We start from the raw sequence: 72,089 nt of genomic DNA, 5'->3' as shown, positions 1-72,089 counted from the left end.
CACCAATCAGATCTCAGCACCAGATCGGAAGGGGTTGCAAATCCTTTCACCAGTTATAGTTAGAGTTATCTTATATAACTATAACTAGTGCCCTAAGGTAACTATAACTCATGCCCCCGCCATCTGATCTATATTTTTCCTGTAGATGTTACAGTGACATTATCAATGATGTTATCAGATGTTATTTGTGCTGTCATTTGTTGGGTAACTATCAGTGCAATGTGAGGGTGCACGCGTTATGGTTACTTGAGATAACACTATAACTGGTGAATTTCTATAGTTTTATACATTTAAAATGTGAGCCTAACTATAACACCCCTTTAATCTTTGTTTTTATGTGAATTTCTCTGTTTTAAAAAAAATCTATTTCCTAACTATAACTTCCCTGTTTCCTTGGTTTTTTTCAGTCAATTTCTATGTTTTTTTAATGTATAGTAGTTTTCATTGCTATACGTTAATCCAACCACCACCTGCAGCCAACCCCTATAACCACCCAATCCTGCACTGTGCACAGCCTTCAGCTTTGCGAAGTGGAGGTTGTCTGAGGGCAATCCCTATAACTTCCCAACCCTGTTTTGTGCACAGCTGAAGGCCGTGCACAGCAGGGATTGGCCGCAGGGCCTGGCCTGTGACCAGACACTGTGGCCAACCCCTATAACAACCCAACCATACATGACCACCCCCTCCTCAGGCTAATATTGGCCCCAGGGACTCCATTCCCCAGGGCTCAACATAAATATATATTTTTTTTTGGTGGGAGGGGGCAACTTGTCCCCCCCAGGCCAATCTCAGCCCTGGAATCCCATCCCCTGCGATCTGGTCTAAATATTAAATTTTTAGGGGGGAGGGGCTGAGCGCCCCCCTCCCCAGACCAATCTCACTCCAGGGTCTCCATCCCCCAGAGCCCGGTCTAAACATTTAATTTTTTGGCGGGAGGTGGGCCAAGCGGTTCCCCTCCCTAGGCCAATCTTGGCCCTGGAACCCCATCTCTCAGGGCCCAGCCTAATTATTTTTTGGGGGGGAAGGTGGCCGTTTGACCCCCCTCCTCAAGGCCGATCACGGCCTGGAGACCCCATTTCCTGGGGCCTAGCCATGTGAAATGGGTGCCACCCAGTCTCAATGTTGGGAGCCATGGGGGAGAGCCTAAAGGCCTCCACTGTCCCGGCTGGCTCACCACCTCCTATGGGAGCCAGCATTGTTGTCACAGAGAAGGAGCTGCTAAAGCAGCAATGTTTCCTCTGTCTGCCAGCCTGCATCTTTACAAGCAGGCAAACAGAGGAAACCTCTGACCTGATGAAGGGAGAGCTGTTTGACACCTCTCCCTTCGTTAGAGTGGAGTGTTTGCTGTGGCTTGGTGGCAGCTGTCATCATCATCCTTAATTTCGATTCATTTGAATCATAAAAGGTACAATGACAAAGAAAAATAAGACAATCACAAAAGCTGCAATATGAAAACAGACATACTCCCCAATTCATCGTTAAACAGATAAAATATTCCTTGGAACATGATTGTCATTATCCAAAGGTGCCATGCTAATACTTACACACACATCAAAGCCATAAAATTAGAACCTTCATACAAATCAAAATATATACAATACATTAAAAACATAAGATAAAATACATCTGCTCTAGAATTAATTTTGAACAACATTTTTAGGGTGTTACCTTGGCACTCAATCTCTTTGTCATGTTGTGCTATACCACTATTAAAACGTTTGCTACAGCACACACAACAGGGCCGTGAGTACTAGTTCTACAAATCCTAAGAGCAGAAAGGTGATCATTAAACCCCAACAGTTTACAGAGGGGTCTGATCCAGCTAGCCCTCTGTTTCTTATAAGTAGTAAATAAAAATAAAACATGGTTAATATTCTCTTCCATGCATCCCAAGGTGCAAAGATCCGATGATCTATAATTCTGTTTCCATCTAGTGTTGAAATCACGCAAAGTTAAAGACCCAATTCTAAATCTACTATAAAGTGCATGTGCTGAAGGCTGTAAAACAATGTCAAAATAATGTTCTTATTCATAAAAACATTTAATCGACAACTGTCAGGCGAACCAACTAAAGGCACAGATACTAGTTCATCCATTTGAACCTTAGCCCAATATGCAGTCTTGAGGCTTCGTAAAACGTGATTGGGAAGATGTAAGGAATCTGACCAAAAAGAGCCCAATCCTAATTTAAAAAGAACGTTCTTTACATAGCAACACCACACACTTTTCTCAACATGAAGACCCTCCCACAACCATCTAAGCCATGCCCTATAAGGTCATAGTTATTTTGTGGACCATTCCCTGATTCAGTACTGCAGTGGCCAGAGAGTGGCAATATCTGCAATAGATGGCAGACTCAGATCCAAACGAAGAGGGAGAGTTGGTGAGCTCTGCAGGATCTTTAATAACTGTTTTAAAAAGGAATTTTCTGCCTTTTCAATTGCATCCAATTTGCCATGCCCCACAGCTCGGCTCCATTCAGAGCTGCCTTTCTGGCTTGACTTTTATATATCTCTAATGCTGGAGTAATGGGAAAGTTCGATGTTCTTCCAGCAGACCTTACAATTCCCCCTGACTTTTGTTTTAAGGACACAGTGTACTTTAACACTTGGTCTGACCATTTTTGTGAATCATCTAGTCAAATTCCCATATAATTAAATTCCAGAACTCTTTCAAGAGCCTAGTCATCCAAAAATATGGTTATCTTCACCTTATGCATGATGTCCCCAAAGACCATGTATTTAGTTTTAGTACTATTGATTTGCAAACCATGGTCTCTACAGAAGTGTAGACAGGCCAGACACTGTTCATGAAAATAATAGGGTATCATCAGCAAATAATAAACAAGGGGTCAGATTTACACTGGCCTTGCGCCATTCCAACGCCACATTAGCATAATTGTTTTGACGCTAATGTGGCGTTGGAAGGGGAAAAATGCTGCACCATATTTACAAAGTCAAAGTGGGTCAATGCTTGCATTGCATCACTTTGTAACCCCTTGCGCCATTCATAATGTATGCATGGGGGGCGTTCCGGTGCTATGGGGGCCATAAAAATGGCATAAAGGAATCCATGATATTCCTTTGCACCATTTTTCTCAGCAATTTTTAATTCCTGCTAAGTGCAGGCATTAAAAAGAGGCACCCATTGACTACAATAGGCTTCTGGGTGTTTTGCAGGATTACAGTCATCATTTGTGACACTAATCCTTCAAAGCTCCGGACTAACATAAGAAATGATGACGACAGTCACCCTAACTACTGCAATGGTGCGCCGTATATTAAATATGACACACACATGGTGGCGTTAGGGGAATGCTAAGGGGCGCAAGAAAAGTGGCACTGCACACAGTGCAGCACCGCTTTTCTTAAATATGCCTCATTGTGTCTTAGACCCACCTATTTTTGGAGCATCATTTTCACAGTCATACAAGTACGGAATACAGGTTTTGAGTGTATAAAAGGAAGAGTGTGGGAGCCAACACACATCCTTGCCTGACTCCTATCTGGATATGTATCTCATCTGATAATTCCCCATCCATGCCCCATCTTACTCTACAAAGTTCATAGAATACAATTCCTGGATCAATCCTAGCTAGACTCTAGGGATAACAATTCCAAAAAAAGACTCTCATAATTTATAGTGTGGGACTAAATCGAAGGTGGACTTGAGATATACAAAAGCTGCAAACAATCTCCCGGCATCCAGACCATAACCAGTAAATCTGGTCTAACTTGCTTATCTTTTGTTTAAAGCCTGCTTGTAGGTTGCTTAGAGCATCCCTTTTTATAATCCAGTCCAAAAGTTTGCCCAATATTTGGTAAGAAAATATTTTCTGGAGATTTGTCATTCAGGCTAATGGGTCTGTAATTACCCCAGACCAACATGTCTTCCTTTTTCTGAATGGGCACTATAATAGCACCGTTCCAGGAATGCAGGAGATAGCTTCCTGCAAAACAGCATTTGAAAAACGGTTTACATAAGGGCCCAATAACTTTAGATCAGATCTAAACAAATCAGCTGGGATCCTAGCTAGCGTTCCTTGGTTTCTGCTCCTTAATGGCTGCCTCAGTTTCACTTAAAGTGAGAGGGGTGATTGATCCAGGCACATCCCCTTTATCACACAACCCATTTAAGTTATCTACATCTATTGATGGAACAGGCTCTTTTCTATATAATGCTGCAAAATGAAGGGTCCAATTTTTAGCGGAGTTGTGACAATCGTGTCTGGAGTTTTCATTTTGTTCATTTTGAGAGACCAGGGACCAAAAGAGCTTGGCGTTATTTTCTTTTGCAGCAATTAATAATTCATTCCATGTGTCCTCTTTCCACTGTGACTTGCTAATTTTAATGACATCTGCATAAGTACTCCTAATCAAGGTTATCGTAGGTCTATCCTGCTGTCTTATCACTTCCAAGAGCCTGATCTTAGCTTTTCTACATCTGTTGTCAAACCATTTGTTGGCTTTACCCAAGTTCAACTGTCTTCCCTAACACATGATGATTTCAAGGCAGAAACAGCTTATGATGCTTAGCTACAATCTGATCCAGGGAATATAATTTCTAGATGTAAATTCCAACAAATGGATGGAAACCAAGTAGTGCGTCTTGGCTTCTAAAGTGCCTGAATTCTTAAAAGTATCCCATTTGATGGTACTCTGGTTGCTCGAGAGCATAGCATTTTGTTTACAATAATTTTTCCCGCTGACTGGAGGACAGGCTATCCCAGTTTGCCATCATTGGAAGATGATCACTATTTTGTTAGCTGCCCACCCTAAGATCAGTGATCTCATGCCATATCCTTACATCCATACGAACATAGTCAATACAGCTACTATAGCTTCCCTGAGAAAAGGTTGGTTTAGCAGGAGTATCTGAGGGGAAGCGCCTATTCCCTGGCTGCAGACCAAATGTCAATATTAAATCCATGGTCTTCACAGCCTTGACACTGGTTTTAGGCTGCTTTCTAGATGTTGAAAGGGATGGGATTCCCCATTAAGTACTCTTCCTGTGTCAATTCTGAAAATAGAGCGTGGGGTTCCAATGATGTATTAAAATCTCCAGCAATGATGACATGGTTCATAGGTAATAACTCTGCCAAGAATGTGTTGAAATGGTTAATTGTTTTGGAAGTTTGGCTAAGGGGACCAGGTCTATTATAAAGATTTACAAGCAAAAGCGGAGATCCCCGTTTTCTTCTAATACTAACTGCTAAAATGTACATATATTTCCTTCATTGTGCAACCCAGGGAGTTTTTTTTTATGTTATAGGGCCACCTCATGCCCTCCCAGCAGATGATGGAATAGCTTCCTTGCAATACAAGTTCTAACCTTGCCTGTGCTAGTTTGTAGTGGCCTAGGTTTCCGGAAGTATAAATAGACTGCAGTTGTCATTGAACAAACCCAAGTCCACATCATCAACTTTATTTCATATGCCGGCTATATTCCATACAATCAAGGCAGGAGAAGACAGGCAATTTTCTAAGGGTGAAATATGTAACTCCTTTACATTGGGCAATCCGTTCAAATTTTCTAAACTTGCAGTTCTTGGTACATGTTGCAATGGTAACGTGCTGGAGCACACTAACACTTTTCAATTTTGGAGATCCTCTAATTGCTAGTTGTAGATTTGAGCCTTGGGGCAATGTATTTGTGGCCTGAGAGGCAGTTGCTTCCCATAGTCAATCAATGTCTGATAACCATCTTCACATATATTTTCAGGCAATCGCTGACCCCGGCCACATCCTTGTGCACCATCCTAATGTGTTCCATTGTATGAGCCCTCCGGGATGGAGTCAGATTCTCAATGTCCATGGTTTGGACCCTCAAGAGTGGAATCCACCAATCCACAGCAAACAGCTATGTCCCTGAGGTGGGTACCCCCAGGACAAAGCAGGAGCTGGCCTGGGGGGTGGCACCCCCCCCCCGGCCATCAGTGGCTCCTTGTGGGGGATGCATGGCCCATGAAAATAGCCCCAGGGAGGTGGTAGCCCCCAGGGCCTGGGGGTCCAAAACAGACCCTCTTTCTATTTTTTATAGCTTGCCCCATGGCGGTAGTGGTCCCCAGGGCTGCGCAGGAGCTGCACATCCCCTCGCCATATTTCTATGAAGACCTGGGAGGCGGTGGTCCCCAGAGCTGCAGGGAGGTAGCACTGCCACTTGGCATTGAATTACATTGTAGTCCTGGGGATGAGGTGGTCCTCAGGGCTGCAGGGGGGCCACCCAGGCTGTGAGGGAGCCATGCAACCTCCCCATTGAATTACATTATAGTCCTGGGGATGAAGTGGTCCTCAGGGCTGCAGGGGGGCCACGCAGGCCCCCTGCTTTCAATTTAATAATAGCTCTGGGACCTTATGGCTGCCCACATAGAATTAGACTGATGCCCCCGGAAGGTGGCGGTCCCTGGGGCTGTGGGCGGCTGTGCGCCCCCCCCCCCCCACATAGATGTGCATTAAAACTCCGGGGAGGTGGCCATCTCCAGAGCTTCAGGGGGGCCCGGATTGCCCTCCCTTACAATTCATTAAAGCCCTGGGGAGGTGGTGGTCCCCAAGGCTGCGGGGGTTAGGTGCCACCCACATTAAAATTAAGAATACCCCTGGGACTTGGCCAACCTGGGGGCTTCAGAATTACAAAACAGTTTTACCACTTCCATTTCTGCCTCTGGCATATGCTAGGAAACACAAAGGCAGTATGTGGGAAAAGTGTCATGAATTGAACAAATTTATCCTTCACTAGGATTTCCTGTCTAACCCCAGTGACAGTGCCCAGGTCATTACCACCACAGTACACAATTATAAGGTCAGGGTGGTGGCAATCGCTAATGCTTTTAACCAATGGAATCAATTGGTGCCATCTTAACCCTCTCTGGCCAACCTAAGTAATATCCCCATTAGACAACCCAGGGTCCTTGTCAATGCCACCCTATTTAGCATGCTTACAAGCCCAAACAACATAGCTATGAGCCACAATTTACACTCTAACCATGTCAAAGGGAAGGAGCAGTGCACAAAGAAGAAGGCTGCAACTGAATGAGGCAGTTTTGAAAATGTGAGGTGGTTCAAATGGAGGTAGCACTTAGTTTAAAAAACATAATTTGATTGGATGTTATAAGTACATTGTTAGATAAACATAGGTAGTGATTTAAGATATTGTCACTAGATCTGTGATTGGCTGTGATTATTTCAGAAACAAGTAGTGTCATTTTGGGTATGCTTAGATTCTGTAACAGTCAACCACACCTGCTACGGAACACATGAAAGCTAGTGTGCTGCTGAGAAAAAATGTTGTGAACATTTGAACTACTGGTAGAGTAGAGTGTTCTAGAGGTGGTTGCTATGGCAGCTGAGCTCAAAGACTGTGGGGCGAAGGAGTGTAAGTAAAGTACACTTCAAATCTTCAAATAGGAGTGATTTTGGCACAGTAGTGATTGTAAAAATATTTTCAATTCACTATAATGATTGCATTGTAAATGTACCTGAAAAATGACTTAAACACAATGGTAAATATATTTTGGAACCCCCGTCTGGAGTCGTGACTGTCGCGACGTTACACTGAGCACTGCGACGGAGTCATGACTCAGGCTGCACACAGTAACAAATGAGGCTGGGTTCTAAAACTACAAGAAAGGGTTAACAGACACTGACCATTCAGATATTGGATAAGAAAAATAAAATACGAAACACAGTTTTTGATTTGTTTGATTTGTTGACTAAGACAGTATGTCTGAGACCAATGTTGAATAGGTTGCACTTAAGGTTTTTTTGGTGTGATAGTGCTGAGATTTAGAATCAGATATATGTAAAAAGTGGTTTGCGATTCCAAAAAGTGAATCTTTGCGATTTGCTATTAGGAAATCACAAACTGGGAAGTAGTACAGTGTGTTTGACACAGTTTGTGATTCCCAAATGAGTTGCAAGAGACCTGCCTCATTACTAGTCATGAGGCAGGTCACAATTTGCGACCCATTTCAGAATGGCCACAATCACAGGGATGGTGGCCTGCTGGGGACAGCAGAACACCATGTCTGTGGCTGCTTTTAAATAAAGCAATCTTTTTTTGTAATACAGCCGGTTTTCCTTAAAAGAAAGAGGATGCATTACAAAAAGGAAACTGAAAAGTTTTCTTTTAATTTTTGAAGAGTAGGCAGTAGACTACTGCAGGCACTGCAAAAATGTTTGCACCCACATTCGCAAAGGGGAAGTGGTCCATTGGGGTTACCCGAATGGGTTACCACCATCATGAAATTGGTGGTCAATGAGAATGTTTTACATGGCCAGAAGCCTTTTACCAGTCGTAAATGGCCTGATGGACCGTTTGCGACTGGCAAAACTACTTCATACATCTGGCCCACAATGATTATAAAAAGAAAAGATTTAAAGTGATATTGTGACAGTATTTTACTGATCAACAAAATATGTATTCACAGGTGTGTCTATAGATAAGAGGGATAAAAGTGTATATCACATGGAGAAAAGTATAGTGTCTCAGAGAGAGCCAGAGTGGTAATGATACTTTCTTTCACATCTATAGTAAGGTATTTAATATTTGAGAACATGATTAACACTAGTAGATTTTAAAGCATGCCTTTTGCATGCTACAACAGACTTTATATGAAGCAATTTCATTTTTAAATTGAGTTGCCATTGATACCCACATTCTAAGACTTAGAGATGCTTTTTACTAGACATACATTTTGTTAAAGTAGGGTATATGTAGGCTATAGGGAGGGTGATATATGTCAGGCACACACAGTCATGCATACACTAAAACAGCCTGGGACACCCTCAGGCATAATCTAAAACAACCAGGCTTACACTCATTCATACACCAACATGCCCATGTGTGTTTCCATGTGAGACACTGAGGTACATATTGACACATTGACGCATACACCTAAACACACAGACACACACTGATGCAAAAACTGACACAAACAGGCACAAGGCACACACTGATGCATGCACTGACAAAGCTAGGCACACACTAATGAACACAGTAACATAGTCACACACTAATACCTTCTCAACAACACAGAGGTACACATTGATATATACAGTAATACACACAAGCAGACACTGATGGATAAACTAATACACCAAGGACAGACTCATGTCTGCACTAGCACAAATAATGACACATGTATACATACACCTTTACACCCAGTCACATACAAATCCACATACACCGAGGCATAGACCGACACATATGCTGAAAGACCCAGGCTCACACTTATGCATACAATAACGTAACTAAAGACACACTGATGCATGTGAGGAGTTACTAACGTACACACTAATACATACCATAACTGACCCAAGTAAACACTGTTTCATACAGTGAAATACTAAGGACCTCATTACAACTTTGGCTGTCCGACCCTTGACAGTGGGGAGGCGGCTGCCAAGCTGGCGACATCTCCACCGCTGTATTATGAACTCCCTACTGGGCTGTCCAGCAGAAACAGTGCAGTGGCATTGGCTTTGGCTCTCGGGGAGAGCTGAGGCCAATGCTACTGTACTGTTGGTACCACCAGCACCTCTACACTAACCATGGCAAGGTCAAGGGCAGTGTAGGGGCCCCGCGTCCCCGTCTCTGTCTTTCTGCTGGTCTTTTCATGGCGGGATCCCCACCATAGAAAGGTCAGCGGCAGGGCAAGCCGTGACTATGACTTTCACCACCGCCAACCTGTCGGAATCCATGATCCTGGCACTGGCAGTGCTCCTCTGGAGGTACAACTGGCAGCATTGTAATCTGGTGGAGGGATGGCCAAGATTCCAGCGGTCGGACCTCCACCACGGGTACGGTGGTTTTAGGATTGCCGTACTTGTAATGAGGCTGTAAGTCAGACACTGATCTGTACGATAACAGAGGTAGGCATACTCTGCTTTGAACATGAAAACAAAAGGACTTGTAGTGTCTCGAACATAGTGATGTGACCGTTTTTATTAGCTGTAAGTTTCTATAAACTATAATTGAACAGTACATAATGAAAATGTAAATATGTTGGTATCTTTGTTTTATTTCAGATCTCTATTTGTACATAAAAACAGACATCTAAAATGCAGAAAAAACAAACACAAAAGAAACTGAGGAAATTATACTAACAACTTGCAACAAATAAACAAAAAAGACAACATGTTGACAATGTGGTTCAAGAGAAAAGAGCTGCTGGTAAGAAAACCAAACAATATTTAAAAGTTATATGTGGCAAACTACAATGTTTGCAAAATCATGAAAATAAAAAGGAGGGTTTGAAATCAGCCAACAAAGGAAAAACTTATGTCAGATTAAGAGTAAGAAATCAATGAACAGAGCAGATAGCTTAAGAGAAGACAGCAACAATTTAAAGAAATTAGACTTGGAATGTTTCATGGCGGGTAATTCAGAATCTTATTGAAACTGTAAAGAATTACTGAAGGAGAAGAGAAGTACTGAAACGAAAAGAATGTGTTGGCGCTGTAATTGATAATGCATTTGCCTTGAAGAGGAAGCTTTCTATTTTGATCATCACTAGAATGAGAACACTGGATAAAACAGTGATGCATATGAAAAGATGCTGTCTAAGGAAAAGACTTGTTAATAAGAGTAATTTGTGTATACATTTTAGTGGTCAATGGAAGCATACTTCCAGTACAGAGCCTTTCTTTAATGAAGAAGGCTATTTCCAAGAGAACACATTAGTGCATACAGTTGATTCAACTGATTGATGTTATGAGATGAAGGATGGTACTCCAGTTGAAAAAAGAAGAGATTGTTCCTAGGAATGTTGAATAGGTGATAGCTGAAGAGGTTCAGGGAAGGTGTTGACAGGCCCCTGTATACAAATGGAATTGAAGCAGTATGTGTAGTATTGAGCAACAATCAATTAAAGAACTTTTGTAAGCAACTTTCCATCCAGAAATCTCAAATAAAAAATTGCAATTTTTCAAGGATTACATCCATGCAAAGTAAGAAAGTATAGTAATTTACAAGGACATTCACTTGCATGCCAATCAAAGAAAGTGTGCCAAAGCACATTTCATCACTTTAGAATGTTGGCATTTCCCCAAACAAAAATGGGAAATTTAGTTAGAAGGCTTTACTATGTGAAGGCTCCAGCTGTATGTTTAGGAGAGATAAAACAGAGTACTTTTGCATGGTGCACTTGCAGATTTAGGAAATATTTGTGAAGATGTGTAGTTTTGTTTCTTTGGTCCTGAAGAGGAATGTAGGGAAAATGAGAAAGTTGTAGCTACAGGTTTTTAGGAACAGAACACAGGTATTAATAGTGAGACCTTTGCACAAGAGATTATACTATTTAATACAGCTTGTTCTGAAAAAAAACACTATATTCATATTTGTTGTTGACGTACTCACCACACTTCCAAAACTGAAGAGGAAAACAAAGAAAAGTGACAAAAATGTGCTGATTAATTATTTATAGAGGAGGCCTTTGACTTGTCCATGCAGCAAGTTATATGAAGGTACTGCTATGATATGTTAGAGGATAATGAAATACCAGCTAGGCCAGTACATAACAAGTTAGAACTAGTGACTATTCCAGAACAACTTCAAGACTTAAATGCATATGAACCAATCCTTATGCAATCTGTGCATCCATTTCAAGCAATTATACATTTGGAACCAAAACAGGTAAATTACATTCAACAAAGTTACAGAAAGGTCTTAAAGGAAGAGCAGTGCATTTGCCATTAGAGTTTAAACAGAATATTGAAACTCTAGGTGTGGACAAGGAGTTTGATAAGTCACTTCTAATTCTAGTAAATGGTGTGCCAGCAAAGAACAAAAAATCTGGCTAGAGTTAGTTGATGTTAATAAAGTAAAACAAGCAATGTTATACCTGGTAAAAAATAATGTTTATTATAAAAATGTTGCAGTTGAACATGCTGTAGCCAACATTGAAGATGACAGTTTGCCAACAAGTGGACAAATAGAAAAAGTGGATCGATCCAGATCAGAATAAAGTTATGAGCACAACAGCATCCACCTGTTACATTCTAAAGAAGTCATTGGTGATGCTATTGAGCTCTTTTAAATGAAACAAGCAAAGGGAGCTCCCATGAGTTTGTGGGGATAAACAATTTAGAGGGTCACTGTTTTCCCCAGTTATTTCCAGTAGAGTAGATGGTTGTGATGATGACCGGCCCATACAAATACCAGCAGCTGAATACAGATCAACACAATTATATTCAGAGGATCCAAGATTCCAACAATGTATTCAATACATATTTCACCTTCTATTTGAGAGTGTCTTGTCAGGACCTTCGCATGCATTAAATCACATGCTAAAGACAGGATTTAATCTTCAAAATCTGTCTGCAAGAGATTTTGTTGAAAGAGTTCAAGAAAAGGATGAAAACTTAGAATACAACTTTATTAATTTAATGGCGTGCCAACATGGCACCATTGAATATTGGTACCGTCGTCATAGAGAACTGAAATGTATGCTGAGAAACCTGGGTGCACCAACCTGGTTTCGGGCACTCAGTTGCACTGAGTATGCATGGGATGACCTGCTTCAATTCATAAGAGATAAAAACTCAAACCTAAAATACATCAATGTAGAGACAGCTGCAGAACGTTGCTCATTAGAGCCTGCTAATGTCTGTAAAAATTTCAACCACAGGTTCGAAGCTATGCTGGCTTTTATCTACAACAAAAGCAATCCTCATCCTGGAGAAGTAAGTGATTTCTTTTGGCAGAAAAAGTAGCAGGTAAGAGGTGCTCCTCATAGTCATATGCTGCTATTGATAAAAGATGCACCCAAGTTTGGAGCACTGATGAGTCTGTCTTTCTTTCATAGAACAGTTTGTGACATGCACCATACTCATAGACACTGGTGAAAGAGTTTTCAGACAACAAGTTTTATGTTTCCAAAAACATAGATGTGGGAAATACTGCTGTCATAAATATAGACCTAAAGGAAAATTTTACACAAGATGTCAGTTTGCATTTCTACAATCTGTTATTGCAAAACAAAGAGTGTTTGTCTTCAGTCAGACATACACTGACATGAAAATCACCAAAGAACACATATAACCTAAGAAGAACAGAGGCTTCCACATATAAAAATGACTATAACCCTGTGATTTTAAAAATGAGGAATGCTAATTGGGGCATACAATTTGATGCAGAAAACTCCATCACTGAGGCTCAGTATGTCACGTCATACATTAAAAAATCTGAAGAGACAGACATGAAGGCGATGTGGAAGAAGATTTCTGCAGAGAACACACTAAGAAAGAAATTGTAATCTTTCAGCTTGAAAATACTTTCCCATAGGGAAATGGGAATCTATGAAGCCTGTGACAGGTTGAGTTTGGCCAGTTTGTTTTTGAACTCAAAGGGAATTGTTGGGGTAAGTCTTAGTCTAGCTAGTACCCAAAATATAGTGGTAATGTCTTTTCCAGAAATTAAGGGACATATTTACAAGCCCCTAGCTCCACCTTGCGCCACCCTAGCGTCATCTTTTTTTACTCTACGGCAGCATTTAGGAGGCTTTTCTCCTGCACTGTATTTACAAAATGACACAGTGCTTGCAATGGGCTACATTGAAAACTCTTGCGCTACGGTTTGCCTGTGTCTGGTATAATGTTTGCAAGGGGGCATTCCGACGCAGGGGGGCTCGAAAAAATGACACAATGAAATTTACAATGTTTCACTGCACCATTTTTTCTGTCATTTTTAACACCTGCTCAGAGCAGACATTAAAATGATGCACCAATTTTATCAATAAGTCTTCCTATGCTTTGCTGTATCAGCTTCAAAAGTTTTGACGCTAGCGCATCAAAGTACCACAATAGTGTCAAACGTTTTGATGCTATTGCCCTAACAACCACCATGGGGCACCATATTGTAAATATGCTGCAACTATTGTGTTGTTAGGTGGGGCAGGGGAGAGGCAAGAAAAATGGCACATCGGGACCGGTGCGCCACTTTCTTGTAAATATGCCCTTAAGTATCTAGCAGAGTTTGAACCACAAAGTATAGACTTTGTGAAATCAAATATGTTTATACATACTATCCAAGAAGGAGTTCACATCCAGAAGACAAGTGCCTTTATGAAATTCTTTAAAACTACAGATAGAGAAGAAATATAAGTGAAAACATAGAAGAAGGAAGATGTGTATTACTTGTATGTAACATTTGTTTAGTCAAACAAGCAAATTTAATTAACCACCAAAAAAAGAGATGCTAAACTCCTGAAAAAAGAGAGTTTGTCTATTTAGCTCTTCTTCAACTGTTCAAGCCTTGACTTACTGAATTGGAATTACTTCAAGATTATGACTTCTATGAAGATTCTTTCAGTGGTGTCAAAGATACTATTCAGTGTTCCATTTTCATAAACTATTTACAAATGTTAAATAATCTAGAATGGTTAATTGCACGAATCAACAATGTACAGAAAGAAATGTATATTGAAGTAAAAGACAAAACAGAACATGGATTTCTACATGGGGAGAGTGCGATAGCTCATCATTCAAGCCAATACTTTTATATATCAGTGGTACTGGGAAACGCTTTTTAATTAAAGTTCTCTCCACTTACCTACACAAGACTACAGAATCAAATTTATCATGTGTAGTAACAGCACCAACTGAATTAGATGCACACAATATCAAAGAAATAACTTTCCAGGGATTACTTATGCTACCAGTAGAACATGACATATAACTGTAATATCAGACGTTCTCTGGTGAAGCATGTCATGAGGTGGCAAGAGTTTTAAAGCTATTGAAGCTTTTAACTAATGACTAGGTAGCCTTGGTTTTGAATGTAATGCTTGTCTTTGTTTACCTGAGAATGCAGCAGATTCTAAAAACTGAATTCAACATCTTATTTTCAAGACCTTTTTACATGAAGAAACCCTGTGATTTAAAAAAATGAGGAATGCTAATTGGGGCATACATTTGGTGCAGACAACTCCATCACTGTGGCTCAGTATGTCACGTCGTACATTACAAAATCTGAAAAGACAGACATGAAGGCGATGTGGAAGATTTCTGCAGAGAACACACTAAGAAAGAAATTGTAATCTTTCAACTTGACAATACTTTCCTATAGGGAAATGGGATTCTATGAAGCTTGTGGCAGGTTGAGTTTGGCCAGTTTGTTTTTGAACTCAAAGGGAATTGTTGGGGTAAGTCTTAGTCTAGCTAGTACACAAAACAGAGTGGTAATGTCTTTTCCAGAATTTAAGGGACATATTTACAAGCCCCTAGCTCCACCTTGCGACACCCTAGCATCTTCTTTTTTTACTCTACGGCAGCATTAACCTCTTAGCTGCTGGGCCGTTTCCCCACCCCCAGTGCTAAGCTTTTTTTTTGCTATTTGGGGCAGTTTGCGCTTAGGCCTTCATAACTTTTTGTCCATATAAGCTATCAATGCCAAATTTGCATTTTTTTTCCAACATCATAGGGATTCTAAAGGTACCCAGAGTTTGTAATTTCCCATGGAGGAGACCAAGAAATTAGCCAAAATAGAGCAAAAATTTAATTTTTTTCAAAACAATTGGAAAAAAGGACAGCCGAAGAAGGCTTGTGGTTTTACCGCTGAAAATGGCATCAACAAAGGGTTTGCGGTGCTAAAATTACCAGCTTCCCAGCTTTCAGGAAAACCACATTTTTCAACACAATTTTGACATTTTTCTGAGACAAACCCCATTTTTACTATTTTTTGTGCTTTCAGCCTCCTACCAGTTAGTGACAGAAATGGGTGTGAAACCAATGCTGGATCCCAGAAACCTAAATAGTTTTGAAAAATAAAAAAATTCTGAATTCAGCAAAGGTTCATTTGTGTAGATCCTACAAGCTTTTCCTACAGAAAATAACAGCTGAAATAAAAAAATATTGAAATTGAGCTTAAAACAAAAGCCATTTTCCTTTATGTTTTACTCTGTAACGTTTTCCTGCGATGTCAGATTTTTTAAAGCAATATACCGTTATGTCTGCTGGAGTCTTCTGGTTGCGGATATATATAGAGCTTATGGCTTCATCAAGAACCGTAGGTACCCAGAGCCAATAAATGAGCTGCACCCTGCAATGGGTTTTCATTCTATACCGGGTATACGGCAATTCATTTGCTGAAATATAAAGAGTGAAAAATAGGTATCAAGAAAACCTTTGTATTTCCAAAATGGGCACAAGATAAGGTGTTGAGGAGCAGTGGTTATTTGCACATCTCTGAATTCCGGGGTGTCCATACTACCATGTGAGTTAAAGGGCATTTCTCAAATAGACGTCTTTTTTACACACTCTCTTATATTTGGAAGGAAAAAATGTAGAGAAAAACAAGGGGCAATAAAACTTGTTTTGCTATTCTATGTTCCCCCAAGTCTCCTGATAAAAATGGTATCTCACTTGTGTGGGTAGGCCTAGTGCCAGCAACAGGAAAAGCCCCAAAACACAACGTGGACATATCACTTTTTCTCAAAGAAAACAGAGGTGTTTTTTGCAAAGTGCCTATCTGTGGATTTTGGCCTCTAGTTCAGCCGGCACCTAGGGAAACCTACCAAACCTGTGCATTTTTAAAAATTTGAGACCTAGCAGAATCCAAGACGGGATGGCTTGTGGGGCTCTCACCAGGTTGTGTTACCCAGAATCCTTTGCAAACCTCAATATCTGGCTGAAAAAAACACTTTTTCCTCATATTTCGGTGACAGAGAGTTCTGGAATCTGAGAGGAGCTACAAATTTCCTTCCACCCAGCGTTCCCCCAAGTGTCCTGATAAAAATGGTATCTCACTTGTGTGGGTAGGCCTGGTGCCCGCGACAGGAAATGCCCTAAAACACAATGTGGACATATCACATTTTCTCAAAGAAAGCAGAGGTGTTTCTTGCAAAGTACCTACCTGTGGATTTTGGCCTCTAGCTCAGCCGGCACCTAGGGAAATCTACCAAACCTGTCCATTTTTTAAAACTAGAGACCTAGGAGAATCCAAGACGGGGTGACTTGTGAGCTCTCACCAGGTTGTGTTACCCAGAATCCTTTGCAAACCTCCGAATTTGGCTGAAAAACACACTTTTTTCTCACATTTCGGTGACAGACAGTTCTGGAATCTGAGAGGAGCCACAAATTTCCTTCCATCCAGCGTTCCCCCAAGTGTCCTGATAAAAATGGTAATCTCACTTGTGTGGGTAGGCATAGTGCCCGCAAAAGGAAAAGCCCCAAAACACAACGTGGACACATCACATTTTTCCACAGAAAACAGAGGTGTTTTTTGCAAAGTGCATACCTGTGGATTTTGGCCTCTAGCTCAGCGGGCACCTAGGGAAACCTACCAAACCTGTGCATTTTTGAAAACTAGAGACCTAGGGGAATCCAAGATGGGATAACTTGTGGGGCTCTCACCAGGTTCTGTTACCCAGAATCCTTGGCAAACTTCAAAATGTGGCTAAAAAAACACTTTTTCCATGCATTTCGGTGAAAGAGAGTTGTGGAATCTGAGAGCAACCACAAATTTCCTTCCACCCAGCGTTCCCTCAAGTGCTCCGATAAAAAAGGGACCTCACTAATGTGTGGGCACGCCTAGTGCCCGCGACAGGAAATGTCCCAAAACACAAAGCGGACACATCACATTTTCTCAAAGAAAAAAAGAGGTGTCTTTTGCAAAGTGCCTACCTGTGAATTTTGGCCTCTAGCTCAGCCGGCACCTAGGGAAACCTACCAAACCTGTGCATTTTTGAAAACTAGAGACCTAGGGGAATCCAAGATGGGATGACTTGTGGGGCTCTCACCAGGTTCTTTTACCCAGAATCCTTGGCAAACCTCAAAATTGGGCTAAAAAAACACTTTTACCTCACATTTCGGCGACAGAGAGTTCTGGAATCTGAGAGGAGCCACAAATTTCCTTCCACTCAGCGTTCCCCCAAGCGTCCCGATAAAAATGGTACCTCACTTGTGTGGGTAGGCCTAGTGACCGCGACAGGAAATGCCCCCAAAACACAAAGTGGACATATCACATTTTCTCAAAGAAAGCAGAGGTGTTTTTTGCAAAGTGCCTACCTGTGGATTTTGGCCTCTAGCTCAGCCGGCACCTATGGAAATCTACCAAACCTGTGCATTTTTAAAAACTAGAGACCTATGGGAATCCAAGACGGGGTGACTTGTGGGGCTCTCACCAGGTTGTGTTAATAAGAATCCTTTGCAAACCTCCAAATTTGGCTGAAAAAACACTTTTTCCTCACATTTCGGTGACAGACAGTTCTGGAATCTGAGAGGAGCCACAAATTTCCTTCCACCCAGCGTTCCCCCAAGTGTCCCGATAAAAATGGCACCTCACTTGTGTGGGTAGGCGTAGTGCCTGCGACAGGAAAAGCCCCAAAACACAACGTGGACACATCACATTTTTTCACAGAAAACAGAGGTGTTTTTTGCAAAGTGCCTATCTGTGGATTTTGGCCTCTAGTTCAGCCGGCACCTAGGGAAACCTACCAAACCTGTGCATTTTAAAAAATTTGAGACCTAGCAGAATCCAAGACGGGATGGCTTGTGGGGCTCTCACCAGGTTGTGTTACCCAGAATCCTTTGCAAACCTCAATATCTGGCTGAAAAAAACACTTTTTCCTCATATTTCGGTGACAGAGAGTTCTGGAATCTGAGAGGAGCTACAAATTTCCTTCCACCCAGCGTTCCCCCAAGTGTCCTGATAAAAATGGTATCTCACTTGTGTGGGTAGGCCTGGTGCCCGCGACAGGAAATGCCCTAAAACACAATGTGGACATATCACATTTTCTCAAAGAAAGCAGAGGTGTTTCTTGCAAAGTACCTACCTGTGGATTTTGGCCTCTAGCTCAGCTGGCACCTAGGGAAATCTACCAAACCTGTCCATTTTTTAAAACTAGAGACCTAGGGGAATCCAAGACGGGGTGACTTGTGAGCTCTCACCAGGTTGTGTTACCCAGAATCCTTTGCAAACCTCCAAATTTGGCTGAAAAACACACTTTTTCCTCACATTTCGGTGACGGACAGTTCTGGAATCTGAGAGGAGCCACAAATTTCCTTCCATCCAGCGTTCCCCCAAGTGTCCCGATAAAAATGGTAATCTCACTTGTGTGGGTAGGCATAGTGCCCGCAAAAGGAAAAGCCCCAAAACACAACGTGGACACATCACATTTTTCCACAGAAAACAGAGGTGTTTTTTGCAAAGTGCATACCTGTGGATTTTGGCCTCTAGCTCAGCCGGCACCTAGGGAAACCTACCAAACCTGTGCATTTTTGAAAACTAGAGACCTAGGGGAATCCAAGATGGGATAACTTACGGGGCTCTCACCAGGTTCTGTTACCCAGAATCCTTGGCAAACTTCAAAATGTGGCTAAAATAACACTTTTTCCATGAATTTCGGTGAAAGAGAGTTCTGGGATCTGAGAGCAGCCACAAATTTCCTTCCACCCAGCGTTCCCTCAAGTGCTCCGATAAAAATGGGACCTCACTAATGTGTGGGCACGCCTAGTGCCCGCGACAGGAAATGTCCCAAAACACAAAGCGGACACATCACATTTTCTCAAAGAAAAAAGAGGTGTCTTTTGCAAAGTGCCTACCTGTGAATTTTGGCCTCTAGCTCAGCCGGCACCTAGGGAAACCTACCAAACCTGTGCATTTTTGAAAACTAGAGACCTAGGGGAATCCAAGATGGGATGACTTGTGGGGCTCTCACCAGGTTCTTTTACCCAGAATCCTTGGCAAACCTCAAAATTGGGCTAAAAAAACACTTTTTCCTCACATTTCGGCGACAGAGAGTTCTGGAATCTGAGAGGAGCCACAAATTTCCTTCCACTCAGCGTTCCCCCAAGCGTCCCGATAAAAATGGTACCTCACTTGTGTGGGTAGGCCTAGTGACCGCGACAGGAAATGCCCCCAAAACACAAAGTGGACATATCACATTTTCTCAAAGAAAGCAGAGGTGTTTTTTGTAAAGTGCCTACCTGTGGATTTTGGCCTCTAGCTCAGCCGGCACCTAGGGAAATCAACCAAACCTGTCCATTTTTTAAAACTAGAGACCTAGGGGAATCCAAGACGGGGTGACTTGTGGGGCTCTCACCAGGTTGTGTTACCCAGAATCCTTTGCAAACCTCCAAATTTGGCTGAAAAACACACTTTTTCCTCACATTTCGGTGACAGACAGTTCTGGAATCTGAGAGGAGCCACAAATTTCCTTCCATCCAGCGTTCCCCCAAGTGTCCCGATAAAAATGGTAATCTCACTTGTGTGGGTAGGCATAGTGCCCGCAAAAGGAAAAGTCCCAAAACACAACGTGGATACATCACATTTTTCCACAGAAAACAGAGGTGTTTTTTGCAAAGTGCATACCTGTGGATTTTGGCCTCTAGCTCAGCCGGCACCTAGGGAAATCTACCAAACCTGTCCATTTTTTAAAACTAGAGACCTAGGGGAATCCAAGACGGGGTGACTTGTGGGGCTCTCACCAGGTTGTGTTACCCAGAATCCTTTGCAAACCTCCAAATTTGGCTGAAAAACACACTTTTTCCTCACATTTCGGTGACAGACAGTTCTGGAATCTGAGAGGAGCCACAAATTTCCTTCCATCCAGCGTTCCCCCAAGTGTCCCGATAAAAATGGTAATCTCACTTGTGTGGTAGGCATAGTGCCCGCAAAAGGAAAAGTCCCAAAACACAACGTGGATACATCACATTTTTCCACAGAAAACAGAGGTGTTTTTTGCAAAGTGCATACCTGTGGATTTTGGCCTCTAGCTCAGCCGGCACCTAGGGAAACCTACCAAACCTGTGCATTTTAAAAAATTTGAGACCTAGCAGAATCCAAGACGGGATGGCTTGAGGGGCTCTCACCAGGTTCTGTTACCCAGAATCCTTTGCAAACTTCAAAATTTGGCCAAAAAAACACTTTTTCCATGAATTTCGGTGAAAGAGAGTTCTGGAATCTGAGAGCAGCCACAAATTTCCTTCCACCCAGCGTTCCCTCAAGTGCTCCGATAAAAATGGGACCTCACTAATGTGTGGGCACGCCTAGTGCCCGCGACAGGAAATGCCACAAAACACAAAGCGGACACATCACATTTTCTCAAAGAAAAAAGAGGTGTCTTTTGCAAAGTGCCTACCTGTGAATTTTGGTCTCTAGCTCAGCCGGCACCTAGGGAAACCTACCAAACCTGTGCATTTTTGAAAACTAGAGACCTAGGGAAATCCAAGATGGGATGACTTGTGGGGCTCTCACCAGGTTCTTTTACCCAGAATCCTTGGCAAACCTCAAAATTGGGCTACAAAAACACTTTTTCCTCACATTTCGGCGACAGAGAGTTCTGGAATCTGAGAGGAGCCACAAATTTCCTTCCACTCAGCGTTCCCCCAAGCGTCCCGATGAAAATGGTACCTCACTTGTGTGGGTAGGCCTAGTGACCGCGACAGGAAATGCCCCCAAAACACAAAGTGGACATATCACATTTTCTCAAAGAAAGCAGAGGTGTTTTTTGCAAAGTGCCTACCTGTGGATTTTGGCCTCTAGCTCAGCCGGCACCTACGGAAATCTACCAAACCTGTGCATTTTTAAAAACTAGAGACCTATGGGAATCCAAGACGGGGTGATTTGTGGGGCTCTCACCAGGTTGTGTTAATAAGAATCCTTTGCAAACCTCCAAATTTGGCTGAAAAAACACTTTTTCCTCATATTTCGGTGACAGACAGTTCTGGAATCTGAGAGGAGCCACAAATTTCCTTCCACCCAGCGTTCCCCCAAGTGTCCCGATAAAAATGGTACCTCACTTGTGTGGGTAGGCATAGTGCCCGCGACAGGAAAAGCCCCAAAACACAACGTGGACACATCACATTTTTCCACAGAAAACAGAGGTGTTTTTTGCAAAGTGCCTATCTGTGGATTTTGGCCTCTAGTTCAGCCGGCACCTAGGGAAACCTACCAAACCTGTGCATTTTTTAAAATTTGAGACCTAGCAGAATCCAAGACGTGATGGCTTGTGGGGCTCTCACCAGGTTCTGTTACCCAGAATCCTTTGCAAACCTCAATATCTGGATGAAAAAAACACTTTTTCCTCATATTTCGGTGACAGAGAGTTCTGGAATCTGAGAGGAGCCACAAATTTCCTTCCACCCAGCGTTCCCCCAAGTGTCCTGATAAAAATGGTATCTCACATGTGTGGGTAGGCCTGGTGCCCGCGACAGGAAATGCCCCAAAACACAATGTGGACACCACATTTTCTCAAAGAAAGCAGAGGTGTTTCTTGCAAAGTACCTACCTGTGGATTTTGGTCTCTAGCTCAGCCGGCACCTAGGGAAATCTACCAAACCTGTCCATTTTTTAAAACTAGAGACCTAGGGGAATCCAAGACGGGGTGACTTGTGGGGCTCTCACCAGGTTGTGTTTCCCAGAATCCTTTGCAAACCTCAAAATTAGGCTGACAAAACACTTTTTCCTCACATTTCAATGACAGAGAGTTCTGGAATCTGAGAGGAGCCACAAATTTCCTTCCACCCAGAGTTTCCCCAAGTGTCCCGATAAAAATGGTACCTCACTTGTGTGGGTAGGCCTAGTGCCCGCGACAGGAAATGACCCAAAACAGAAAGTGGACACCACATTGTCCCAAAGAAAACAGAGATGTTTTTTGCAAATTGACTACCTGTGGATTTTGGCCTCTTGCTCAGCCGGCACCTAGGAAAACCTACCAAACCACTGCATTTTTTTAAACTAGAGACCTAGGGGAATCAAGATGAGGTGACTTGTGGGGCTCTCACCAGGTTCTGTTACCCAGAATCCTTTGCAAACCTCAAACTTTGGCCACAAAAAATTTTTTCCTCATATTTTGGTGACAGAAAGTTCTGGAATCTGAGAGGAGCCACAAATTTCCTTCCACCCAGAGTTCCCTCCAGTCTCCCGATAAAAGTCATACCTCACTTGTGTGGGTAGGCCTTGTGCTTGCGACAGGAAAAGCCCAAAACACAACCTGGACACATCACATTTTTCCACAGAAAACAAAGGTGGTTTTTACAAAGTGCCTACCTGTGGGTTTTGGCCTCTACCTCAGCCGGCACCTAGGGAAACTGACCTAACCTGTGCATTTTTTTAAACTAGAGACCTAGGGGAATCCAAGATGGGGTGACGTCTGGTGCTCTCACCAGGTTATGTTACCCAGAATCCTTTGCAAACCTCAAAATTTGGCTAAAAAATACTTTTTCCTCACATTTCAGTGACAGAGAGTTCTGGAATCTTAGAGGAGCCACACATTTCCTTCCACCCAGCGTTCCCCCAAGCGTCCCAATAAAAATGGTACCTCACTTTTGTGGGTAGGCTTACTGCCCGCGACAGGAAATGCCCCAAAACACAAAGTGGACATATCACATTTTCTCAAAGAAAGCACAGGTGTTTTTTGCAAAGTGCCTACCTGAGGAGTTTGGCCTCTAGCTCAGCCGGCACCCAGGGAAACCTACCAAACCTGTGCATTTTTGAAAACTAGAGACCTAGGGGAATCCAAGATCAGATGACTTGTGGGACTCTCACCAGGTTGTGTTACCCAGAATCCTTTGCAAACCTCAAAATATAGCTAAATAAACCCTTTTTCCTCACATTTCGGTGACAGAGAGTTCTGGAATCTGAGAGGAGCCACAAATTTCCTTCCACCCAGCATTCCCACAAGCATCCCGATAAAAATGGTACCTCACTTGTGTGGGTAGACCTAGAGCCCGCGACAGGAAAAGCCCCAAAACCCATCGTGGACACATCACATTTTTCCACAGAAAACAGAGGTGTTTTTTGCAAAGTGCCTACCTGTGGATTTTGGCCTCTAGCTCAGTTAGAACCTAGGGAAACCAACCAAACCTGTGCATTTTTGAAAACTAGAGACCTAGAGGAATCCAAGATGAGGTGACTTGTGGGGCTCTCACCAGGTTCTGTTACCCAGAAGCCTCTGCAAACCTCAAAATTTGGCAAAAAAAACACTTTTTCCTCACATTTCGGTGACAGAGAGTTCTGGAATCTGAGAGGAGCCACAAATGTCCTTCCACCCAGCGTTCCCTTAAGTGTCCCGATAAAAATGGTACCTCACTTTTGTGGGTAGGCGTAGTGCCCGCGACAGGAAATTAACCAAAACACAAAGTGGACATGTCACATTTTCTCAAAGAAAGCAGAGGTGTTTTTTGCAAAGTGCCTACCTGTGGATTTTGGCCTCTAGCTCAGCCGGCACCTAGGGAAACCTACCACACCTGTGCATTTTTAAAAACTAGAGACCTAGGGGACTCCAAGACGGGGTGACTTGTGGGGCTCTCACCAGGTTGTGTTACCCAGAATCCGTTGCAAACCTCAAAATTTGGATGAAAAAACACTTTTTCCTCACATTTCGGTGACAGAGAGTTCTGGAATCTGAGAGGAGCCACAAATTTCTTTCCACCCAGCGTTCCCCCAAGTGTCCCGATAAAAATGGTATCTCACTTGTGTGGGAAGGTCTACTGCCCGCGCTAGGAAATGCCCAAAACATAAAGTGGACATATCACATTTTCTCAAAGAAAGCAGAAGTGTTTTTTGCAAAGTGCCTACCTGAGGAGTTTGGCCTCTAGCTCAGCCGGCACCTAGGGAAACCTACCAAACCTATGCATTTTTGAAAACTAGAGACCTAGGGGAATCCAAGATCGGATGACTTGTGGGGCTCTCACCAGGTTCTGTTACCCAGAAGCCTCTGCAAACCTCAAAATTTAGCTAATAAAACACTTTTTCCTCACATTTCAGTGCCAGAGAGTTCTGGAATCTGAGAGGAGCCACAAATTTCCTTCCACCCAGAGTTTCCCCAAGTGTCCCGATAAAAATGGTACCTCACTTGTGTGGGTAGTCCTAGTGCCCGCACCAGGAAATGCCCCAAAACAAAAAGTAGACACATCACATTTTTTCAAAGAAAGCAGAGGTGTTTTTTGCAAAGTGCCTACCTGTGGATTTTGGCCTCTAGCTCAGCCGGCACCTAGGGAAACCTACCAAACCTGTGCATTTTTTTAAAACTAGAGACCTAGGGGAATCCAGGACGGGGTGACTTGTGGGGCTTTCACCAGGTTGTGTTACCAGAATCCGATGCAAACCTAAAAATTCGGATGAAAAAACACTTTTTCCTCACTTTTCGGTGACAGACAGGTCTGGAATCTGAGAGCAGCCACAAATTTCCTTCCACCCAGCGTTCCCCCAAGTGTCCCGATAAAAATGGTACCTCACTTTTGTGGGTAGGCCTAGTGGCAGCGACAGGAAAAGCCCCAAAACACAACGTGGACACATCACATTATTCCACAGAAAACAGAGGTGTTTTTTGCAAAGTGACTACCTGAGGATTTTGGCCTCTAGCTCAGCCGGAACCTAGGGAAACCTACCAAACCTGTGCATTTTTTAAAACTAGAGACCTAGGGGAATCCAAGATGAGGTGACTTGTGGGGCTCTCACCAGGTTCTGTTACCCAGAAGCCTCCGCAAACCTCAAAATCTGGCTAAAAAAACACTTTTTCCTCACATTTCGGTGACTGAGAGTTCTGGAATCTGAGAGGAGCCACAAATTTCCTTCCACCCAGCGTTCCCTTAAGTGTCCCGATAAAAATGGTACCTCATTTATGTGGGTAGACCTAGTGCCCGCGACAGGAAATTCCCCAAAACACAAAGTGGACATGTCTCATTTTCTTAAAGAAAGCAGAGGTGTTTTTTGCAAAGTGCCTACCTGTGGATTTTGGCCTCTAGCTCAGCCGGCACCTAGGGAAACCTACCAAGCCTGTACATTTTTAAAAACTAGAGACCTAGGGGAGTCCAAGTTGAGGTGACTTGTGCGGCTCTCACCAGGTTGTGTTACCCAGAATCCTTTACAAACCTCAAACTTTGGCTGAAAAAAACACTTTTTCCTCACATTTCGGTGACAGAGAGTTCTGGAATCTGAGAGCAGCCACAAATTTCTTTCCACCCAACGTTCCCCCAAGTGTCCCGATAAAAATGGTATCTCACTTGTGTGGGTGGTCCTATTGCCCACGACAGGAAATGCCCCAAAACACAAAGTGGACATGTCACATTTTCTCAAAGAAAGCAGAGGTGTTTTTTGCAAAGTGCCTACCTGTGAATTTTGGCCTCTAGCTCAGCCGGCACCTAAGAAAACCTACCAAACCTGTGCATTTTTTAACAACTAGAGACCTAGGGGAATCCAAGATGAGGTGACTTGTGGGGCTCTCACCAGGTTCTGTTACCCAGAAGCCTCTGCAAACCTCAAAATCTGGCTAAAAAAAAAACTTTTTCATCACATTTCGGTGACAGAGAGTTCTGGAATCTGAGAGGAGCCACAAATTTCCTTCCACCCAGCGTTCCCTTAAGTGTCCCGATAAAAATGGTACCTCACTTATGTGGGTAGGCCTAGTGCCCGCGACAGGAAATTCCCCAAAACACAAAGTGGACATGTCACATTTTCTCAAAGAAAGCAGAGGTGTTTTTTGCAAAGTGCCTACCTGTGGATTTTGGCCTCTAGCTCAGCCGGCACCTAGGGAAACCTACCACACCTGTGCATTTTTTAAAACTACAGACCTAGGGGACTCCAAGACGGGGTGACTTGTGGGGCTCTCACCAGGTTGTGTTACCCAGAATCCGTTGCAAACCTCAAAATTTGGATGAAAAAACACTTTTTCCTCACATTTCGGTGACAGAGAGTTCTGGAATCTGAGAGGAGCCACAAATTTCCTTCCACCCAGCGTTCCCCCAAGTGTCCCGATAAAAATGATATCTCACTTGTGTGGGAAGGCCTAGTGCCCGCGACAGGAAATGCCCAAAACACAAAGTGGACATATCACATTTTCTCAAAGAAAGCAGAGGTGTTTTTTGCAAAGTGCCTACCTGAGGAGTTTGGCCTCTAGCTCAGCCGGCACCTAGGGAAACCTACCAAACCTATGCATTTTTTTAAAACTAGAGACCTAGGGGAATCCAGGATGGGGTGACTTGTGGGGCTCTCACCAGGTTGTGTTACCAGAATCCGTTGAAAACCTAAAAATTCGGATGAAAAAACAATTTTTTCCTCACTTTTTGGTGACAGACAGTTCTGGAATCTGAGAGCAGCCACAAATTTCCTTCCACCCAGCGTTCCCCCAAGTGTCCCGAAAAAAATGGTACCTCACTTTTGTGGGTAGGCCTAGTGCCCGCGACAGGAAAAGCCCCAAAACACAACGTGGACGCATCAAATTTTTCCACAGAAAACAGAGGTGTTTTTTGCAAAGTGCCTACCTGTGGATTTTGGCCTCTAGCTCAGCCGCAACCCAGGGAAACCAACAAAACCTGTGCATTTTTTAAAACTAGAGACCTAGGGGAATCCAAGATGAGGTGACTTGTGGGGCTCACGCCAGGCTCTGTTACCCAGAAGTCTCTGCAAACCTCAAAATCTGGCTAAAAAAACACTTTTTCCTCACATTTCGGTGACTGAGAGTTCTGGAATCTGAGAGGAGCCACAAATTTCCTTCCACCCAGCGTTCCCTTAAGTGTCCCGATAAAAATGGTACCTCACTTATGTGGGTAGGCCTAGTGCCCGCGACAGGAAATTCCCCAAAACACAAAGTGGACATGTCTCATTTTCTTAAAGAAAGCAGAGGTGTTTTTTGCAAAGTACCTACCTGTGGATTTTGGCCTCTAGCTCAGCCGGCACCTAGGGAAACCTACCAAGCCTGTACATTTTTAAAAACTAGAGACCTAGGGGAGTCCAAGTTGAGGTGACTTGTGCGGCTCTCACCAGGTTGTGTTACCCAGAATCCTTTACAAACCTCAAACTTTGGCTGAAAAAAACACTTTTTCCTCACATTTTGGTGACAGAGAGTTCTGGAATCTGAGAGGAGCCACAAATTTCCTTCCACCCAACGTTCCCCCAAGTGTCCCCATAAAAATGGTATCTCACTTGTGTGTGTGGTCCTATTGCCCGCGACAGGAAATGCCCCAAAACACAAAGTGGACATGTCACATTTTCTCAAAGAAAGCAGAGGTGTTTTTTGCAAAGTGCCTACCTGTGAATTTTGGCCTCTAGCTCAGCCGGCACCTAAGGAAACCTACCAAACCTGTGCATTTTTTAACAACTAGAGACCTAGGGGAATCCAGGACGGGGTGACTTGTGGGGCTCTCACCAGGTTGTGTTACCAGAATCCGTTACAAACCTAAAAATTCGGATGAAAAAACACTTTTTCCTCACTTTTCGGTGACAGACAGTTCTGGAATCTGAGAGCAGCCACAAATTTCCTTCCACCCAGCGTTCCCCCAAGTGTCCCGATAAAAATGGTACCTCACTTTTGTGGGTAGGCCTAGTGCCCGCGACAGGAAAAGCCCCAAAACTCAACGTGGACACATCACATTATTCCACAGAAAACAGAGGTGTTTTTTGCAAAGTGCCTACCTGAGGATTTTGGCCTCTAGCTCCGCCGGAACCTAGGGAAACCAACCAAACCTGTGCATTTTTAAAAACTAGAGACCTAGGGGAATCCAAGTTGAGGTGACTTGTGGGGCTCTCACCAGGTTCTGTTACCCACAATCCTTTGCAAACCTCAAAATTTGTCTAAAAAAACACTTTTTCCTCACATTTCGGTGACAGAGGGTTCTGGAATCTGAGAGGAGCCACACATTTCCTTCCACCCAGTGTTCCCACAAGCGTCCCAATAAAATTGGTACCTCATTTGTGTGGGTCGGCCTAGAGCCCGCGACAGGAAAAGCCCCAAAACACAACGTGGACACATCAAATATTTCCAGAGAAAACAGGTGTTTTTTGCAAAGTGCCTACCTGTGGATTTTGGTCTCTAGCTCAGCCGGCACCTAGGGAAAACTACAAAACCTGTGCATTTTTAAAAACTAGAGACCTAGAGGAATCCAAGATGAGGTGACTTGTGGGGCTCTCACCAGGTTCTGTTACCCAGAAGCCTCTGCAAACCTCAAAATTTAGCTAATAAAACACTTTTTCCTCACATTTCAGTGCCAGAGAGTTCTGGAATCTGAGAGGAGCCACAAATTTCCTTCCACCCAGAGTTTCCCCAAGTGTCCCGATAAAAATGGTACCTCACTTGTGTGGGTAGTCCTAGTGCCCGCACCAGGAAATGCCCCAAAACAAAAAGTGGACACATCACATTTTCTCAAAGAAAGCAGAGGTGTTTTTTGCAAAGTGCCTACCTGTGGATTTTTGCCTCTAGCTCAGCCGGCACCTAAGGAAGCCTACCAAACCTGTGCATTTTTTAACAACTAGAGACCTAGGGGAATCCAGGACGGGGTGACTTGTGGGGCTCTCACCAGGTTGTGTTACCAGAATCCGTTGCAAACCTAAACATTCGGATGAAAAAACACTTTTTCCTCACATTTCGGTGACAGACAGTTCTGGAATCTGAGAGCAGCCACAAATTTCCTTCCACCCAGCGTTCCCCCAAGTGTCCCGATAAAAATGGTACCTCACTTTTGTGGGTAGGCCTAGTGCCCGCGACAGGAAAAGCCCCAAAACGCAACGTGGACACATCACATTATTCCACAGAAAACAGAGGTGTTTTTTGCAAAGTTCCTACCTGAGGATTTTGGCCTCTAGCTCAGCCAGAACCTAGGGAAACCAACCAAACCTGTGCATTTTTGAAAACTAGAGACCTAGGGGAATCCAAGATGAGGTGACTTGTGGGGCTCTCACCAGGTTCTGTTACCCAGAATCCTTTGCAAACCTCAAAATTTGTCTAAAAAAACACTTTTTCCTCACATTTCGGTGACAGAGAGTTCTGGAATCTGAGAGGAGCCACACATTTCCTTCCACCCAGTGTTCCCACAAGCGTCCCAATAAAATTGGTACCTCATTTGTGTGGGTCGGCCTAGAGCCCGCGACAGGAAAAGCCCCAAAACACAACGTGGACACATCAAATGTTTCCAGAGAAAACAGGTGTTTTTTGCAAAGTGCCTACCTGTGGATTTTGGCCTCTAGCTCAGCCGGCACCTAGGGAAAACTACCAAACCTGTGCATTTTTAAAAACTAGAGACCTAGAGGAATCCAAAATGAGGTGACTTGTGGGGCTCTCACCAGGTTCTGTTACCCAGAAGCCTCTGCAAACCTCAAAATTTAGCTAATAAAACACTTTTTCCTCACATTTCAGTGCCAGAGAGTTCTGGAATCTGAGAGGAGCCACAAATTTCCTTCCACCCAGAGTTTCCCCAAGTGTCCCGATAAAAATGGTACCTCACTTGTGTGGGTAGTCCTAGTGCCCGCACCAGGAAATGCCCCAAAACCAAAAGTGGACACATCACATTTTCTCAAAGAAAGCAGAGGTGTTTTTTGCAAAGTGCCTACCTGTGGATTTTGGCCTCTAGCTCAGCCGGCACCTAGGGAAACCTACCAAACCTGTGCATTTTTTTAAAACTAGAGACCTAGGGGAATCCAGGACGGGGTGACTTGTGGGGCTCTCACCAGGTAGTGTTACCAGAATCCGTTGCAAACCTAAAAATTCGGATGAAAAAACACTTTTTCCTCACTTTTCGGTGAAAGACAGTTCTGGAATCTGAGAGCAGCCACAAATTTCCTTCCACCCAGTGTTCCCCCAAGTGTCCCGATAAAAATGGTATCTCACTTATGTGGGTAGGCCTAGTGCCCGCGACAGGAAATTCCCCAAAACACAGAGTGGACATGTCACATTTTCTCAAAGAAAGCAGAGGTGTTTTTTGCAAAGTGCCTACCTGTGGATTTTGGCCTCTAGCTCAGCCGGCACCTAGGGAAACCTACCACACCTGTGCATTTTTTAAAACTACAGACCTAGGGGACTCCAAGACGGGGTGACTTGTGGGGCTCTCACCAGGTTGTGTTACCCAGAATCCGTTGCAAACCTCAAAATTTGGATGAAAAAACACTTTTTCCTCACATTTCGGTGACAGAGAGTTCTGGAATCTGAGAGGAGCCACAAATTTCCTTCCACCCAGCGTTCCCCCAAGTGTCCCGATAAAAATGATATCTCACTTGTGTGGGAAGGCCTAGTGCCCGCGACAGGAAATGCCCAAAACAACAAAGTGGACATATCACATTTTCTCAAAGAAAGCAGAGGTGTTTTTTGCAAAGTGCCTACCTGAGGAGTTTGGCCTCTAGCTCAGCCGGCACCTAGTGAAACCTACCAAACCTATGCATTTTTTAAAAACTAGAGACCTAGGGGAATCCAAGATGGGGTGACTTGTAGGGCTCTCACCAGGTTGTGTTACCAGAATCCGTTGAAAACCTAAAAATTCGGATGAAAAAACAGTTTTTTCCTCACTTTTCGGTGACAGACAGTTCTGGAATCTGAGAGCAGCCACAAATTTCCTTCCACCCAGCGTTCCCCCAAGTGTCCCGATAAAAATGGTACCTCACTTTTGTGGGTAGGCCTAGTGCCCGCGACAGGAAAAGCCCCAAAACGCAACGTGGACACATCACATTATTCCACAGAAAACAGAGGTGTTTTTTGCAAAGTTCCTACCTGAGGATTTTGGCCTCTAGCTCAGCCAGAACCTAGGGAAACCAACCAAACCTGTGCATTTTTGAAAACTAGAGACCTAGGGGAATCCAAGATGAGGTGACTTGTGGGGCTCTCACCAGGTTCTGTTACCCAGAATCCTTTGCAAACCTCAAAATTTGTCTAAAAAAACACTTTTTCCTCACATTTCGGTGACAGAGAGTTCAGGAATCTGAGAGGAGCCACACATTTCCTTCCACCCAGTGTTCCCACAAGCGTCCCAATAAAATTGGTACCTCATTTGTGTGGGTCGGCCTAGAGCCCGCAACAGGAAAAGCCCCAAAACACAACGTGGACACATCAAATGTTTCCAGAGAAAACAGGTGTTTTTTGCAAAGTGCCTACCTGTGGATTTTGGCCTCTAGCTCAGCCGGCACCTAGGGAAAACTACCAAACCTGTGCATTTTTAAAAACTAGAGACCTAGAGGAATCCAAAATGAGGTGACTTGTGGGGCTCTCACCAGGTTCTGTTACCCAGAAGCCTCTGCAAACCTCAAAATGTAGCTAATAAAACACTTTTTCCTCACATTTCAGTGCCAGAGAGTTCTGGAATCTGAGAGGAGCCACAAATTTCCTTCCACCCAGAGTTTCCCCAAGTGTCCCGATAAAAATGGTACCTCACTTGTGTGGGTAGTCCTAGTGCCCGCACCAGGAAATGAGGTGACTTGTGGGGCTCTCACCAGGTTCTGTTACCCAGAATCCTTTGCAAACCTCAAAATTTGTCTAAAAAAACACTTTTTCCTCACTTTTCGGTGACAGACAGTTCTGGAATCTGAGAGCAGCCACAAATTTTCTTCCAGCCAGTGTTCCCCCAAGTGTCCCGATAAAAATGGTATCTCATTTATGTGGGTAGGCCTAGTGCCCGCGACAGGAAATTCCCCAAAACACAAAGTGGACATGTCACATTTTCTCAAAGAAAGCAGAGGTGTTTTTTGCAAAGTGCTTACCTGTGGATTTTGGCCTCTAGCTCAGCCGGCACCTAGGGAAACCTACCACACCTGTGCATTTTTTAAAACTACAGACCTAGGGGACTCCAAGACGGGGTGACTTGTGGGGCTCTCACCAGGTTGTGTTACCCAGAATCCGTTGCAAACCTCAAAATTTGGATGAAAAAACACTTTTTCCTCACATTTCGGTGACAGAGAGTTCTGGAATCTGAGAGGAGCCACAAATTTCCTTCCACCCAGCGTTCCCCCAAGTGTCCCGATAAAAATGATATCTCACTTGTGTGGGAAGGCCTAGTGCCCGCGACAGGAAATGCCCAAAACACAAAGTGGACATATCACATTTTCTCAAAGAAAGCAGAGGTGTTTTTTGCAAAGTGCCTACCTGAGGAGTTTGGCCTCTAGCTCAGCCGGCACCTAGTGAAACCTACCAAACCTATGCATTTTTTTAAAACTAGAGACCTAGGGGAATCCAGGATGGGGTGACTTGTGGGGCTCTCACCAGGTTGTGTTACCAGAATCCGTTGAAAACCTAAAAATTCGGATGAAAAAACAATTTTTTCCTCACTTTTCGGTGACAGACAGTTCTGGAATCTGAGAGCAGCCACAAATTTCCTTCCACCCAGCGTTCCCCCAAGTGTCACGAAAAAAATGGTACCTCACTTTTGTGGGTAGGCCTAGTGCCCGCGACAGGAAAAGCCCCAAAACACAACGTGGACGCATCACATTTTTCCACAGAAAACAGAGGTGTTTTTTGCAAAGTGCCTACCTGTGGATTTTGGCCTCTAGCTCAGCCGCAACCCAGGGAAACCAACAAAACCTGTGCATTTTTTAAAACTAGAGACCTAGGGGAATCCAAGATGAGGTGACTTGTGGGGCTCACGCCAGGCTCTGTTACCCAGAAGTCTCTGCAAACCTCAAAATCTGGCTAAAAAAACACTTTTTCCTCACATTTCGGTGACTGAGAGTTCTGGAATCTGAGAGGAGCCACAAATTTCCTTCCACCCAGCGTTCCCTTAAGTGTCCCGATAAAAATGGTACCTCATTTATGTGGGTAGGCCTAGTGCCCGCGACAGGAAATTCCCCAAAACACAAAGTGGACATGTCTCATTTTCTTAAAGAAAGCAGAGGTGTTTTTTGCAAAGTGCCTACCTGTGGATTTTGGTCTCTAGCTCAGCCGGCACCTAGGGAAAACTTCCAAACCTGTGCATTTTTAAAAACTAGAGACCTAGAGGAATCCAAGATGAGGTGACTTGTGGGGCTCTCACCAGGTTCTGTTACCCAGAAGCCTCTGCAAACCTCAAAATTTAGCTAATAAAACACTTTTTCCTCACATTTCAGTGCCAGAGAGTTCTGGAATCTGAGAGGAGCCACAAATTTCCTTCCACCCAGAGTTTCCCCAAGTGTCCCGATAAAAATGGTACCTCACTTGTGTGGGTAGTCCTAGTGCCCGCACCAGGAAATGCCCCAAAACAAAAAGTGGACACATTACATTTTCTCAAAGAAAGCAGAGGTGTTTTTTGCAAAGTGCCTACCTGTGGATTTTTGCCTCTAGCTCAGCCGGCACCTAAGGAAACCTACCAAACCTGTGCATTTTTTAACAACTAGAGACCTAGGGGAATCCAGGACGGGGTGACTTGTGGGGCTCTCACCAGGTTGTGTTACCAGAATCCGTTGCAAACCTAAAAATTCGGATGAAAAAACACTTTTTCCTCACTTTTCGGTGACAGACAGTTCTGGAATCTGAGAGCAGCCACAAATTTCCTTCCACCCAGCGTTCCCCCAAGTGTCCCGATAAAAATGATATCTCACTTGTGTGGGAAGGCCTAGTGCCCGCGACAGGAAATGCCCAAAACACAAAGTGGACATATCACATTTTCTCAAAGAAAGCAGAGGTGTTTTTTGCAAAGTGCCTACCTGAGGAGTTTGGCCTCTAGCTCAGCCGGCACCTAGTGAAACCTACCAAACCTATGCATTTTTTTAAAACTAGAGACCTAGGGGAATCCAGGATGGGGTGACTTGTGGGGCTCTCACCAGGTTGTGTTACCAGAATCCGTTGAAAACCTAAAAATTCGGATGAAAAAACAATTTTTTCCTCACTTTTCGGTGACAGACAGTTCTGGAATCTGAGAGCAGCCACAAATTTCCTTCCACCCAGCGTTCCCCCAAGTGTCACGAAAAAAATGGTACCTCACTTTTGTGGGTAGGCCTAGTGCCCGCGACAGGAAAAGCCCCAAAACACAACGTGGACGCATCACATTTTTCCACAGAAAACAGAGGTGTTTTTTGCAAAGTGCCTACCTGTGGATTTTGGCCTCTAGCTCAGCCGCAACCCAGGGAAACCAACAAAACCTGTGCATTTTTTAAAACTAGAGACCTAGGGGAATCCAAGATGAGGTGACTTGTGGGGCTCACGCCAGGCTCTGTTACCCAGAAGTCTCTGCAAACCTCAAAATCTGGCTAAAAAAACACTTTTTCCTCACATTTCGGTGACTGAGAGTTCTGGAATCTGAGAGGAGCCACAAATTTCCTTCCACCCAGCGTTCCCTTAAGTGTCCCGATAAAAATGGTACCTCATTTATGTGGGTAGGCCTAGTGCCCGCGACAGGAAATTCCCCAAAACACAAAGTGGACATGTCTCATTTTCTTAAAGAAAGCAGAGGTGTTTTTTGCAAAGTGCCTACCTGTGGATTTTGGCCTCTAGCTCAGCCGGCACCTAGGGAAACCTACCAAGCCTGTACATTTTTAAAAACTAGAGACCTAGGGGAGTCCAAGTTGAGGTGACTTGTGCGGCTCTCACCAGGTTGTGTTACCCAGAATCCTTTACAAACCTCAAACTTTGGCTGAAAAAAACACTTTTTCCTCACATTTCGGTGACAGAGAGTTCTGGAATCTGAGAGGAGCCACAAATTTCTTTCCACCCAACGTTCCCCCAAGTGTCCCGATAAAAATGGTATCTCACTTGTGTGGGTGGTCCTATTGCCCGCGACAGGAAATGCCCCAAAACACAAAGTGGACATGTCACATTTTCTCAAAGAAAGCAGAGGTGTTTTTTGCAAAGTGCCTACCTGTGAATTTTGGCCTCTAGCTCAGATGGCACCTAAGAAAACCTACCAAACCTGTGCATTTTTTAACAACTAGAGACCTAGGGGAATCCAGGACGGGGTGACTTGTGGGGCTCTCACCAGGTTGTGTTACCAGAATCCGTTGCAAACCTAAAAATTCGGATGAAAAAACACTTTTTCCTCACTTTTCGGTGACAGACAGTTTTGGAATCTGAGAGCAGCCACAAATTTCCTTCCACCCAGCGTTCCCCCAAGTGTCCCGATAAAAATGGTACCTCACTTTTGTGGGTAGGCCTAGTGCCCGCGACAGGAAAAGCCCCAAAACGCAACGTGGACACATCACATTATTCCACAGAAAACAGAGGTGTTTTTTGCAAAGTGCCTACCTGAGGATTTTGGCCTCTAGCTCAGCCGGAACCTAGGGAAACCAACCAAACCTGTGCATTTTTTAAAACTAGAGACCTAGGGGAATCCAAGATGAGGTGACTTGTGGGGCTCTCACCAGGTTGTGTTACCCAGAATCCGTTGCAAACCTCAAAATTTGGATGAAAAAACACTTTTTCCTCACATTTCGGTGACAGAGAGTTCTGGAATCTGAGAGGAGCCACACATTTCCTTCCACCCAGCGTTCCCCCAAGTGTCCCGATAAAAATGATATCTCACTTGTGTCGGAAGGCCTAGTGCCCGCGACAGGAAATGCCCAAAACACAAAGTGGACATATCACATTTTATCAAAGAAAGCAGAGGTGTTTTTTGCAAAGTGCCTACCTGAGGAGTTTGGCCTCAAGCTCAGCCGGCACCTAGGGAAACCTACCAAACCTATGCATTTTTGAAAACTAGAGACCTAGGGGAATACAAGATCGGATGACTTGTGGGGCTCTCACCAGGTTCTGTTACCCAGAATCCTATGCAAACCTCAAAATGTGTCTAAAAAAACACATTTTCCTCACATTTCGGTGACAGAGAGTTCTGGAATCTGAGAGGAACCACACATTTCCTTCCACCCAGCGTTCCCACAAGCGTCCCAATAAAATTGGTACCTCACTTGTGTGGGTTGGCCTAGAGCCCCCTACAGGAAAAGCCCCAAAACACAACGTGGACACATTACATTTTTCCAGAGAAAACAGGTGTTTTTTGCAAAGTGCCGACCTGTGGATTTTGGCCTCTAGCTCAGCCGGCACCTAGGGAAAACTACCAAACCTGTGCATTTTTAAAAACTAGAGACCTAGAGGAATGAAAGGTGAGGTGACTTGTGGGGCTCTCACCAGGTTCTGTTACCCAGAAGCCTCTGCAAACCTCAGAATTTAGCTAAAAAAAAACCTTTTTCCTCACTTTTCGGTGACAGACAGTTCTGGAATCTGAGAGCAGCCACAAATTTCCTTCCACCCAGCGTTCCCCCAAGTGTCCCGATAAAAATGGTACCTCACTTTGTGGGTAGGCCTAGTGCCCGCGACAGGAAAAGCCCCAAAACGCAACGTGGACACATCACATTATTCCACAGAAAACAGAGGTGTTTTTTGCAAAGTGCCTTACCTGAGGATTTTGGCCTCTAGCTCAGCCGGAACCTAGGGAAACCAACCAAACCTGTGCATTTTTGAAAACTAGAGACCTAGGGGAATCCAAGATGAGGTGACTTGTGGGGCTCTCACCAGGTTCTGTTACCCAGAATCCTTTGCAAACCTCAAAATGTGTCTAAAAAAACACATTTTCCTCACATTTCGGTGACAGAGAGTTCTGGAATCTGAGAGGAACCACACATTTCCTTCCACCCAGCGTTCCCACAAGCGTCCCAATAAAATTGGTACCTCACTTGTGTGGGTTGGCCTAGAGCCCCCGACAGGAAAAGCCCCAAAACACAACGTGGACACATTACATTTTTCCAGAGAAAACAGGTGTTTTTTGCAAAGTGCCGACCTGTGGATTTTGGCCTCTAGCTCAGCCGGCACCTAGGGAAAACTACCAAACCTGTGCATTTTTAAAAACTAGAGACCTAGAGGAATCCAAGATGAGGTGACTTGTGGGGCTCTCACCAGGTTCTGTTACCCAGAAGCCTCTGCAAACCTCAGAATTTAGCTAAAAAAAACCTTTTTCCTCACATTTCAGTGCCAGAGAGTTCTGGAATCTGAGAGGAGCCACAAATTTCCTTCCACCCAGAGTTCCCTTAAGTATCCCGATAAAAATGGTACCTCACTTTTGTGGGTAGGTCTAGTGCCCGCAACAGGAAATGCCCCAAAACACAAAGTGGACATGTCACTTTTTCTCAAAGAAAGCAGAGGTGTTTTTTGCAAAGTGCCTACCTGTGGATTTTGGCCTCTAGCTCAGCCGGCACCTAGGGAAACCTACCAAGCCTGTACATTTTTAAAAACTAGAGACCTAGGGGAGTCCAAGTTGAGGTGACTTGTGCGGCTCTCACCAGGTTGTGTTACCCAGAATCCTTTACAAACCTCAAACTTTGGCTGAAAAAAACACTTTTTCCTCACATTTCGGTGACAGAGAGTTCTGGAATCTGAGAGGAGCCACAAATTTCCATCCACCCAACGTTCCCCCAAGTGTCCCGATAAAAATGGTATCTTACTTGTGTGGGTGGTCCTATTGCCCGCGACAGGAAATGCCCCAAAACACAAAGTGGACATGTCACATTTTCTCAAAGAAAGCAGAGGTGTTTTTTGCAAAGTGCCTACCTGTGAATTTTGGCCTCTAGCTCAGCCGGCACCTAAGAAAACCTACCAAACCTGTGCATTTTTTAACAACTAGAGACCTAGGGGAATCCAGGACGGGGTGACTTGTGGGGCTCTCACCAGGTTGTGTTACCAGAATCCGTTGCAAACCTAAAAATTCGGATGAAAAAACACTTTTTCCTCACTTTTCGGTGACAGACAGTTCTGGAATCTGAGAGCAGCCACAAATTTCCTTCCACCCAGCGTTCCCCCAAGTGTCCCGATAAAAATGGTACCTCACTTTGTGGGTAGGCCTAGTGCCCGCGACAGGAAAAGCCCCAAAACGCAACGTGGACACATCACATTATTCCACAGAAAACAGAGGTGTTTTTTGCAAAGTGCCTACCTGAGGATTTTGGCCTCTAGCTCAGCCGGAACCTAGGGAAACCAACCAAACCTGTGCATTTTTGAAAACTAGAGACCTAGGGGAATCCAAGATGAGGTGACTTGTGGGGCTCTCACCAGGTTCTGTTACCCAGAATCCTTTGCAAACCTCAAAATTTGTCTAAAAAAACACGTTTTCCTCACATTTCGGTGACAGAGAGTTCTGGAATCTGAGAGGAGCCACACATTTCCTTCCACCCAGTGTTTCCACAAGGGTTCCAATAAAATTGGTACCTCATTTGTGTGGGTCAGCCTAGAGCCCGCGGCAGGAAAAGCCCCAAAACACAACGTGGACACATCAAATGTTTCCAGAGAAAACAGGTGTTTTTTGCAAAGTGCCTACCTGTGGATTTTGGCCTCTAGCTCAGCCGGCACCTAGGGAAAACTACCAAACCTGTGCATTTTTAAAAACTAGAGACCTAGAGGAATCCAAGATGAGGTGACTTGTGGGGCTCGCACCAGGTTCTGTTACCCAGAAGCCTCTGCAAACCTCAAAATTTAGCTAATAAAACACTTTTTCCTCACATTTCAGTGCCAGAGAGTTCTGGAATCTGAGAGGAGCCACAAATTTCCTTCCACCCAGAGTTTCCCCAAGTGTCCCGATAAAAATGGTACCTCACTTGTGTGGGTAGTCCTAGTGCCCGCACCAGGAAATGCCCCAAAACAAAAAGTGGACACATCACATTTTCTCAAAGAAAGCAGAGGTGTTTTTTGCAAAGTGCCTACCTGTGGATTTTTGCCTCTAGCTCAGCCGGCACCTAAGGAAACCTACCAAACCTGTGCATTTTTTAACAACTAGAGACCTAGGGGAATCCAGGACGGGGTGACTTGTGGGGCTCTCACCAGGTTGTGTTACCAGAATCCGTTGCAAACCTAAAAATTCGCATGAACAAACACTTTTTCCTCACATTTCGGTGACAGACAGTTCTGGAATCTGAGAGCAGCCACAAATTTCCTTCCACCCAGCGTTCCCCCAAGTGTCCCGATAAAAATGGTACCTCACTTTTGTGGGTAGGCCTAGTGCCCGCGACAGGAAAAGCCCCAAAACGCAACGTGGACACATCACATTATTCCACAGAAAACAGAGGTGTTTTTTGCAAAGTTCCTACCTGAGGATTTTGGCCTCTAGCTCAGCCAGAACCTAGGGAAACCAACCAAACCTGTGCATTTTTGAAAACTAGAGACCTAGGGGAATCCAAGATGAGGTGACTTGTGGGGCTCTCACCAGGTTCTGTTACCCAGAATCCTTTGCAAACCTCAAAATTTGTCTAAAAAAACACTTTTTCCTCACATTTCGGTGACAGAGAGTTCTGGAATCTGAGAGGAGCCACACATTTCCTTCCACCCAGTGTTCCCACAAGCGTCCCAATAAAATTGGTACCTCATTTGTGTGGGTCGGCCTAGAGCCCGCGACAGGAAAAGCCCCAAAACACAACGTGGACACATCAAATGTTTCCAGAGAAAACAGGTGTTTTTTGCAAAGTGCCTACCTGTGGATTTTGGCCTCTAGCTCAGCCGGCACCTAGGGAAAACTACCAAACCTGTGCATTTTTAAAAACTAGAGACCTAGAGGAATCCAAAATGAGGTGACTTGTGGGGCTCTCACCAGGTTCTGTTACCCAGAAGCCTCTGCAAACCTCAAAATTTAGCTAATAAAACACTTTTTCCTCACATTTCAGTGCCAGAGAGTTCTGGAATCTGAGAGGAGCCACAAATTTCCTTCCACCCAGAGTTTCCCCAAGTGTCCCGATAAAAATGGTACCTCACTTGTGTGGGTAGTCCTAGTGCCCGCACCAGGAAATGCCCCAAAACAAAAAGTGGACACATCACATTTTCTCAAAGAAAGCAGAGGTGTTTTTTGCAAAGTGCCTACCTGTGGATTTTGGCCTCTAGCTCAGCCGGCACCTAGGGAAACCTACCAAACCTGTGCATTTTTTTAAAACTAGAGACCTAGGGGAATCCAGGACGGGGTGACTTGTGGGGCTCTCACCAGGTAGTGTTACCAGAATCCGTTGCAAACCTAAAAATTCGGATGAAAAAACACTTTTTCCTCACTTTTCGGTGACAGACAGTTCTGGAATCTGAGAGCAGCCACAAATTTCCTTCCACCCAGTGTTCCCCCAAGTGTCCCGATAAAAATGGTATCTCACTTATGTGGGTAGGCCTAGTGCCCGCGACAGGAAATTCCCCAAAACACAAAGTGGACATGTCACATTTTCTCAAAGAAAGCAGAGGTGTTTTTTGCAAAGTGCCTACCTGTGGATTTTGGCCTCTAGCTCAGCCGGCACCTAGGGAAACCTACCACACCTGTGCATTTTTTAAAACTACAGACCTAGGGGACTCCAAGACGGGGTGACTTGTGGGGCTCTCACCAGGTTGTGTTACCCAGAATCCGTTGCAAACCTCAAAATTTGGATGAAAAAACACTTTTTCCTCACATTTCGGTGACAGAGAGTTCTGGAATCTGAGAGGAGCCACAAATTTCCTTCCACCCAGCGTTCCCCCAAGTGTCCCGATAAAAATGATATCTCACTTGTGTGGGAAGGCCTAGTGCCCGCGACAGGAAATGCCCAAAACACAAAGTGGACATATCACATTTTCTCAAAGAAAGCAGAGGTGTTTTTTGCAAAGTGCCTACATGAGGAGTTTGGCCTCTAGCTCAGCCGGCACCTAGTGAAACCTACCAAACCTATGCATTTTTTAAAAACTAGAGACCTAGGGGAATCCAGGATGGGGTGACTTATGGGGCTCTCACCAGGTTGTGTTACCAGAATCCGTTGAAAACCTAAAAATTCGGATGAAAAAACAATTTTTTCCTCACGTTTCGGTGACAGACAGTTCTGGAATCTGAGAGCAGCCACAAATTTCCTTCCACCCAGCGTTCCCCCAAGTGTCACGAAAAAAATGGTACCTCACTTTTGTGGGTAGGCCTAGTGCCCGTGACAGGAAAAGCCCCAAAACACAACGTGGACGCATCACATTTTTCCACAGAAAACAGAGGTGTTTTTTGCAAAGTGCCTACCTGTGGATTTTGGCCTCTAGCTCAGCCGCAACCCAGGGAAACCAACAAAACCTGTGCATTTTTTAAAACTAGAGACCTAGGGGAATCCAAGATGAGGTGACTTGTGGGGCTCACGCCAGGCTCTGTTACCCAGAAGTCTCTGCAAACCTCAAAATCTGGCTAAAAAAACACTTTTTCCTCACATTTCGGTGACTGAGAGTTCTGGAATCTGAGAGGAGCCACAAATTTCCTTCCACCCAGCGTTCCCTTAAGTGTCCCGATAAAAATGGTACCTCATTTATGTGGGTAGGCCTAGTGCCCGCGACAGGAAATTCCCCAAAACACAAAGTGGACATGTCTCATTTTCTTAAAGAAAGCAGAGGTGTTTTTTGCAAAGTGCCTACCTGTGGATTTTGGTCTCTAGCTCAGCCGGCACCTAGGGAAAACTACCAAACCTGTGCATTTTTAAAAACTAGAGACCTAGAGGAATCCAAGATGAGGTGACTTGTGGGGCTCTCACCAGGTTCTGTTACCCAGAAGCCTCTGCAAACCTCAAAATTTAGCTAATAAAACACTTTTTCCTCACATTTCAGTGCCAGAGAGTTCTGGAATCTGAGAGGAGCCACAAATTTCCTTCCACCCAGAGTTTCCCCAAGTGTCCCGATAAAAATGGTACCTCACTTGTGTGGGTAGTCCTAGTGCCCGCACCAGGAAATGCCCCAAAACAAAAAGTGGACACATCACATTTTCTCAAAGAAAGCAGAGGTGTTTTTTGCAAAGTGCCTACCTGTGGATTTTTGCCTCTAGCTCAGCCGGCACCTAAGGAAACCTACCAAACCTGTGCATTTTTTAACAACTAGAGACCTAGGGGAATCCAGGACGGGGTGACTTGTGGGGCTCTCACCAGGTTGTGTTACCAGAATCCGTTGCAAACCTAAAAATTCGGATGAAAAAACACTTTTTCCTCACTTTTCGGTGACAGACAGTTCTGGAATCTGAGAGCAGCCACAAATTTCCTTCCACCCAGCGTTCCCCCAAGTGTCCCGATAAAAATGGTACCTCACTTTTGTGGGTAGGCCTAGTGCCCGCGACAGGAAAAGCCCCAAAACGCAACGTGGACACATCACATTATTCCACAGAAAACAGAGGTGTTTTTTGCAAAGTTCCTACCTGAGGATTTTGGCCTCTAGCTCAGCCAGAACCTAGGGAAACCAACCAAACCTGTGCATTTTTGAAAACTAGAGACCTAGGGGAATCCAAGATGAGGTGACTTGTGGGGCTCTCACCAGGTTCTGTTACCCAGAATCCTTTGCAAACCTCAAAATTTGTCTAAAAAAACACTTTTTCCTCACATTTCGGTGACAGAGAGTTCTGGAATCTGAGAGGAGCCACACATTTCCTTCCACCCAGTGTTCCCACAAGCGTCCCAATAAAATTGGTACCTCATTTGTGTGGGTCGGCCTAGAGCCCGCGACAGGAAAAGCCCGAAAACACAACGTGGACACATCAAATGTTTCCAGAGAAAACAGGTGTTTTTTGCAAAGTGCCTACCTGTGGATTTTGGCCTCTAGCTCAGCCGGCACCTAGGGAAAACTACCAAACCTGTGCATTTTTAAAAACTAGAGACCTAGAGGAATCCAAAATGAGGTGACTTGTGGGGCTCTCACCAGGTTCTGTTACCCAGAAGCCTCTGCAAACCTCAAAATTTAGCTAATAAAACACTTTTTCCTCACATTTCAGTGCCAGAGAGTTCTGGAATCTGAGAGGAGCCACAAATTTCCTTCCACCCAGAGTTTCCCCAAGTGTCCCGATAAAAATGGTACCTCACTTGTGTGGGTAGTCCTAGTGCCCGCACCAGGAAATGCCCCAAAACAAAAAGTGGACACATCACATTTTCTCAAAGAAAGCAGAGGTGTTTTTTGCAAAGTGCCTACCTGTGGATTTTGGCCTCTAGCTCAGCCGGCACCTAGGGAAACCTACCAAACCTGTGCATTTTTTTAAAACTAGAGACCTAGGGGAATCCAGGACGGGGTGACTTGTGGGGCTCTCACCAGGTAGTGTTACCAGAATCCGTTGCAAACCTCAAAATTTGGATGAAAAAACACTTTTTCCTCACATTTCGGTGACAGAGAGTTCTGGAATCTGAGAGGAGCCACAAATTTCCTTCCACCCAGCGTTCCCCCAAGTGTCCCGATAAAAATGATATCTCACTTGTGTGGGAAGGCCTAGTGCCCGCGACAGGAAATGCCCAAAACACAAAGTGGACATATCACATTTTCTCAAAGAAAGCAGAGGTGTTTTTTGCAAAGTGCCTACCTGAGGAGTTTGGCCTCTAGCTCAGCCGGCACCTAGTGAAACCTACCAAACCTATGCATTTTTTAAAAACTAGAGACCTAGGGGAATCCAGGATGGGGTGACTTGTGGGGCTCTCACCAGGTTGTGTTACCAGAATCCGTTGAAAACCTAAAAATTCGGATGAAAAAACAATTTTTTCCTCACTTTTCGGTGACAGACAGTTCTGGAATCTGAGAGCAGCCACAAATTTCCTTCCACCCAGCGTTCCCCCAAGTGTCACGAAAAAAATGGTACCTCACTTTTGTGGGTAGGCCTAGTGCCCGCGACAGGAAAAGCCCCAAAACACAACGTGGACGCATCACATTTTTCCACAGAAAACAGAGGTGTTTTTTGCAAAGTGCCTACCTGTGGATTTTGGCCTCTAGCTCAGCCGCAACCCAGGGAAACCAACAAAACCTGTGCATTTTTTAAAACTAGAGACCTAGGGGAATCCAAGATGAGGTGACTTGTGGGGCTCACGCCAGGCTCTGTTACCCAGAAGTCTCTGCAAACCTCAAAATCTGGCTAAAAAAACACTTTTTCCTCACATTTCGGTGACTGAGAGTTCTGGAATCTGAGAGGAGCCACAAATTTCCTTCCACCCAGCGTTCCCTTAAGTGTCCCGATAAAAATGGTACCTCATTTATGTGGGTAGGCCTAGTGCCCGCGACAGGAAATTCCCCAAAACACAAAGTGGACATGTCTCATTTTCTTAAAGAAAGCAGAGGTGTTTTTTGCAAAGTGCCTACCTGTGGATTTTGGCCTCTAGCTCAGCCGGCACCTAGGGAAACCTACCAAGCCTGTACATTTTTAAAAACTAGAGACCTAGGGGAGTCCAAGTTGAGGTGACTTGTGCGGCTCTCACCAGGTTGTGTTACCCAGAATCCTTTACAAACCTCAAACTTTGGCTGAAAAAAACACTTTTTCCTCACATTTCGGTGACAGAGAGTTCTGGAATCTGAGAGGAGCCACAAATTTCTTTCCACCCAACGTTCCCCCAAGTGTCCCGATAAAAATGGTATCTCACTTGTGTGGGTGGTCCTATTGCCCGCGACAGGAAATGCCCCAAAACACAAAGTGGACATGTCACATTTTCTCAAAGAAAGCAGAGGTGTTTTTTGCAAAGTGCCTACCTGTGAATTTTGGCCTCTAGCTCAGCCGGCACCTAAGAAAACCTACCAAACCTGTGCATTTTTTAACAACTAGAGACCTAGGGGAATCCAGGACGGGGTGACTTGTGGGGCTCTCACCAGGTTGTGTTACCAGAATCCGTTGCAAACCTAAAAATTCGGATGAAAAAACACTTTTTCCTCACTTTTCGGTGACAGACAGTTCTGGAATCTGAGAGCAGCCACAAATTTCCTTCCACCCAGCGTTCCCCCAAGTGTCCCGATAAAAATGGTACCTCACTTTTGTGGGTAGGCCTAGTGCCCGCGACAGGAAAAGCCCCAAAACGCAACGTGGACACATCACATTATTCCACAGAAAACAGAGGTGTTTTTTGCAAAGTGCCTACCTGAGGATTTTGGCCTCTAGCTCAGCCGGAACCTAGGGAAACCAACCAAACCTGTGCATTTTTTAAAACTAGAGACCTAGGGGAATCCAAGATGAGGTGACTTGTGGGGTTCTCACCAGGTTGTGTTACCCAGAATCCGTTGCAAACCTCAAAATTTGGATGAAAAAACACTTTTTCCTCACATTTCGGTGACAGAGAGTTCTGGAATCTGAGAGGAGCCACACATTTCCTTCCACCCAGCGTTCCCCCAAGTGTCCCGATAAAAATGATATCTCACTTGTGTCGGAAGGCCTAGTGCCCGCGACAGGAAATGCCCAAAACACAAAGTGGACATATCACATTTTATCAAAGAAAGCAGAGGTGTTTTTTGCAAAGTGCCTACCTGAGGAGTTTGGCCTCAAGCTCAGCCGGCACCTAGGGAAACCTACCAAACCTATGCATTTTTGAAAACTAGAGACCTAGGGGAATACAAGATCGGATGACTTGTGGGGCTCTCACCAGGTTCTGTTACCCAGAATCCTTTGCAAACCTCAAAATGTGTCTAAAAAAACACATTTTCCTCACATTTCGGTGACAGAGAGTTCTGGAATCTGAGAGGAACCACACATTTCCTTCCACCCAGCGTTCCCACAAGCGTCCCAATAAAATTGGTACCTCACTTGTGTGGGTTGGCCTAGAGCCCCCGACAGGAAAAGCCCCAAAACACAACGTGGACACATTACATTTTTCCAGAGAAAACAGGTGTTTTTTGCAAAGTGCCTACCTGTGGATTTTGGCCTCTAGCTCAACCGGCACCTAGGGAAAACTACCAAACCTGCACATTTTTAAAAACTAGAGACCTAGAGGAATCCAAGATGAGGTGACTTGTGGGGCTCTCACCAGGTTCTGTTACCCAGAATCCTCTGCAAACCTCAAAATCTGGATGAAAAAAACACTTTTTCCTCACATTTCGGTGACAGAGAGTTCTGGAATCTGAGAGAAGCCACAAATTTCCTTCCACCCAGCGTTCCCCCAAGTGTCCCGATAAAAATGGTACTTCACTTGTGTGGGTGGGCCTAGTGCCCGCGACAGGAAAAGCCCCAAAAGACAACCTGGATACCTCAAATTTTTCCACAGTAAACAGGTGTTTTTTGCAAAGTGCCTACCTGTGGATTTTGGCCTCTAGCTCACCAGAACCTAGGGAAACCAACCAAATCTGTGCATTTTTAAAAGCTAGGGACCTAGGGGCAATCTAGATGAGGTGACTTGTGGGGCTCTCACCAGGTTCTGTTACCCAGAATCTTCTGCAAACCTCATAATTTGGCTAAAAAAACACTTTTTCCTCACATTTCGGTGACAGAGAGTTCTGGAATCTGAGAGGAGCCACAAATTTCCTTCTACCCAGCGTTCCCTAAAGTGTCCCGATAAAAATGGTACCTCTCTTGTGTGGGTAGGCCTAGTGCCCGCGACAGGAAAAGCCCCAAAACACAACGTGGACGCATCACATTTTTCCACAGAAAACAGAGGTGTTTTTTGCAAAGTGCCTACCTGTGGATTTTGGCCTCTAGCTCAGCCGCAACCCAGGGAAACCAACAAAACCTGTGCATTTTTTAAAACTAGAGACCTAGGGGAATCCAAGATGAGGTGACTTGTGGGGCTCACGCCAGGCTCTGTTACCCAGAAGTCTCTGCAAACCTCAAAATCTGGCTAAAAAAACACTTTTTCCTCACATTTCGGTGACTGAGAGTTCTGGAATCTGAGAGGAGCCACAAATTTCCTTCCACCCAGCGTTCCCTTAAGTGTCCCGATAAAAATGGTACCTCATTTATGTGGGTAGGCCTAGTGCCCGCGACAGGAAATTCCCCAAAACACAAAGTGGACATGTCTCATTTTCTTAAAGAAAGCAGAGGTGTTTTTTGCAAAGTGCCTACCTGTGGATTTTGGCCTCTAGCTCAGCCGGCACCTAGGGAAACCTACCAAGCCTGTACATTTTTAAAAACTAGAGACCTAGGGGAGTCCAAGTTGAGGTGACTTGTGCGGCTCTCACCAGGTTGTGTTACCCAGAATCCTTTACAAACCTCAAACTTTGGCTGAAAAAAACACTTTTTCCTCACATTTCGGTGACAGAGAGTTCTGGAATCTGAGAGGAGCCACAAATTTCTTTCCACCCAACGTTCCCCCAAGTGTCCCGATAAAAATGGTATCTCACTTGTGTGGGTGGTCCTATTGCCCGCGACAGGAAATGCCCCAAAACACAAAGTGGACATGTCACATTTTCTCAAAGAAAGCAGAGGTGTTTTTTGCAAAGTGCCTACCTGTGAATTTTGGCCTCTAGCTCAGCCGGCACCTAAGAAAACCTACCAAACCTGTGCATTTTTTAACAACTAGAGACCTAGGGGAATCCAGGACGGGGTGACTTGTGGGGCTCTCACCAGGTTGTGTTACCAGAATCCGTTGCAAACCTAAAAATTCGGATGAAAAAACACTTTTTCCTCACTTTTCGGTGACAGACAGTTCTGGAATCTGAGAGCAGCCACAAATTTCCTTCCACCCAGCGTTCCCCCAAGTGTCCCGATAAAAATGGTACCTCACTTTTGTGGGTAGGCCTAGTGCCCGCGACAGGAAAAGCCCCAAAACGCAACGTGGACACATCACATTATTCCACAGAAAACAGAGGTGTTTTTTCCAAAGTGCCTACCTGAGGATTTTGGCCTCTAGCTCAGCCGGAACCTAGGGAAACCAACCAAACCTGTGCATTTTTTAAAACTAGAGACCTAGGGGAATCCAAGATGAGGTGACTTGTGGGGTTCTCACCAGGTTGTGTTACCCAGAATCCGTTGCAAACCTCAAAATTTGGATGAAAAAACACTTTTTCCTCACATTTCGGTGACAGAGAGTTCTGGAATCTGAGAGGAGCCACACATTTCCTTCCACCCAGCGTTCCCCCAAGTGTCCCGATAAAAATGATATCTCACTTGTGTCGGAAGGCCTAGTGCCCGCGACAGGAAATGCCCAAAACACAAAGTGGACATATCACATTTTATCAAAGAAAGCAGAGGTGTTTTTTGCAAAGTGCCTACCTGAGGAGTTTGGCCTCAAGCTCAGCCGGCACCTAGGGAAACCTACCAAACCTATGCATTTTTGAAAACTAGAGACCTAGGGGAATACAAGATCGGATGACTTGTGGGGCTCTCACCAGGTTCTGTTACCCAGAATCCTTTGCAAACCTCAAAATGTGTCTAAAAAAACACATTTTCCTCACATTTCGGTGACAGAGAGTTCTGGAATCTGAGAGGAACCACACATTTCCTTCCACCCAGCGTTCCCACAAGCGTCCCAATAAAATTGGTACCTCACTTGTGTGGGTTGGCCTAGAGCCCCCGACAGGAAAAGCCCCAAAACACAACGTGGACACATTACATTTTTCCAGAGAAAACAGGTGTTTTTTGCAAAGTGCCTACCTGTGGATTTTGGCCTCTAGCTCAACCGGCACCTAGGGAAAACTACCAAACCTGCACATTTTTAAAAACTAGAGACCTAGAGGAATCCAAGATGAGGTGACTTGTGGGGCTCTCACCAGGTTCTGTTACCCAGAATCCTCTGCAAACCTCAAAATCTGGATGAAAAAAACACTTTTTCCTCACATTTCGGTGACAGAGAGTTCTGGAATCTGAGAGAAGCCACAAATTTCCTTCCACCCAGCGTTCCCCCAAGTGTCCCGATAAAAATGGTACTTCACTTGTGTGGGTGGGCCTAGTGCCCGCGACAGGAAAAGCCCCAAAAGACAACCTGGATACCTCAAATTTTTCCACAGTAAACAGGTGTTTTTTGCAAAGTGCCTACCTGTGGATTTTGGCCTCTAGCTCACCAGAACCTAGGGAAACCAACCAAATCTGTGCATTTTTAAAAGCTAGGGACCTAGGGGCAATCTAGATGAGGTGACTTGTGGGGCTCTCACCAGGTTCTGTTACCCAGAATCTTCTGCAAACCTCATAATTTGGCTAAAAAAACACTTTTTCCTCACATTTCGGTGACAGAGAGTTCTGGAATCTGAGAGGAGCCACAAATTTCCTTCTACCCAGCGTTCCCTAAAGTGTCCCGATAAAAATGGTACCTCTCTTGTGTGGGTAGGCCTAGTGACCGCGACAGGAAATGCCCCAAAACACAAAGTGGACATATCACATTTTCTCAAAGAAAGCAGAGTTGTTTTTTGTAAAGTGTCTACCTGTGGATTTTGGCCTCTAGCTCAGCCGGCACCTAGAGATACCTACCAAACCTGTGCATTTTTTAAAACTAGAGACGCAGGGGAATCCAAGATGGGGTGACTTGTGGGGCTCTCCAGGTTGTGTTACCAGAATCCGTTGAAAACCTAAAAATTCGGATGAAAAAACAATTTTTTCCTCACTTTTCGGTGACAGACAGTTCTGGAATCTGAGAGTAGCCACAAATTTCCTTCCACCCAGCGTTCCCCCAAGTGTCCCGAAAAAAATGGTACCTCACTTTTGTGGGTAGGCCTAGTGCCCGCGACAGGAAACGCCCCAAAACACAACGTGGACGCATCACATTATTCCACAGAAAACAGAGGTGTTTTTTGCAAAGTGCCTACCTGTGGATTTTGGCCTCTAGCTCAGCCGCAACCCAGGGAAACCAACAAAACCTGTGCATTTTTTAAAACTAGAGACCTAGGGGAATCCAAGATGAGGTGACTTGTGGGGCTCTCACCAGGTTGTGTTACTCAGAATCCGTTGCAAACATCAAAATTTGGATGAAAAACCACTTTTTCCTCACATTTCGGTGGCAGAGAGTTCTGGAATCTGAGAGGAGCCACAAATGTCCTTCCACGCAGCTTTCCCCCAAGCGTTCCGATAAAAATGATACCTCACTTGTGTGGGTAGGCCTAGTGACCGCGACAGGAAATGCCCCAAAACACAAAGTGGACCTATCACCTTTTCTCAAAGAAAGCAGAGGTGTTTTTTGCAAAATGCCTACCTGTGGATTTTGGCCTCTAGCTCAGCCGGCACCTAGGGAATCCTACCAAACCTGTGCATTTTTAAAAACTAGAGACCTAGGGGAATCCAAGACGGGGTGCCATGTGGGGCTCTCACCAGGTTTTGTTACCCAGAATCCTTTGCAAACCTCAAAATTTGGCTGAAAAAACACTTTTTCCTCACGTTTCGGTGACAGAGAGTTCTAGAATCTGAGAGGAGCCACAAATTTCCTTCCACCCAGCGTTCCCTTAAGTGTCTCGATAAAAATGGTACCTCACTTTTGTGGGTAGGCCTAGTGCCCGCGACAGGAAATGCCCCAAAACACAAAGTGGACATATAACTTTTTCTCAAAGAAAGCAGAGGTTTTTTTTGCAAAGTGCCTACCTGTGGATTTTGGCCTCTAGCTCAACCGGCACCTATGGAAACCTACAAAACTGCACATTTTTAAAAACTAGAGACCTATTGGAATTCCAAGATGAGGTGACTTGTGGGGTTCTCCCCAGGTTCTGTTACCCAGAATCCTCTGCAAACCTCAAAATCTGGATGAAAAAAACACTTTTTCCTCACATTTCGGTGACAGAGAGTTCTGGAATCTGAGAGAAGCCACAAATTTCCTTCCACCCAGCGTTCCCCCAAGTGTCCCGATAAAAATGGTACTTCACTTGTGTGGGTGGGCCTAGTGCCCGCGACAGGAAAAGCCCCAAAAGACAACCTGGATACCTCAAATTTTTCCACAGTAAACAGGTGTTTTTTGCAAAGTGCCTACCTGTGGATTTTGGCCTCTAGCTCACCAGAACCTAGGGAAACCAACCAAATCTGTGCATTTTTAAAAGCTAGGGACCTAGGGGCAATCTAGATGAGGTGACTTGTGGGGCTCTCACCAGGTTCTGTTACCCAGAATCTTCTGCAAACCTCATAATTTGGCTAAAAAAACACTTTTTCCTCACATTTCGGTGACAGAGAGTTCTGGAATCTGAGAGGAGCCACAAATTTCCTTTTACCCAGCGTTCCCTAAAGTGTCCCGATAAAAATGGTACCTCTCTTGTGTGGGTAGGCCTAGTGACCGCGACAGGAAATGCCCCAAAACACAAAGTGGACATATCACATTTTCTCAAAGAAAGCAGAGTTGTTTTTTGTAAAGTGTCTACCTGTGGATTTTGGCCTCTAGCTCAGCCGGCACCTAGAGATACCTACCAAACCTGTGCATTTTTTAAAACTAGAGACGCAGGGGAATCCAAGATGGGGTGACTTGTGGGGCTCTCACCAGGTTCTGTTACCCAGAATCTTCTGCAAACCTCATAATTTGGCTAAAAAAACACTTTTTCCTCACATTTCGGTGACAGAGAGTTCTGGAATCTGAGAGGAGCCACAAATTTCCTTCTACCCAGCGTTCCCTAAAGTGTCCCGATAAAAATGGTACCTCTCTTGTGTGGGTAGGCCTAGTGACCGCGACAGGAAATGCCCCAAAACACAAAGTGGACATATCACATTTTCTCAAAGAAAGCAGAGTTGTTTTTTGTAAAGTGTCTACCTGTGGATTTTGGCCTCTAGCTCAGCCGGCACCTAGAGATACCTACCAAACCTGTGCATTTTTTAAAACTAGAGACGCAGGGGAATCCAAGATGGGGTGACTTCTGGGGCTCTCACCAGGTTATGTTACCCAGAATCCTTTGCAAACCCCAAAATGTGGCTAAAAAAACACTTTTTCATCACATTTCAGTGACAGAGAGTTCTGGAATCTGAGAGAAGCCACAAATTTCCTTCCACCCAGCGTTCCCCGAAGTGTCCCGATAAAAATGGTACTTCACTTGTGTGGGTGGGCCTAGTGCCCGCAACAGGAAAAGCCCCAAAACACAACCTGGACACATCAAATTTTTCCACAGAAAACAGAGGTGTTTTTTGCAAAGTGCTTACCTGTGGATTTTGGTCTCTAGCTCACCAGAACCTAGGGAAACCAACCAAACCTGTGCATTTTTGAAAGCTAGGGATCTAGGGGAAATCTAGATGAGGTGACTTCTGAGGCTCTCACCAGGTTCTGTTACCCAGAATCCTCTGCAAACCTCAAAATTTGGCTAAAAAAACACTTTTTCCTCACATTTCGGTGACAGAGAGTTCTGGATTCATAGAGGAGCCACAAATTTCCTTCCACCCAGTGTTCCCCCAAGCGTCCCGATAAAAATGGTACCTCACTTTTGTGGGTAGGCCTAGTGCCCACAACAGGAAATGCCCCAAAACACAAAGCGGACATATCACTTTTTCTCAAAGAAAGCAGAGTTGTTTTTTGCAAAGTGCCTACCTGTGGATTTTGGCCTCTAGCTCAGCCGGCACCTAGAGAAACCTACCAAACCTGTGTATTTTTTAAAACTAGAGACGTAGGAGAATACAAGATGGGGTGACTTCTGGGGCTCTCACCAGGTTATGTTACCCAGATTCCTTTGCAAACCTCAAAATGTGGCTAAAAAAACACTTTTTCATCTCATTTCGGTGACAGAGAGTTCTGGAATCTGAGAGGAGCCACAATTGTCCTTCCACCCAACGTTCCCCCAAGCGTTCCGATAAAAATGATACCTCACTTGTGTGGGTAGGCCTAGTGACCGCAACAGGAAATGCCCCAAAACATAAAGTGGACATATCACATTTTCTCAAAGAAAGCAGAGGTGTTTTTTTGCAAAATGCCTACCTGTGGATTTGGGCCTCTAGCTCAGCCAGAACCTAGGGAAACCTACCAAACCTGTGCATTTTTTAAAGCTAGAGACCTAGGGGAATCCAAGATGAGGTGACTTGTGGGGCTCTCACCAGGTTCTGTTACCCAGAATTCTTTGCAAACCTCAAAATGTGGCTAAAAAAACACTTTTTCCTCACATTTCAGTGACAGAGAGTTCTGGATTCTTAGAGGAGCCACAAATGTCCTTCCACCCAGCGTTCCCTTAAATCTCCCGATAAAAATGGTACCTCACTTTTGTGGGTAGGCCTAGTGCCCGCGACAGGAAATGCCCCAAAAAACAAAGTGGACATGTCACATTTTCTCAAAGAGAGCAGAGGTGTTTTTTGCAAAGTGCCTACCTATGGATTTAGGCCTCTACCTCAGCCGGCTTCTAGGGAAACCTACCAAGCCTTTGCATTTTTAAAAACTAGATACGTAGGGGAATCCAAGACGGGGTGACTTGTGGGGCTCTCCATAGGTTGTTACCCAGAATCCTTTGCAAACCTCAAAATGTGGCTAAAAAAACACTTTTCACTCACATTTTGGTGACAGAGAGTTCTGGAATCTGAGAGGAGCCACAAATTTCTTTCCACCCAGCATTTCCCCAAGCGTCCCAAGAAAAATGGTACCTCTCTTGTGTGGGTAGGCCTAGTGACCGCAACAGGAAATGCCCCAAAACACAAAGTGGACATATCACATTTTCTCAAAGAAAGCAGAGTTGTTTTTTGCAAAGTGCCTACCTGTGGATTTTGGCCTCTAGCTCAGCCGGCACCTAGAGAAACCTACCAAACCTGTGCATTTTTTAAAACTACAGACGTAGGGGAATCCAAGATGGGGTGACTTCTGGGGCTCTCACCAGGTTATGTTACCCAGATCCTTTGCAAACCTCAAAATGTGGCTAAAAAAACACTTTTTCCTCTCATTTCGGTGGCAGAGAGTTCTGGATTCTTAGAGAAGCCACAAATTTCCTTCCACCCAGTGTTCCCCCAAGCGTCCTGATAAAAATGGTACCTCACTTTTGTGGGTAGGCCTAGTGCCCACAACAGGAAATGCCCCAAAACACAAAGTGGACATATGACTTTTTCTCAAAGAAAGCAGAGGTGTTTTTTGCAAAGTGCCTACCTGTGGATTTTGGCCTCTAACTCAGCCGGCACCTATGGAAACCTACAAAACTGTGCATTTTTTAAAACTAGAGACCTAGGGGAATTCCAAGATGAGGTGACTTGTGGGGTTCTCCCCAGGTTCTGTTACCCAGAATCCTCTGCAAACCTCAAAATCTGGATGAAAAAAACACTTTTTCCTCACATTTCGGTGACAGAGAGTTCTGGAATCTGAGAGAAGCCACAAATTTCCTTCCACCCAGCGTTCCCCCAAGTGTCCAGATAAAAATGGTACTTCACTTGTGTGGGTGGGCCTAGTGCCCGCGACAGGAAAAGCCCCAAAAGACAACCTGGATACCTCAAATTTTTCCACAGTAAACAGGTGTTTTTTGCAAAGTGCCTACCTGTGGATTTTGGCCTCTAGCTCACCAGAACCTAGGGAAACCAACCAAATCTGTGCATTTTTAAAAGCTAGGGACCTAGGGGCAATCTAGATGAGGTGACTTGTGGGGCTCTCACCAGGTTCTGTTACCCAGAATCTTCTGCAAACCTCATAATTTGGCTAAAAAAACACTTTTTCCTCACATTTCGGTGACAGAGAGTTCTGGAATCTGAGAGGAGCCACAAATTTCCTTCTACCCAGTGTTCCCTAAAGTGTCCCGATAAAAATGGTACCTCTCTTGTGTGGGTAGGCCTAGTGACCGCGACAGGAAATGCCCCAAAACACAAAGTGGACACATCACATTTTCTCAAAGAAAGCAGAGGTGTTTTTTTGCAAAATGCCTACCTGTGGATTTGGGCCTCTAGCTCAGCCAGAACCTAGGGAAACAAACCAAACCTGTGCATTTTTGAAAGCTAGAGACCTAGGGGAATCCAAGATGAGGTGACTTGTGGGGCTCTCACCAGGTTCTGTTACCCAGAATCCTTTGCAAACCTCAAAATGTGGCTAAAAAAACACTTTTTCCTCACATTTCAGTGACAGAGAGTTCTGGATTTTTAGAGGAGCCACAAATTTCCTTCCACCCAGCGTTCCCTTAAGTCTCCAGATAAAAATGGTACCTCACTTTTGTGGGTAGGCCTAGTGCCCGCGACAGGAAATGCCCCAAAACACAAAGTGGACATGTCACATTTTCTCAAAGAGAGCAGAGGTGTTTTTTGCAAAGTGCCTACCTGTGGATTTAGGCCTCTACCTCAGCCGGCTTCTAGGGAAACCTACCAAGCCTTTGCATTTTTAAAAACTAGATACGTAGGGGAATCCAAGACGGGGTGACTTGTGGGGCTCTTCATAGGTTGTGTTACCCAGAATCCTTTGCAAACCTCAAAATGTGGCTAAAAAAACACATTTCCCTCACATTTTGGTGACAGAGAGTTCTGGAATCTGAGAGGAGCCACAAATTTCTATCCACCCAGCATTTCCCCAAGCGTCCCGAGAAAAATGGTACCTCTCTTGTGTGGGTAGGCCTAGTGACCGTGACAGGAAATGCCCCAAAACACAAAGTGGACATATCACATTTTCTCAAAGAAAGCAGAGTTGTTTTTTGCAAAGTGCCTACCTGTGGATTTTGGCCTCTAGCTCAGCCGGCACCTAGAGAAACCTACCAAACCTGTGCATTTTTTAAAACTAGAGACATAGGGGAATCCAAGATGGGGTGACCTCTGGGGCTCTCACCAGGTTATGTTTCCCAGATCCTTTGCAAACCTCAAAATATGGCTAAAAAAACACTTTTGCCTCACATTTCGGTGACAGAGAGTTCTAGAATCTGAGAGGAGCCACAAATTTCCTTCCACCCAGCATTTCGCCAAGCGTCCCGAGAAAAATGGTACCTCTCTTGTGTGGGTAGGCCTAGTGACCGCGACAGGAAATGCCCCAAAACACAAAGTGGACATATCACATTTTCTCAAAGAAAGCAGAGTTGTTTTTTGCAAAGTGCCTACCTGTGGATTTTGGCCTCTAGCTCAACCGGCACCTATGGAAACCTACAAAACTGCACATTTTTAAAAACTAGAGACCAGGGGAATTCCAAGATGAGGTGACTTGTGGGGTTCTCCCCAGGTTCTGTTACCCAGAATCCTCTGCAAACCTCAAAATCTGGATAAAAAAACACTTTTTCCTCACATTTCAGTGACAGAGAGTTCTGGAATCTGAGAGAAACCACAAATGTCCTTCCACCCAGCGTTCCCCGAAGTGTCCCGAAAAAAATGGTACTTCACTTGTGTGGGTGGGCCTAGTGACCGCGACAGGAAAAGCCCCAAAACACAACCTGGACACATCAAATTTTTCCACAGAAAACAGAGGTGTTTTTTGCAAAGTGCTTACCTGTGGATTTTGGCCTCTAGCTCACCATAACCTAGGGAAACCAACCAAACCTGCGCATTTTTTAAAGCTAGGGACCTAGGGGAAATCTAGATGAGGTGACTTCTGGGGCTCTCACCAGGTTCTGTTACCCAGAATCCTCTGCAAACCTCATAATTTGGCTAAAAAAACACTTTTTCCTCACATTTCGGTGACAGAGAGTTCTGGAATCTGAGAGGAGCCACAAATTTCCTTCTACCCAGCGTTCCCTTAAGTGTCCCGATACAAATGGTACCTCTCTTGTGTGGGTAGGCCTAGTGACCGCGACAGGAAATGCCCCAAAACACAAAGTAGACATATCACATTTTCTCAAAGAAAGCAGAGTTGTTTTTTGCAAAGTGTCTACCTGTGGATTTTGGCCTCTAGCTCAGCCGGCACCTAGAGAAACCTACCAAACCTGTGCATTTTTTAAAAATAGAGATGCAGGGGAATCCAAGATGGGGTGACTTCTGGGGCTCTCACCAGGTTATGTTACCCAGAATCCTTTGCAAACCTCAAAATGTGGCTAAAAAAACACTTTTTCCTCTCATTTCGGTGACAGAGAGTTCTGGATTCATAAAGGAGCCACAAATTTCCTTCCACCCAGTGTTCCCCCAAGCGTCCCGATAAAAATGGTACCTCCTTTTGTGGGTAGGCCTAGTGCCCACAACAGGAAATGCCCCAAAACACAAAGCGGACATATCACTTTTTCTCAAAGAAAGCAGAGTTGTTTTTTGCAAAGTGCCTACCTGTGGATTTGGGCCTCTAGCTCAGCCAGAACCTAGGGAAACCAACCAAACCTGTGCATTTTTTAAAGCTAGAGACCTAGGGGAATCCAAGATGAGGTGACTTCTGGGGCTCTCACCAGGTTCTGTTACCCAGAATCCTCTGCAAACCTCATAATTTGGCTAAAAAAACACTTTTTCCTCACATTTCGGTGACAGAGAGTTCTGGAATCTGAGAGGAGCCACAAATTTCCTTCTACCCAGCGTTCCCTTAAGTGTCCCGAAAAAAATGGTACTTCACTTGTGTGGGTGGGCCTAGTGACTGCGACAGGAAAAGCCCCAAAACACAACCTGGACACATCAAATTTTTCCACAGAAAACAGAGGTGTTTTTTGCAAAGTGCTTACCTGTGGATTTTGGCCTCTAGCTCACCATAACCTAGGGAAACCAACCAAACCTGCGCATTTTTTAAAGCTAGGGACCTAGGGGAAATCTAGATGAGGTGACTTCTGGGGCTCTCACCAGGTTCTGTTACCCAGAATCCTCTGCAAACCTCATAATTTGGCTAAAAAAACACTTTTTCCTCACATTTCGGTGGCAGAGAGTTCTGGAATCTGAGAGGAGCCACAAATTTCCTTCTACCCAGCGTTCCCTTAAGTGTCCCGATACAAATGGTACCTCTCTTGTGTGGGTAGGCCTAGTGACCGCGACAGGAAATGCCCCAAAACACAAAGTGGACATATCACATTTTCTCAAAGAAAGCAGAGTTGTTTTTTGCAAAGTGTCTACCTGTGGATTTTGGCCTCTAGCTCAGCCGGCACCTAGAGAAACCTACCAAACCTGTGCATTTTTTAAAAATAGAGATGCAGGGGAATCCAAGATGGGGTGACTTCTGGGGCTCTCACCAGGTTATGTTACCCAGAATCCTTTGCAAACCTCAAAATGTGGCTAAAAAAACACTTTTTCCTCTCATTTCGGTGACAGAGAGTTCTGGATTCATAGAGGAGCCACAAATTTCCTTCCACCCAGTGTTCCCCCAAGCGTCCCGATAAAAATGGTACCTCTCTTTTGTGGGTAGGCCTAGTGCCCACAACAGGAAATGCCCCAAAACACAAAGCGGACATATCACTTTTTCTCAAAGAAAGCAGAGTTGTTTTTTGCAAAGTGCCTACCTGTGGATTTGGGCCTCTAGCTCAGCCAGAACCTAGGGAAACCAACCAAACCTGTGCATTTTTTAAAGCTAGAGACCTAGGGGAATCCAAGATGAGGTGACTTCTGGGGCTCTCACCAGGTTCTGTTACCCAGAATCCTCTGCAAACCTCATAATTTGGCTAAAAAAACACTTTTTCCTCACATTTCGGTGACAGAGAGTTCTGGAATCTGAGAGGAGCCACAAATTTCCTTCTACCCAGCGTTCCCTTAAGTGTCCCGATAAAAATGGTACCTCTCTTGTGTGGGTAGGCCTAGTGACCGCGACAGGAAATGCCCCAAAACACAAAGTGGACATATCACATTTTCTCAAAGAAAGCAGAGTTGTTTTTTGCAAAGTGTCTACCTGTGGATTTTGGCCTCTAGCTCAGCCGGCACCTAGAGAAACCTACCAAACCTGTGCATTTTTTAAAAATAGAGACGCAGGGGAATCCAAGATGGGGTGACTTCTGGGGCTCTCACCAGGTTATGTTACCCAGATTCCTTTGCAAACCTCAAAATGTGGCTAAAAAAACACTTTTTCATCTCATTTCGGTGATAGAGAGTTCTGGAATCTGAGAGGAGCCACAATTGTCCTTCCACCCAACGTTCCCCCAAGCGTTCCGATAAAAATGATACCTCACTTGTGTGGGTAGGCCTAGTGACCGCGACAGGAAATGCCCCAAAACATAAAGTGGACATATCACATTTTCTCAAAGAAAGCAGAGGTGTTTTTTTGCAAAATGCCTACCTGTGGATTTGGGCCTCTAGCTCAGCCAGAACCTAGGGAAACCAACCAAACCTGTGCATTTTTTAAAGCTAGAGACCTAGGGGAATCCAAGATTAGGTGACTTGTGGGGCTCTCACCGGGTTCTGTTACCCAGAATCCTTTGCAAACCTCAAAATGTGGCTAAAAAAACACTTTTTCCTCACATTTCAGTGACAGAGAGTTCTGGATTCTTAGAGGAGCCTCAAATGTCCTTCCACCCAGCGTTCCCTTAAGTCTCCCGATAAAAATGGTACCTCACTTTTGTGGGTAGGCCTAGTGCCCGCGACAGGAAATGCCCCAAAAAACAAAGTGGACATGTCACATTTTCTCAAAGAGAGCAGAGGTGTTTTTTGCAAAGTGCCTACCTATGGATTTAGGCCTCTACCTCAGCCGGCTTCTAGGGAAACCTACCAAGCCTTTGCATTTTTAAAAACTAGATACGTAGGGGAATCCAAGACGGGGTGACTTGTGGGGCTCTCCGTAGGTTGTGTTACCCAGAATCCTTTGCAAACCTCAAAATGTGGCTAAAAAAACACTTTTCATTCACATTTTGGTGACAGAGAGTTCTGGAATCTGAGAGGAGCCACAAATTTCTTTCCACCCAGCATTTCCCCAAGCGTCCCGAGAAAAATGGTACCTCTCTTGTGTGGGTAGGCCTAGTGACCGCGACAGGAAATGCCCCAAAAAACAAAGTGGACATGTCACATTTTCTCAAAGAGAGCAGAGGTGTTTTTTGCAAAGTGCCTACCTATGGATTTAGGCTTCTACCTCAGCCGGCTTCTAGGGAAACCTACCAAGCCTTTGCATTTTTAAAAACTAGAGACCAGGGGAATTCCAAGATGAGGTGACTTGTGGGGTTCTCCCCAGGTTCTGTTACCCAGAATCCTCTGCAAACCTCAAAATCTGGATGAAAAAAACACTTTTTCCTCACATTTCAGTGACAGAGAGTTCTGGAATCTGAGAGAAACCACAAATGTCCTTCCACCCAGCGTTCCCCGAAGTGTCCCGAAAAAAATGGTACTTCACTTGTGTGGGTGGGCCTAGTGACTGCGACAGGAAAAGCCCCAAAACACAACCTGGACACATCAAATTTTTCCACAGAAAACAGAGGTGTTTTTTGCAAAGTGCTTACCTGTGGATTTTGGCCTCTAGCTCACCATAACCTAGGGAAACCAACCAAACCTGCGCATTTTTTAAAGCTAGGGACCTAGGGGAAATCTAGATGAGGTGACTTCTGGGGCTCTCACCAGGTTCTGTTACCCAGAATCCTCTGCAAACCTCATAATTTGGCTAAAAAAACACTTTTTCCTCACATTTCGGTGGCAGAGAGTTCTGGAATCTGAGAGGAGCCACAAATTTCCTTCTACCCAGCGTTCCCTTAAGTGTCCCGATACAAATGGTACCTCTCTTGTGTGGGTAGGCCTAGTGACCGCGACAGGAAATGCCCCAAAACACAAAGTGGACATATCACATTTTCTCAAAGAAAGCAGAGTTGTTTTTTGCAAAGTGTCTACCTGTGGATTTTGGCCTCTAGCTCAGCCGGCACCTAGAGAAACCTACCAAACCTGTGCATTTTTTAAAAATAGAGATGCAGGGGAATCCAAGATGGGGTGACTTCTGGGGCTCTCACCAGGTTATGTTACCCAGAATCCTTTGCAAACCTCAAAATGTGGCTAAAAAAACACTTTTTCCTCTCATTTCGGTGACAGAGAGTTCTGGATTCATAGAGGAGCCACAAATTTCCTTCCACCCAGTGTTCCCCCAAGCGTCCCGATAAAAATGGTACCTCTCTTTTGTGGGTAGGCCTAGTGCCCACAACAGGAAATGCCCCAAAACACAAAGCGGACATATCACTTTTTCTCAAAGAAAGCAGAGTTGTTTTTTGCAAAGTGCCTACCTGTGGATTTGGGCCTCTAGCTCAGCCAGAACCTAGGGAAACCAACCAAACCTGTGCATTTTTTAAAGCTAGAGACCTAGGGGAATCCAAGATGAGGTGACTTCTGGGGCTCTCACCAGGTTCTGTTACCCAGAATCCTCTGCAAACCTCATAATTTGGCTAAAAAAACACTTTTTCCTCACATTTCGGTGACAGAGAGTTCTGGAATCTGAGAGGAGCCACAAATTTCCTTCTACCCAGCGTTCCCTTAAGTGTCCCGATAAAAATGGTACCTCTCTTGTGTGGGTAGGCCTAGTGACCGCGACAGGAAATGCCCCAAAACACAAAGTGGACATATCACATTTTCTCAAAGAAAGCAGAGTTGTTTTTTGCAAAGTGTCTACCTGTGGATTTTGGCCTCTAGCTCAGCCGGCACCTAGAGAAACCTACCAAACCTGTGCATTTTTTAAAAATAGAGACGCAGGGGAATCCAAGATGGGGTGACTTTTGGGGCTCTCACCAGGTTATGTTACCCAGATTCCTTTGCAAACCTCAAAATGTGGCTAAAAAAACACTTTTTCATCTCATTTCGGTGATAGAGAGTTCTGGAATCTGAGAGGAGCCACAATTGTCCTTCCACCCAACGTTCCCCCAAGCGTTCCGATAAAAATGATACCTCACTTGTGTGGGTAGGCCTAGTGACCGCGACAGGAAATGCCCCAAAACATAAAGTGGACATATCACATTTTCTCAAAGAAAGCAGAGGTGTTTTTTTGCAAAATGCCTACCTGTGGATTTGGGCCTCTAGCTCAGCCAGAACCTAGGGAAACCAACCAAACCTGTGCATTTGTTAAAGCTAGAGACCTAGGGGAATCCAAGATTAGGTGACTTGTGGGGCTCTCACCGGGTTCTGTTACCCAGAATCCTTTGCAAACCTCAAAATGTGGCTAAAAAAACACTTTTTCCTCACATTTCAGTGACAGAGAGTTCTGGATTCTTAGAGGAGCCTCAAATGTCCTTCCACCCAGCGTTCCCTTAAGTCTCCCGATAAAAATGGTACCTCACTTTTGTGGGTAGGCCTAGTGCCCGCGACAGGAAATGCCCCAAAAAACAAAGTGGACATGTCACATTTTCTCAAAGAGAGCAGAGGTGTTTTTTGCAAAGTGCCTACCTATGGATTTAGGCCTCTACCTCAGCCGGCTTCTAGGGAAACCTACCAAGCCTTTGCATTTTTAAAAACTAGATACGTAGGGGAATCCAAGACGGGGTGACTTGTGGGGCTCTCCGTAGGTTGTGTTACCCAGAATCCTTTGCAAACCTCAAAATGTGGCTAAAAAAACACTTTTCATTCACATTTTGGTGACAGAGAGTTCTGGAATCTGAGAGGAGCCACAAATTTCTTTCCACCCAGCATTTCCCCAAGCGTCCCGAGAAAAATGGTACCTCTCTTGTGTGGGTAGGCCTAGTGACCGCGACAGGAAATGCCCCAAAAAACAAAGTGGACATGTCACATTTTCTCAAAGAGAGCAGAGGTGTTTTTTGCAAAGTGCCTACCTATGGATTTAGGCTTCTACCTCAGCCGGCTTCTAGGGAAACCTACCAAGCCTTTGCATTTTTAAAAACTAGAGACCAGGGGAATTCCAAGATGAGGTGACTTGTGGGGTTCTCCCCAGGTTCTGTTACCCAGAATCCTCTGCAAACCTCAAAATCTGGATGAAAAAAACACTTTTTCCTCACATTTCAGTGACAGAGAGTTCTGGAATCTGAGAGAAACCACAAATGTCCTTCCACCCAGCGTTCCCCGAAGTGTCCCGAAAAAAATGGTACTTCACTTGTGTGGGTGGGCCTAGTGACTGCGACAGGAAAAGCCCCAAAACACAACCTGGACACATCAAATTTTTCCACAGAAAACAGAGGTGTTTTTTGCAAAGTGCTTACCTGTGGATTTTGGCCTCTAGCTCACCATAACCTAGGGAAACCAACCAAACCTGCGCATTTTTTAAAGCTAGGGACCTAGGGGAAATCTAGATGAGGTGACTTCTGGGGCTCTCACCAGGTTCTGTTACCCAGAATCCTCTGCAAACCTCATAATTTGGCTAAAAAAACACTTTTTCCTCACATTTCGGTGGCAGAGAGTTCTGGAATCTGAGAGGAGCCACAAATTTCCTTCTACCCAGCGTTCCCTTAAGTGTCCCGATACAAATGGTACCTCTCTTGTGTGGGTAGGCCTAGTGACCGCGACAGGAAATGCCCCAAAACACAAAGTGGACATATCACATTTTCTCAAAGAAAGCAGAGTTGTTTTTTGCAAAGTGTCTACCTGTGGATTTTGGCCTCTAGCTCAGCCGGCACCTAGAGAAACCTACCAAACCTGTGCATTTTTTAAAAATAGAGATGCAGGGGAATCCAAGATGGGGTGACTTCTGGGGCTCTCACCAGGTTATGTTACCCAGAATCCTTTGCAAACCTCAAAATGTGGCTAAAAAAACACTTTTTCCTCTCATTTCGGTGACAGAGAGTTCTGGATTCATAGAGGAGCCACAAATTTCCTTCCACCCAGTGTTCCCCCAAGCGTCCCGATAAAAATGGTACCTCTCTTTTGTGGGTAGGCCTAGTGCCCACAACAGGAAATGCCCCAAAACACAAAGCGGACATATCACTTTTTCTCAAAGAAAGCAGAGTTGTTTTTTGCAAAGTGCCTACCTGTGGATTTGGGCCTCTAGCTCAGCCAGAACCTAGGGAAACCAACCAAACCTGTGCATTTTTTAAAGCTAGAGACCTAGGGGAATCCAAGATGAGGTGACTTCTGGGGCTCTCACCAGGTTCTGTTACCCAGAATCCTCTGCAAACCTCATAATTTGGCTAAAAAAACACTTTTTCCTCACATTTCGGTGACAGAGAGTTCTGGAATCTGAGAGGAGCCACAAATTTCCTTCTACCCAGCGTTCCCTTAAGTGTCCCGATAAAAATGGTACCTCTCTTGTGTGGGTAGGCCTAGTGACCGCGACAGGAAATGCCCCAAAACACAAAGTGGACATATCACATTTTCTCAAAGAAAGCAGAGTTGTTTTTTGCAAAGTGTCTACCTGTGGATTTTGGCCTCTAGCTCAGCCGGCACCTAGAGAAACCTACCAAACCTGTGCATTTTTTAAAAATAGAGACGCAGGGGAATCCAAGATGGGGTGACTTCTGGGGCTCTCACCAGGTTATGTTACCCAGATTCCTTTGCAAACCTCAAAATGTGGCTAAAAAAACACTTTTTCATCTCATTTCGGTGATAGAGAGTTCTGGAATCTGAGAGGAGCCACAATTGTCCTTCCACCCAACGTTCCCCCAAGCGTTCCGATAAAAATGATACCTCACTTGTGTGGGTAGGCCTAGTGACCGCGACAGGAAATGCCCCAAAACATAAAGTGGACATATCACATTTTCTCAAAGAAAGCAGAGGTGTTTTTTTGCAAAATGCCTACCTGTGGATTTGGGCCTCTAGCTCAGCCAGAACCTAGGGAAACCAACCAAACCTGTGCATTTTTTAAAGCTAGAGACCTAGGGGAATCCAAGATTAGGTGACTTGTGGGGCTCTCACCGGGTTCTGTTACCCAGAATCCTTTGCAAACCTCAAAATGTGGCTAAAAAAACACTTTTTCCTCACATTTCAGTGACAGAGAGTTCTGGATTCTTAGAGGAGCCTCAAATGTCCTTCCACCCAGCGTTCCCTTAAGTCTCCCGATAAAAATGGTACCTCACTTTTGTGGGTAGGGCTAGTGCCCGCTACAGGAAATGCCCCAAAAAACAAAGTGGACATGTCACATTTTCTCAAAGAGAGCAGAGGTGTTTTTTGCAAAGTGCCTACCTATGGATTTAGGCCTCTACCTCAGCCGGCTTCTAGGGAAACCTACCAAGCCTTTGCATTTTTAAAAACTAGATACGTAGGGGAATCCAAGACGGGGTGACTTGTGGGGCTCTCCGTAGGTTGTGTTACCCAGAATCCTTTGCAAACCTCAAAATGTGGCTAAAAAAACACTTTTCATTCACATTTTGGTGACAGAGAGTTCTGGAATCTGAGAGGAGCCACAAATTTCCTTCCACCCAGCATTTCCCCAAGCGTCCCGAGAAAAATGGTACCTCTCTTGTGTGGGTAGGCCTAGTGACCGCGACAGGAAATGCCCCAAAACACAAAGTGGACATATCACATTTTCTCAAAGAAAGCAGAGTTGTTTTTTGCAAAGTACCTACCTGTGGATTTTGGCCTCTAGCTCAGCCGGCACCTAGAGAAACCTACCAAACCTGTGCATTTTTTAAAACTAGAGAAGTAGGGGAATCCAAGATGGGGTGACTTCTGGGGCTCTCACCAGGTTATGTTACCCAGATCCTTTGCAAACCTCAAAATGTGGCTAAAAAAACACTTTTTCCTCTCATTTCGGTGACAGAGAGTTCTGGATTCTTAGAGTAGCCACAAATTTCCTTCCACCCAGTGTTCCCCCAAGCGTCCTGATAAAAATGGTACCTCACTTTTGTGGGTAGGCCTAGTGCCCACGACAGGAAATGCCCCAAAACACAAAGCGGACATATCACTTTTTCTCAAAGAAAGCAGAGGAGTTTTTTGCAAAGTGCCTACCTTTGGATTTAGGCCTCCAGCTCAGCCGGCACCTAGGGAAACCTACCAAACCTGTGCATTTTTAAAAACTAGAGACCTAGGGGAATCCAAGAAGGGGTGACTTTTGGGGCTCTCACAAGGTTGTGTTACCCAGAATCCGTTGCAAACCTCAAAATTTGGTTAAAAAAAAACTTTTTCCTCACATTTTGGTGACAGAGAGTTCTAGAATCTGAGAGGAGCCACAAATTTCCTTCCACCCAGCGTTCTCTTAAGTGGCTCAATAAAAATGGTACCTCACTTTTGTGGGTAGGCCTAGTGCCCGCGACAGGAAATGCCCCAAAACACAAAGTGGACATATGACTTTTTCTCAAAGAAAGCAGAGGTGTTTTTTGCAAAGTGCCTACCTGTGGATTTTGGCCTCTAGCTCAGCCGGCACCTATGGAAACCTACAAAACTGCGCATTTTTAAAAACTAGAGACCTAGGGGAATTCCAAGATGAGGTGACTTGTGGGGTTCTCCCCAGGTTCTGTTACCCAGAATCCTCTGCAAACCTCAAAATCTGGATGAAAAAAACACTTTTTCCTCACATTTCGGTGACAGAGAGTTCTGGAATCTGAGAGAAGCCACAAATTTCTTTCCACCCAGCGTTCCCCCAAGTGTCCCGATAAAAATGGTACTTCACTTGTGTGGGTGGGCATAGTGCCCGGGACAGGAAAAGCCCCAAAACACAACCTGGACACATCAAATTTTTCCACAGAAAACAGAGGTGTTTTTTGCAAAGTGCCTACCTGTGGATTTTTGCCTCTAGCTCACCAGAACCTAGGAAAACCAACCAAACCTGTGCATTTTTTAAAGCTGGGGACCTAGGGGCAATCTAGATGAGGTGACTTGTGGGGATCTCACCAGGTTCTGTTACCCAGAACCCTCTGCAAACCTCATAATTTGGCTAAAAAAACACTTTTTCCTCACATTTCGGTGACAGAGAGTTCTGGAATCTGAGAGGAGCCACAAAGTTCCTTCTACCCAGCGTTCCCTTAAGTGTCCCGATAAAAATGGTACCTCTCTTGTGTGGGTAGGCCTAGTGACCGCGACAGGAAATGCCCCAAAACACAAAGTGGACATATCACATTTTCTCAAAGAAAGCAGAGTTGTTTTTTGCAAAGTGTCTACCTGTGGATTTTGGCCTCTAGCTCAGCCGGCACCTAGAGAAACCTACCAAACCTGTGCATTTTTTAAAACTAGAGACGCAGGGAAATCCAAGATGGGGTGACTTCTGGGGCTCTCACCAGGTTATGTTACCCAGAATCCTTTGCAAACCTCAAAATGTGGCTAAAAAAACACTTTTTCCTCTCATTTCGGTGACAGAGAGTTCTGGATTCATAGAGGAGCCTCAAATTTCCTTCCACCCAGTGTTCCCCGAAGCGTCCCGATAAAAATGGTACCTCACTTTTGTGGGTAGGCCTAGTGCCCACGACAGGAAATGCCCCAAAACACAAAGCGGACATATCACTTTTTCTCTAAGAAAGCAGAGGAGTTTTTTGCAAAGTGCCTACCTGTGGATTTTGGCCTCTAGCTCAGCCGGCACCTAGAGAAACCTACCAAACCTGTGCATTTTTTTAAACTAGAGATGTAGGGGAATCCAAGATGGGGTGACTTCTGGGGCTCTCACCAGGTTATGTTACCCAGAATCCTTTGCAAACCTCAAAATGTGGCTAAAAAAACACTTTTTCCTCTCATTTCGGTGACAGAGAGTTCTGAATTCTTAGAGGAGCCACAAATTTCCTTCCACCCAGTGTTCACCCAAGCCTCCCGATAAAAATGGTACCTCACTTTTGTGGGTAGGCCTAGTGCCCACGAGAGGAAATGCCCCAAAACACAAAGCAGACATGTCACTTTTTCTCAAAGAAAGCAGAGTTGTTTTTTGCAAAGTGGCTACCTGTGGATTTTGGCCTCTAGCTCAGCCGGCACCTAGAGAAACCTACCAAACCTGTGCATTTTTTAAAGCTAGAGACCTAGGGGAATCCAAGATGAGGTGACTTGTGGGGCTCTCACCAGGTTCTGTTACCCAGAATCTTTTGCAAACCTCAAAATGTGGCTAAAAAAAACCTTTTTCCTCACATTTCAGTGACAGAGAGTTCTGGATTCTTAGAAGAGCCACAAATGTCCTTCCACCCAGCGTTCCCTTAAGTCTCCCGACAAAAATGGTACCTCACTTTTGTGGGTAGGCCTAGTGCCCGCGACAGGAAATGCCCCAAAAAACAAAGTGGACATGTCACATTTTCTCAAAGAGAGCAGAGGTGTTTTTTGCAAAGTACCTACCTATGGATTTAGGCCTCTACCTCAGCCGGCTTCTAGGGAAACCTACCAAGCCTTTGCATTTTTTAAAACTAGATATGTAGGGGAATCCAAGACGGGGTGACTTGTGGGGCTCTCCATAGGTTGTGTTACCCAGAATCCTTTGCAAACCTCAAAATGTGGCTAAAAAAACACTTTTCACTCACATTTTGGTGACAGAGAGTTCTGGAATCTGAGAGGAGCCACAAATTTCTTTCCACCCAGCATCCCGAGAAAAATGGTACCTCTCTTGTGTGGGTAGGCCTAGTGACCGCGACAGGAAATGCCCCAAAACACAAAGTGGACATATCACATTTTCTCAAAGAAAGCAGAGTTGTTTTTTGCAAAGTGCCTACCTGTGGATTTTGGCCTCTAGCTCAGCCGGCACCTAGAGAAACCGACCAAACCTGTGCATTTTTTAAAACTAGAGACGCAGGGAAATCCAAGATGGGGTGACTTCTGGGGCTCTCACCAGATTATGTTACCCAGAATCCTTTGCAAACCTCAAAATGTGGCTAAAAAAACACTTTTTCCTCTCATTTCGGTGACAGAGAGTTCTGGATTCATAGAGGAGCCACAAATTTCCTTCCACCCAGTGTTCCCCCAAGCGTCCCGATAAAAATGGTACCTCACTTTTGTGGGTAGGCCTAGTGCCCACGACAGGAAAAACCCCAAAACACAAAGCGGACATATCACTTTTTCTCAAAGAAAGCAGAGCTGTTTTTGCAAAGTGCCTACCTGTGGATTTTGGCCTCTAGCTCAGCCGGCACCTAGAGAAACCTACCAAACCTGTGCATTTTTTTAAACTAGAGACGTAGGGGAATCCAAGATGGGGTGACTTCTGGGGCTCTCACCAGGTTATGTTACCCAGAATCCTTTGCAAACCTCAAAATGTGGCTAAAAAAAAACACTTTTTCCTCTCATTTTGGTGACAGAGAGTTCTGAATTCTTAGAGGAGCCACAAATTTCCTTCCACCCAGTGTTCACCCAAGCGTCCCGATAAAAATGGTACCTCACTTTTGTGGGTAGGCCTAGTGCCCACGACAGGAAATGCCCCAAAAACACAAAGCAGACATATCACTTTTTCTCAAAGAAAGCAGAGTTGTTTTTTGCAAAGTGCCTACCTGTGGATTTTGGCCTCTAGCTCAGCCGGCACCTAGAGAAACCTACCAAACCTGTGCATTTTTTAAAGCTAGAGACCTAGGGGAATCCAAGATGAGGTGACTTGTGGGGCTCTCACCAGGTTCTGTTACCCAGAATCCTTTGCAAACCTCAAAATGTGGCTAAAAAAAACCTTTTTCCTCACATTTCAGTGACAGAGAGTTCTGGATTTTTAGAAGAGCCACAAATGTCCTTCCACCCAGCGTTCCCTTAAGTCTCCCGACAAAAATGGTACCTCACTTTTGTGGGTAGGCCTAGTGCCCGCGACAGGAAATGCCCCAAAAAACAAAGTGGACATGTCACATTTTCTCAAAGAGAGCAGAGGTGTTTTTTGCAAAGTACCTACCTATGGATTTAGGCCTCTACCTCAGCCGGCTTCTAGGGAAACCTACCAACCCTTTGCATTTTTAAAAACTAGATACGTAGGGGAATCCAAGACGGGGTGACTTGTGGTGCTCTCCATAGGTTGTGTTACCCAGAATCCTTTGCAAACCTCAAAATGTGGCTAAAAAAACACTTTTCACTCACATTTTGGTGACAGAGAGTTCTGGAATCTGAGAAGAGCCACAAATTTCTTTCCACCCAGCATTTCCCCAAGCGTCCCGAGAAAAATGGTACCTCTCTTGTGTGGGTAGGCCTAGTGACCGCGACAGGAAATGCCCCAAAACACAAAATGGACATATCACATTTTCTCAAAGAAAGCAGAGTTGTTTTTTGCAAAGTGCCTACGTGTGGATTTTGGCCTCTAGCTCAGCCGGCACCTAGAGAAACCTACCAAACCTGTGCATTTTTTAAAACTAGAGAAGTAGGGGAATCCAAGATGGGGTGACTTCTGGGGCTCTCACCAGGTTATGTTACCCAGATCCTTTGAAAACCTCAAAATGTGGCTAAAAAACACTTTTTCCTCTCATTTCGGTGACAGAGAGTTCTGGATTCTTAGAGGAGCCACAAATTTCCTTCCACCCAGTGTTCCCCCAAGCGTCCCGATAAAAATGGTACCTCACTTTTGTGGGTAGGCCTAGTGCCCACGACAGGAAATGCCCCAAAACACAAAGCGGACATATCACTTTTTCTCAAAGATAGCAGAGTTGTTTTTTGCAAAGTGCCTACCTGTGGATTTTGGCCTCTAGCTCAGTCGACACCTAGAGAAACCTACCAAACCTGTGCATTTTTTTAAACTAGAGACGTAGGGGAATCCAAGATGGGGTGACTTCTGGGGCTCTCACCAGGTTATGTTACCCAGAATCCTTTGCAAACCTCAAAATGTGGCTAAAAAAACACTTTTTCCTCTCAGTTCGGTGACAGAGAGTTCTGAATTCTTAGAGGAGCCACAAATTTCCTTCCACCCAGTGTTCACCCAAGCGTCCCGATAAAAATGGTACCTCACTTTTGTGGGTAGGCCTAGTGCCCACGACAGGAAATGCCCAAAAAACACAAAGCGGACATATCACTTTTTCTCAAAGAAAGCAGAGTTGTTTTTGGCAAAGTGCCTACCTGTGGATTTTGGCCTCTAGCTCAGCCGGCACCTAGAGAAACCTACCAAATCTGTGCATTTTTTAAAACTAGAGACGTAGGGGAATCCAAGATGGGGTGACTTCTGGGGCTCTCACCAGGTTATGTTACCCAGATTCCTTTGCAAACCTCAAAATGTGGCTAAAAAAACACTTTTTCATCTCTTTTCGGTGACAGAGAGTTCTGGAATCTGAGAGGAGCCACAATTGTCCTTCACCCAGCGTTCCCCCAAGCGTTCCGATAAAAATGATACCTCACTTGTGTGGGTAGGCCTAGTGACCGCGACAGGAAATGCCCCAAAACACAAAGTGGACATATCACATTTTCTCAAAGAAAGCAGAGGTGTTTTTTTGCAAAATGCCTACCTGTGGATTTGGGCCTCTAGCTCAGCCAGAACCTAGGGAAACCAACCAAACCTGTGCATTTTTTAAAGCTAGAGACCTAGGGGAATCCAAGATGAGGTGACTTGTGGGGCTCTCACCAGGTTCTGTTACCCAGAATCCTTTTCAAACCTCAAAATGTGGCTAAAAAAACACTTTTTCCTCATATTTCAGTGACAGAGAGTTCTGGATTCTTAGAGGAGCCACAAATGTCCTTCCACCCAGCGTTCCCTTAAGTCTCCCGATAAAAATGGTACCTCACTTTTGTGGGTAGGCCTAGTGCCCGCGACAGGAAATGCCCCAAAAAACAAAGTGAACATGTCACATTTTCTCAAAGAGAGCAGAGGTGTTTTTTGCAAAGTGCCTACCTATGGATTTAGGCCTCTACCTCAGCCGGCTTCTAGGGAAACCTACCAAGCCTTTGCATTTTTAAAAACTAGATACGTAGGGGAATCCAAGACGGGGTGACTTGTGGGGCTCTCCATAGGTTGTGTTACTCAGAATCCTTTGCAAACCTCAAAATGTGGCTAAAAAAACACTTTTCACTCACATTTTGGTGACAGAGAGTTCTGGAATCTGAGAGGAGCCACAAATTTCTTTCCACCCAGCATTTCCCCAAGCGTCCCGAGAAAAATGGTACCTCTCTTGTGTGGGTAGGCCTAGTGACCGTGACAGGAAATGCCCCAAAACACAAAGTGGACATATCACATTTTCTCAAAGAAAGCAGAGATGTTTTTTGCAAAGTGCCTACCTGTGGATTTTGGCCCCTAGCTCAGCCGGCACCTAGAGAAACCTACCAAACCTGTGCATTTTTTAAAACTAGAGAAGTAGGGGAATCCAAGATGGGGTGATTTCTGGGGCTCTCACCAGGTTATGTTACCCAGATCCTTTGAAAACCTCAAAATGTGGCTAAAAAAACACTTTTTCCTCTCATTTCGGTGACAGAGAGTTCTGGATTCTTAGAGGAGCCACAAATTTCCTTCCACCCAGTGTTCCCCCAAGCGTCCTGATAAAAATGGTACCTCACTTTTGTGGG

The sequence above is a fragment of the Pleurodeles waltl genome, chromosome 8, assembly GCF_031143425.1.
Source record: "Pleurodeles waltl isolate 20211129_DDA chromosome 8, aPleWal1.hap1.20221129, whole genome shotgun sequence".
In the NCBI taxonomy this organism is placed as follows: domain Eukaryota; kingdom Metazoa; phylum Chordata; class Amphibia; order Caudata; family Salamandridae; genus Pleurodeles; species Pleurodeles waltl.
The sequence above is the reverse complement of the archived record's forward strand: the minus strand, read 5'-3'. Positions refer to the sequence as shown.